At 37.5% G+C, this 58,531-nt stretch overlaps 3 protein-coding genes across 3 annotated transcripts; 2 read left to right on the plus strand and 1 right to left on the minus strand.

Annotated features, from left to right (window-relative positions):
- The first annotated feature begins 287 nt into the window (after positions 1–287).
- LOC140233787 (integrator complex subunit 7-like) lies at positions 288–20,751 on the plus strand. Its single transcript, XM_072313884.1, has 20 exons — positions 288–478; positions 2,729–2,858; positions 3,771–3,917; positions 5,371–5,555; positions 5,944–6,143; positions 6,753–6,984; positions 7,480–7,697; positions 8,103–8,199; positions 8,669–8,826; positions 9,370–9,501; positions 10,043–10,090; positions 10,915–11,073; positions 12,341–12,535; positions 12,945–13,048; positions 13,972–14,040; positions 14,591–14,747; positions 16,319–16,417; positions 18,204–18,312; positions 18,957–19,042; positions 19,417–20,751. The coding sequence occupies exons 1-20, from the start codon at positions 379–381 to the stop codon at positions 19,669–19,671; spliced, it is 2,880 nt and encodes a 959-aa protein (XP_072169985.1). The 5' UTR covers positions 288–378; the 3' UTR covers positions 19,672–20,751.
- A 794-nt stretch (positions 20,752–21,545) lies between these two features.
- Positions 21,546–27,973, minus strand: LOC140233797 (ragulator complex protein LAMTOR3-like). Its single transcript, XM_072313894.1, has 6 exons — positions 27,578–27,973; positions 26,491–26,525; positions 25,393–25,451; positions 24,622–24,755; positions 23,948–24,011; positions 21,546–23,532 (listed from the first exon to the last, which is right to left on the minus strand). Exons 1-6 carry the CDS (start codon positions 27,584–27,586, stop codon positions 23,462–23,464), a joined length of 372 nt encoding a protein of 123 aa, XP_072169995.1. The 5' UTR covers positions 27,587–27,973; the 3' UTR covers positions 21,546–23,461.
- A 240-nt stretch (positions 27,974–28,213) lies between these two features.
- On the plus strand, positions 28,214–47,866 carry LOC140226319 (metastasis-associated protein MTA3-like). The gene is made up of 19 exons (XM_072306816.1): positions 28,214–28,356; positions 30,582–30,649; positions 31,360–31,453; positions 34,215–34,402; positions 35,163–35,280; positions 35,720–35,822; positions 36,276–36,375; positions 37,493–37,681; positions 38,385–38,518; positions 39,796–39,932; positions 40,791–40,907; positions 41,318–41,421; positions 42,168–42,396; positions 42,735–42,875; positions 43,178–43,279; positions 43,906–43,959; positions 45,558–45,598; positions 46,569–46,654; positions 47,491–47,866. The coding sequence occupies exons 1-19, from the start codon at positions 28,329–28,331 to the stop codon at positions 47,654–47,656; spliced, it is 2,199 nt and encodes a 732-aa protein (XP_072162917.1). The 5' UTR covers positions 28,214–28,328; the 3' UTR covers positions 47,657–47,866.
- Positions 47,867–58,531: the final 10,665 nt, after the last annotated feature.

The following is a 58,531-nucleotide window of genomic DNA, read 5'->3' on the forward strand; positions in this document are numbered from 1 at the left end:
TGATGAAGTACTCAAGCACGCTTTTGCACGGCACGAACGCGAACGGGGTTTTAAAGAAGACGCGTCCCTTGTTTGGCGCGGGCTCAATGATTTAGTCGTTTTACCAGACGTTTTCTATAATCATTTCTTATGTGCATTGGCGCTGCCTGAAGAACGCCACACTTGATATTGTGGCTCCTCAATAGAACGTCTGCCAAAATTCTATTATTGACATACAGGAAGTACAACCTGTAATCGCAGCGTGTGTGTGTGTATGTCACAGAACTCTACGCACACGGACAACCAACCAACCCCTGACTGTGTAGAAACCTATGTAAAGTAAAAGTTGATTTGTAATTTCAAGCCGAATTTATTTGACTCTATCAACAGACAACGGACATGGCAAGCACAACATCACGAATTACAAGCTTTGGTTCTGATGTAGGCTACGGTGAACAGGAACATGATGCAAACTCTGCGCTTTTGGAACTTGACAAGGGTGAGCTTTTGGCATTTTGCTTTGTTGACTCCTGTGCCAGTGTGCCGTGGCCTCTAATAACTGCTGGTTAAAGGGATCTAGGCCTAACTATAGTTTTGGTTGAGACCTAATTTCAGGTTTCTAACAATTTTTTTTTTTGTGAAATAATGAGAAACCTCTTATGAAATATGAAAAAGCGTGTAATTCTATGAGGAATTCACCGTTTATTTGATGAAAATTGGTTCTGAAATAGCCGAGCGAGATATCCAAAAAGAGCGATTCTAATAAAGAAAAAGTGTGGGACCCACACTTTCTGTTTTACTTTGTTTTTGGATGTTTCAGTCATTCCAAACCCGATTTTCATCAAATAAACTTTGAATTCCTCTTAAAATGGTATGTTCTGTACTAGACCTATATCATAAGTGTTTTCTTGGTATCTCGCAAAAAGTTAAAAGCCCATTTCTCATCTCTACCAATACTGTCTGTACCGTCCCTTTAAGAGCATGAATGAAAGAACATTCAACAATTGAGTAGGCCTAACATAAAATTTACACTTATTGTTCAGTTTTCGCCAGAGACGTGAACTCTCGAGTCTGTTGAGCAGAATGAATTTACCCTTTTTTCCCAGTTCATTTCATTCACACAATGTCATGTTAACAGAGATCTAAAAACTTCCAGCAGCTAGCAATATAATTAACAGGGTACAGTTGCACTTGCAGATCTTGTGAAGCAGATTCCTGACCTGAGATTGCATTTGTGTTTGTTATGCCTCCGCAACGAAGTGTCGCCGGAGGCATTATGTTTTCGGGTTGTCCGTCCGTCTGTTCGTCCTTCCGTCCGTTATCTAGTTTTGTGGTCACAGTGCAGCTAGAAATCTAACTTAAGTAACTAAAAAAACGTTTGAGGTATCCTAACGAAACTTGGCATCATTATGTATGAGTTGTGCCTATCAACTTTGGGGAACACATGCTCAAGGTCAAATGTCAAAAGGTCAAGGTCAAATGCACAAAATTTTACCATTTCCCCCATATCTAGTATGCAAAATTGCAATGCTTGAAGGTATTTTCTTGAAACTTAATATGAGTGTATACATGAACCACAAAATAAAGATTCTCCAGAGAGAGTAATTTGGGTCATGAGGTCAAAGGTCAAGTGAAAATTAAAATTTCACTTTTTTCTCTATATCTCACAAATGGTTCAAGGTATCTTCATGGAACTTGGTACACAACATATGCTTGCGCTGACTGGCAGTGATTATAGGGAATGTTGGGGTCATCGGTCAAAGGTCAAGGTCAACTCATAATTTCACTATTTCCTTCTTATCTAGTTGTATGCAATTCCTGCAGGATTTTTCTTGAAACTTAGTGTATGCATTTGCCCTATAGAGATTCTCCTGGAATTTTCTTGCAATAAGGTCAAAGGTCAAGTGAAAGTGCTAAATTTCACTTCTTCCCTAGGGTCAAAAGACTAAAAATCCTCAAATCCCCAAATGCCTGCACTCTTAGACGATATAGCTATTCATCCAAGTAAAGGGTGTGTATAAGTTCGGGTCGAGGTGAGGATTTAGCTTTTAACGTTTTGTGAGATATTCAGAAACCACTCTATGAGATGTCAAAGAGCATGCAATTCTGAGGGGTATCAAAAGTTTATTTGATGAAAATCGCTTTGAAATGGCTGAGATATCCAAAAACAAGGTGAAACAAAGAGATCCTAATAAAGGCGTGGCCTGTCGCCTTTTATTGTTATCACTTTTTTGGATATCTCAGCCATTTGAAAACCAATTTTTATCAAATAAATGTTGAATACTTCTTAAAATTACATGCTCTTTCATATTTCATAAGATGTTTCTCATTATCTCACTAAGGAATGTTCAAAACATGAATCTACACCTCAACCAGTACTGCACAGTCCCTTTAAACCTAGTTCAAGGAAAGTGAACATTCAGTACATTTGTGATGAACCTGTTATTTTAATATTTTGCCAATTATGTGAAACTGTCATCATTTGCACACCTTGTCAAGACATTGTACTATAGACCTACGTACATGTATAAGGAGAACCATGGATTTATAGTGGAGGCATACCAGTCGTTTTAGGAACATTTCTAGTTATATGCTGTGATATAACATGGTGTGTCATAATTTTAGTGACAAATGTCTGCTTTGTTTCACATTTACAGTTTTTAAAGTGGTGTTGATGCCAATAACATGTCTTTTACTGGACTGCTATAGATTTATGAGTATATGACTTGCCTCTATCTAATACATTTAGGTCTCCACTCAAGCAAAGCAGGGGAACAGTGTGAAGCCATCGTACGGTTCCCACGACTGTTTGAAAAGTATCCATTTCCAATTCTCATCAACTCGGCATTTCTCAAACTGGCAGATGTTTTCAGAGATGGGTATGTTTGTAAAGTTTCAAGACCTTCTGTTGTTTTGTGAATGTTTTTCAATCCAGTGCATATTTTCAGGTGATTAATAGATCTAGAAATATGCACAATTTATTCAAACTATTCTTTCTTTTGGGGGACTTTTTTACTTTTCAAATCTCTAGATCAAGTTCTACTTCCGAATTCCCTGTTGTCCTTGTGTTGTCATAAACTAAAATCGACCAATATGACCAAGTCAATGGGTACTGTATTACTATTAGTGAATATGAGTTTAATGTAGAAAGCTAGTTCTGAAATATGAATTTCATATTTATAACAATTATCAAAATAAGTCATTTCCTCAGTCTTCGTAGGAGAACTTTTCGTACACTAGTAGAGCTAATTCATTATGGAGAGAATAATGCACAAACAAAAGCATTGTCAATGTGCAGTAAACAGAATTTTAAAACAAAGAAAGAGTAGAAAAAAACCAAAAAATTGTCTGATTTAGGAAGAAACTGATACGTTCTGTGTGTACTGCAAGGTTAAAAAAAAAAATCTTATTCATTGCAGTCCCACTGAAAGTAAACCAATGTTGAAGTGCTGTTATTGTAATTTGTATGATTAAATTGTAACATGAACACATAGAATATCTGGGTTACATGTAAGTGCTTTTGAGATTCAAAATAAAAATGTAATTTCATTATATCTACACAACATACATGTACCCAGTTTGATATGATGCAATCATTGCTTTAACATCTAAAGAATAACAAGATAAGACTTATGCCACTTTTTAAAAGTTGAGGTTCCTTAAGATCGATGCATGACAAAAAGCTGATGATATCTTTTGTAGATCTCTTGTTTCAGAAATTGTTTTGCTCGAACAACAAAGGTGAGACTGAATTCACATTGGTGTTTTATTATTTGTTCGCTTCTTTGTAGCAACAACTTTTTACGTCAGTGTGTGCTGAAGGTCTCCCAGCAGAGTGTCAAACATCTGGACAAGATTCTTAACGTGGATGAGTTCGTCAGGCGGATCTTCTTTGTCATCCACAGCAATGACCCAGTTGCTCGGGCCATCACCTTGAGGTGAGTGGGTCCAGCCACCTGAGGGTTGTTAAAATAATGTATAGCTTGACTATGTGGACACAGCAGTGTTTAGAGGGAGCATGTAGTTTTGGTCGAGACCTAACACCAGGTTTATAACATTTTTTGGTGAGATAATGAGAAACCTCTTATGAAATATGAAAGAGAATGTAATTTCAAGAAGGATTCAATGTTTATTTGATGAAAATTGGTCTTGAAATGGCTGAGATGTCCAATAAAGCGATCGTAATAGAATTGACAGGCCATGACTTTTATTAGGATCTTTTTGTTTTACTTTGTTTTTAGATATCTTAGTCATTTGAAAACCGATTTTCAGCAAATAAAGTTTTTATTCCCCTTAGGATTGTATGCTCTTTAGTATTTCATAGAGTGGTTTCTAAATATCTCGCAAAACATTACAAGCTGAATCCTCACCTCAACTAGTTCTGTACAGTTCCTTTAATAGGTGTGTGTGACATGTGCTTTTTTTGTAGAGGTATTTGCATTATGAAATGTGTTTTTACAGTCCACTGCAGACAAGGTGACAGATATTCTGTATAGAGCACAGACATGGTTGTTGCAGAATGCATATTTAAAGGACAAGTTCACCTTCATAGACATGTGGGTTGAGTGAATGCAGCAATATTAGTAGAACACATCATTGAGAGTTTGAGGAAAATCGGACAATCCGTTTCTGCTCAGTCACGGCTGGATGAAAAGATAACTATAGCTTGTGATGTCACATGTGTACAACGATATAAGGAAAGAATAAAGAAACTTCAACATATTTCTGTTTTTTTCGCATAACAAAAGAACACTCGACTTCTCTCTTTCAGAAGGCAGGGGGAATAATATTACCCTTAACATACATCAGTAACAAGTCAAAGAAATATGCCCTTTATTCAAAAAGTAATGTTTTGTGAAATTCTCTTTTTATTTTCCTTATATTGTTGTACGCATGTGACATCATACACTGTAGTAGTCTTCTCATCCAGCAGTGACTGCACAGATATTTAAAAGATTCATAACTTTTGAAGGGATTGTCGATTTTTCCTCAAACTTTCACTGATGTGTTCTACTAATATTGCTGCATTCTCTCAATCCTTATGTATGTGAAGGTGGACTTGTCCTTTAATTTGATAAAAGAATGCTTGTCTAAATTAGTGCTTATACTAGTGTAATGTTTTTCATGTTTATATGAATTTCTGTGTCATTATATTTGTCTATCCATATATGCGTATAATTTATGTGCCTTTCATCATTAGTAATTTGGTATCCAGATTCCGTCATATCCACTAACAGAATGACAGCTCTGTACTACCCCAGTGCATTCTTGTCCTTTCTCATGTACATATTCGTTTGCTACATTGAATTTTGTCAGTTTCTCTGTCAGAAATCATGAATGAATTGAGTATCATTAGATGATGTGGCGTCTTTTCTTTCTTTCTCTCAACAGAGTATTGGGGAGCATTGCTCCAATAATAGCAGAGCGAAAGCGAGTCCATCACAGTATCCATGCCGGCCTTGACTCTCATGACCAGGTGGAGTTAGAGGCAGCCATCTTTGCTGCTTCCTGCTTTGCTGCTGAGTCCAAGACATTTGCTACTGGCATTAGCAACAAGCTGGTTGAGCTCATAGAAGGTTGGTTTGAGCTGATTACACACTGCATGAACCCCTGACAAATCAAAAGAGCAAATCTTGTGGCAAAGGTGCATACGTGTACATTTAAAGTTTCCCTTTTGTTGATCTAGCACATTGAGAAGTTAGCATTATTTCTCTGATATTATGAAGTGCACTTTTTCTACCAAGTAGAATAATGTCCTCAAAACTGATTTTATTTTTAAATGACCTCAAGTTGATTTCCCAATGTAGCAGAAATCCCCAATACTGCCAAAATATTGTCCTTGATGTTGCAAAGCAAAGTAAATCTAGAGTAATTTTACCAGGCCTTGTTGGTATGTTATAACAATAGTTCACATCCAGCACTACCAGAATATTATATGTGATGCATGACTTTGTCTTTAACTAGGACTGGCCACGCCTATCGACATCAAGATGAAGCTGATCCCCATCTTTAGCCACATGCACTATGACAGTGCGCTGTCAGGGAGGGTGCGCCACATGTGCCTACGCCTCCTGGAGTCCTACCCATCAGAGAGCTTTCTCACCATCACCCTGGACACGCTCACTGACCTGGCTGCTGCCTCCCACATTCATATTCCCGATCAGGTAAACCTGTGCATCACCAAATCATGGAACTGTTCTTTCATTCTATTGTTATTTTGATTCAGTTGTGCAATCATATGTGTTTATAGAGAAATTACATTGTAAGATGTAATATCAGTTAGCAGATTACAAGCATTGTGTGTAGAGAAGAATTCCCCCCCCCCCCCAAGTAGCAGGCAGCTGGATCATTAGTAATGTCAGGAAACCTGTAATATAGAGTCCAAATTAACTAAAATTAAACTCTTAGTTGAGGGACATTGTAAAGTTCTGAGAAAGGGTGGCCTCAGCCTGCGTTAAGACTTTGGCACAGGCCCCTGTCTTCATATTTGCCTTGTCATTGTTATTGTGCTTTTTTTTTTTTTTTTTTGTACAGGAGAGCTAACTAAAGAAGCATCAGATGCTTTTCCCTGTGTTAGGGAAAAAAGGCCTCAAATTAATTATTTGTACATGTGAGTGTCGAAGGTTCTTTCATACCACTGAATTACATGAATTAGGCATGTCATACTTTCATTTTATCAACATCCATGTTTGCAAGCCTGATGGATTGCTTTCACAAAGAGACTTGCAACACAATACACCAATGATAACACTCTTTTTGCTCTCATATATAAGGTTGACCTGTTGCTAAGCTACATGGAGAATGACATCCGACACTCCATCAAGTCTACGTGCATCGTCAAACTACGAACCCTGGCCCAGCGAGCGCCCCACGCCTGGTCACAGGCAAATGTAGACACACTTTGCCTCTTTTGTGGTGGGGACAGGGAGAGGCGGCTGGTTGTTGGCTGCTTGGATGTACTCCGCATTCTGTCATCATCCCCTGCATTCCTCACGTCAGATGCAGGTGAGAAACAAACTTTTTTTGTGTTCTTGAATGTATATAATGTTAGGGTGCATTCCATTATGTCCCACTATCTATCTCTATATTTTTCCTCTTTTGCATTTTTGTGAATCTTATCCTCATTTGGTTTTTTGTCTTTGGGCTGCTTGGGTTTGTTTTTTTTTTTTTTTTGCGCAAGTGAAGAATTGCTCACAAGGGAGCTTACCAGTTTATATTTGAGATTGTTAGGTTTTTTTTTTTATGTCCTCCAAGATGGCTTGTAACATGACATATTGGCAAGTGAATGCTTAAAAGGTGCTGAAGTGTGCTTACAGATTTCATTCAATATTTTGTCTAGAGTTTTCCTCCTTTTTATTCAATTTATGTTTCTGAGGGAAATTCCCCTTATAAATGGAGGATATTTCCTTATTTCCTTTTCACATTTCTATGAATATTAGTATGCAGATGTCAGGTGTTCTCTGTGATCTTTCCAATAACTGACTTCTGCATCTTGTCTAGATGGTTCTGTGAAGACTTTGTGCAAGAATCTCCTTCATCACTGGGAGGTCTGCGTGTCGTCACGTGCTGTGCAGGTTCTCTCCCGCCTCCTGTGCCGCCAGGGAGGAGCGGAAGAGGAGAAAGTCATGGATGATGTTAATGATGCCAGCATTGCCATGGAAACCATCGCTTCACAGTGTCTGATGGAAAGCTCAAAGTCTGCACTCAAAAGTCTGAAAGTGAGTGTGTTCAGGGGAATGCCATGCAGTCATATATTGCAACAAATGTTGTTGTTTTTTTATAGTTAGGAGAGTGAAATTATGTACCAGCAAAATAATGATGATGATGATGATAATAATGAGAAAAACTATCCATAGGTATGTGTATTTGCTCATGACATTTTAACTCAGGATGTGCAAGGGTAAGTACTGTAGTAATAAGAGCATTTGGTATGCAAAGTGATCCTTTGATCAGTCGACTTGCTAGTCACAAAAGGAAGATTTTCATTATATGCTTTTAATCAACATCCTCTCTCTCTGTTGTCTCCCTTTGGAAGCTTGATAGAGGTAGAGAGATGTTACCAGTGTATTGCTACCCTTTGCAGATCTTGCCACCTTCATTTTTGGTTGTTTTGTTTGATGCAGATAACTTTGGAAAGTGTACACTGCCTCTGTAAGACTTACCCATCCCAGACAGCTGACTTTGTGGAGATGTTGGCAAGCAACCTATCCCTTGCACCAGGTGAGGTTGCCAAGTTGAAGATGTTGGAACAAGATGACGTTAGGCCCTTGATTAACCATCAAAACCTGATATCATGTCTGTATTTTAGTTGACTGGAGGCAGTTTGTCTCAGTTCTTTTTTATTTATCATTTTTATTATTTATTTTTTTTTAACATTCCATTTATGTAAGTGAAAGAGCTGCTTCAGCTGATGGCTGAACCTCAGTGCAAACATCTGAGTAAAAAGAAAACTTTCACAGTATCAAAAAGAAAATGCTCTGAAAAAATTACCCCAATTATACACTGCACAGGATACCTTTGCTAAACTTTCAGAAGCAGGCCACATCCAAGATGAAGGGGAAAGTATATTTTTGCTCAGAAGTGAAGACAGCGTATGTTGGGATTCTTGAGAGAATTTAGAGCATACCGTTGATAACACATGCCAAGATCATTGTACATGTTGTTGTTTTGGTCTTCCACTGCAAACCAGGCAAGGAGAGCGCGATCCTGATGTGTCACTGCCTGGCCAGCCTGGCTGAGCTCCAGCACAACGTCCTGGCAGCCCATAGGGCGATTCTTCAAGAGCAGTTCCAAGAAGTCCTAGGAAAGGAGCAGAGTGGGGTGAAAGAAGACCAAGGAGGCTACCTGGTGAGGAGGCCTTTGCTTTGTTTCCGCAATTGTCCTGATATTTAACCTGTTGAAGACAAGTCCAAGAATACTCGGGCAGGTGTCTATGGGAAATGTGTGTTATAGCAAAATCAGTTAGTCTTCAATGGGTTAAGCAAAAGTAAATGTTATGTAATATTACACTTGTTATGCCTACAAAGTGTAGTCTATGCTGAGGAAACATAGTTGGGTTTCACACATGAGGTTATGATGGGAAAAAAAAAAAGATATGAAACAGATGTAATCAAGCAAATTGAAGATGGGATCAGATCCATGATTTCTCCAATGATCAGTCAATTACTTTTTCACTGGACTAAACTTGGCTGTACTTCATTGCAGTGTTTGTCAGTAAATTGTATTAGCATGTAAAGGAATAAATGAGATTTAGTCATTGTTGTCAAAGATCACTTTTTTTTGGGGGGGGGGGGGGAGGAGGGGGAAGGTTGTCAAAATCCTTGCCAGTATGAGAGCATCAATGTTTCATGCATCTGATTTGGGGAGTTCCTTTTATTTCTTTTTTGTCAGGTTGCTTTGGCTGTTCTGCTTCTGATTGAGGAGAAGACTTCCAAACAGACCTTCACAGAGGACAGTGTGGTGAGGTTGACAGAGAGCCGCCCCTGGGTGGCATACCGCATCGCCAGGCAAGCCACCCGAGTGGTGAGTGACTGGTTGCCATGGATACAGGCAGTGGTGTGCAATTTCCTTTCTAGGTTCTAATTGATCTCATTACCATGAAAAATATGGGATATCCAATGCCAATACAAGATTCTGAGTGCTTTTAGTGGCAGTAGAACTTGCCCCAAGAGAGATTTTAAGGTAGTTCTTGTTTATGAATTATAACTCTACTGGAGTGATTCCCAAAAAAAAGGTAGATGATGGCAAAAAAAAAAAAAAAAAAAATTATAAAAAAATAGTGCATTGCCAAAGCACCTCATGTTAGACCAATTATCATTTTATACAACAGTAACATTTACACCGATTACGTGGGATCTGTAAAATGCATGGAGGTCCAGATTTCTAACTCACGAATGCCATTATACTCAAATTTTGCATGAACTTATGTCCAACGCCATCTGAGTGTGAAAGCAGATAGACATTGGACATCTGACAGTGCGGCTACTACAAAGGCTACTACCGCAAATTTTTGTATGAATCTTGGTTCGTTGTTTACAAGGATTTCTTTCTCTGTTTCGCACAGGGCTGTCACAGAACTGCAAGTCAGATATTCAAGAATCTCACTACTCAGGTAAGGGATTTTTTTTTTTTTTTTTTTTTTTTAGGGGGGGGGGTAACCATTCAAGTGTCTCTCTGCTCCCTTCAGTGTACTAGAATATCAAGTATGTATACTGAAACTAAAATTGATATGTAATCTGAAGACAAAAATTCAATTGTTCTGATTGAAATGGAGAAGTTTACATCTTTTCATGTTCTTGAGATTGTTATAGAGGAAGGACTAGTGACAGACAATGAATTGCTATCAGTAGAAGAGAGAGATAACGGATACAGGAATTCATTACCAGAGTAATTCCTTCCACATATTTGGCAGAATATGTCATTCAGACTGTGACCGTAAAAAGAGGAATAGAATTTACACAGATTCACTCACTGATAAATGTGTATAACGATAGGTGGATGATTTAAGGGTGAAATGATATGCATATGGTCACTGCCGAAAGATTGTGAAGTTTAAAGGGAAGATGTACCCCAAGAGCAGTGTGGATTGAGTGAAAGCAGCAACATCAGTAGAACACATCAGTGAAAGTTTGAAGAAAATCGGACAATCGATGCAAAAGTTATGAATTTTTATAGATTTGGTGATGGAACCGCTGGATGAGGAGACTACTAGAGGTTATGACGTATGAGTGGACAACAATACCAAGAAAACATAAAGAAAATTCTACAAAAATCCATTTTTCATGAAAATTACAAATTCCAGCAACTTGATATTGACATAACATAAGGGTAGCAATTATTCCCCCTCCTTTCTGAAAGAGGTTGGTCCATTGCTCTTTCATAATTCTAGAAAAGTGAATTTTGTTGAATTTCCTTTATATTCCCTTTATCATACAGGTAGCATCAGAGCATTTCTACTACTGGCTTGGAGCTCTGGAGGTCTTAAGCCAGGCAGAGGCATACCTGATGGAGCTGAAGGCGGAGATTGAACCCAGCAATGCAGCCAAGCTGTCGAGAGCACTACAGGAGTATGAAAGTGGACTGGCTGCCCTCAAGGTGATGCTCTTGGAAGTACTTCTTTGTCATGTGATCAAGCATCATTATCATGGTAGAATTATCATTGCTTAGATGATATGTGACCCGCTACAACAAAAAGATCCGAAAGTCGGGGAGGACATTTTTCTGAAAATGGCATGACATAATTCCCTTACTCTTCTACTTTAATTTCATATATAACACAACTCATGAAAATACTTGGTTGAGGAGATATCGATGATTTTATTAGCACATGTCAAGTGGTTGAGGAAATCAGAGTTTCGAGAAAAACACCTTCAAAGTTTTCTTTCCGACGCTATCATGATCAAGGGGAGGTGAGACAGTTTTCACTGCTTGACAATAGAAGGTATGCTCCTAGCGACCTCCGCGATGTTCATTCAAGCTTAGCGTCAACGGTCTATGCACGACCAATCAGTAACCAGGATGCTACGCACTGACCAATAAGATCACTCTCTCGTTGCTAGGGGCGGAGTCTAGCTGCGGCGCTAAATCCAAATCTTCAGACACTTTTCTGTTACGTGGAAAGTCGGAAAATCATGGCCAAGAAAAATGCTAATTTCTTGCCTTTCCTTTGATCATTTAGCTTTGAAATTTTGGCAGACGATAGACAAAACGATAGACTAAAAAATCATGCCAAAAAGAGAAATCCAATTGTTTTGACCAAGTTTGATGATGTGACTTCAAAATCTATTTCCTCGGCTCAGCCGTCAGCAACTTCAGGATCCTTTTGTTGTAGCGGGTCACATATGACAAAATCAGAAGTTGTCTAGAAATCAATTTCTTCCTCTTTTGTTAGCACCTGGGTTGTTTGTGCAGAGATATGTGTTAGGTAATTTCCAGTGCATAGATTAGAAAAGTTAGCAAGGAGATGAGATATGAATATGGATAATAGAAAACAGCTCCAAAAATATCCAATTATCTATATTATTTCCACAGTGATAGCTCTTTCCAAACATGTGCACATGTTCGAAACATGAAGACACTTTTATTATCTGTCCATCAAGATGCTGCAGATTGTACATCGTAATATGCAATCCCTGAAGACACAAATTAAAAAATAAAGCACACACGCTACTTCTAGCATGTCATTCAAAAGTCTGCTTGCATGGGATGAAACATGTTCATTTTTTATACTTACATGATTGAATGAAAGCTCTTAATTGCCAAACAAGAATTGTGTGAACATTTATCAACCGAGGACAAGACAAGATACTGGACTAGGATTGTGTGAGCATCTATTAAGCAAGTCCAATTTTTCCCCCATCAGGCCGGTGCCACTCCAAATCACCCACTGAAATTCCAGACAGAGTTTGCCCGTCTCAGGGCATACTGGTTGCATGCCTGCCTCGTCCTCATGACAAACCTCTCCAGTATAAGAACCTGCCCACCGCCTGCCATCGCCCCTGCTGTTGCCATGACAACTGGCCAAGATCTTCTCCGCTGCGGTCACATGGCCACCCAAGTAAGACCTTTGAATAGAATGAAGAGTAAATTCAATAGATAAGACTAGCTGTCTTTTCAAACAAGATTTGCTATTGGGACCCCCATAATCACAAAGGATTGCTACAGCATTGTGAAATGTCTTTTTATTTCCTGAAAGAACACGTAGTTACACCTACTCTGAAAGATATGAAGCATTTTTAATCATGAGTATATCATATATTTACAAAATGGATAACAACAATATAAGTTCCTTACTTGGCTTTTGTTTTTTATTTTTTATTTGAAAGAAGGAAAAAAACAGATATTTCGTGTATACTTGATGATCGTGATATTATGCTGTTCATATGTGCTCTAATTCTGCAGACTGTGGTGTTTCCATGTCGGTGAAGTGTATTTTATGAATGTTTTCTCATGCGGTTTGTGCATAGATGCAAAAGTCCTCTGACAGACTGCAATCCTTGGCAGACAGCTATGCCGATCTCTATCTCTCTTCCTTTGATGCCGACATGCTGACTCTGAGCTGCATCAAAATGTATCCTTTCCATCATCCAATCTCTGCCTTTCCTTATGAAGGTGTCCTTCATATTCTCTGAGTTTCTATCAAATCAGAGTGGAGGGCATCTTTTCATTCCAGAGCTGCATGTATCAAGTTTTTGATAAACTTCAAACTTAAATGGCTGAAGTGTAGTTTCTGTATAGTCAGTATAGCAGAAATGAAAAGTGATAGATTTCATGTGTAAATTGATTTCATGACTATTAATGGAATGTTGTGACATTGTTACTGCATTTTTTTTTTTGGTTTTTTGTTTTGTTTTGTTTGTTGTTTTTTTACTCTAGGGCAGTTTCTTTTTAAGCTCTTAGCAATATTTGTTGGGGAATGAGAGCAACAACCTTACACATTAACCATTAAATTACTTATCAATCAGAGGCCAGTTTCTTATAATGCTGTTTAGGTATTATCAAACATTTGTGGTCCATAAGTAATTTTTACTGCATGCTGAAGACATATCGCATTTTGTTTTTGAGAGTGCTGATTATGTGGTCCTCAAAACAAAACAAAACAAAAAAAACCTCCCTGTCTCAACCCTGCTTGCATGCATGACACTTGACATAGATTGAAAGATAATGGGGGAGCTTTTTTAATGCATGATAAATTTCTCCTTGTCGTTTCCCCAAATCATAGCAGACACAGACTGCTCCAGAGGTGTCCTCTCCGTGTCCAGCTGTGTCTGTGTGTCAACGTATCGTCTGTTGAGAATGAGAAGGGCGTTAAGTTATCTTGAACACTATGGGTTTTGTGACAACTTAACGCCCTTATCATTCTCAACAGACGATATGATGTGCAGAATAATGGTTGCATGTAATTGTCACAATTGAATTCCAGGATTTAGTCCTTTTGATGGGTAGGAAGTATTAAATTGCAAATGGAAATAAATTCCTTGACTCTGTTGCCAGACTTCAGAGACATTGTCTTCTGCTTGTCTATCTCATTGATGCCCTCATCCTGAACAGCTCAGCCTACAGGTAAGACCAATTCCACTTTCACTTTTCTGCTTCAGGCCTGACACCCATGATACAGTAGGCCTTCCTTAAGTCGAACCCCTCAGGATTGAACAAAAGTCTTAAACTTGAGCTATATACGACTTGAGCAAGAGTCAAAGTTTTTTGAATGGCGAGATTTTCAGGATTTTTAGTTTGACGTGTTCATGCAGTAATTTACATAGATATACAAGTGTATCTGTATTAACAGGTGTTTAGGCATGTTTCTGTTGTTTGTTGGTATCAAATAATCATGGATTTTTGGCTCATGTGACTTTGACTCATGCTGAGTGCACTGTAACATGGGATTTCCACTTCCATGTTTACTCATTTTTGAAAATAGGAACAAGATGATATAAGGTATGATATGGGTTATGGAAGTCTTTCTATATAAGATCAGTAAAAAGATAGATAGACAGACAGACAGATAGATAGATAGATAGATAGATAGATAGATAGATGGATAGATGGATGTAGATATATTTGTGTGGTGTTAAACAAAAGACTGCTTTCTCTCTCTCTCATGTTTGTGTAGTGGCAAGCACATGATCCAGCAGGACCTACTGGGTTCCAGTGACCAGTCCCAGCATGGAGGCAACCTGCAGGCAGAGAGCAGCCGAGTGACCAATCAGATCCTGGCTGACCTCCAGAGGGTTCTGGAAGAGACGGAAGGCAAGCCAGTCTCCCATCAGGTGAGCTGACCTTTTCCTGTATGTCACATCACTCACTTATTTTCCTATTAATTTCTTCATCTTTTTTAATTAGTTAAAAAGAAAAACAAACAAACAGTACATTCAACATGATTGTATGTGATGTATACAATAATTTAGTCATTTAGTAGATGGCTACTTTCCAGCAAATTATGAAATTTTTATCATAGAGTGAGAATAGTACATATGCAATGTAATGATTATCTGATAGCATGGGTACACTAAATGTGAATGCCTATGATCATTTTTGTCCCCGCCGAACGAGTTCGAGCAGGGGACTATGAAACGGGCTCCGTACGTGTGTGTGTCCGTGTGTCCGTCCGTCCGTCCGTCCATCCGTCCGTCCGTCCGTCCGTGTGTCCGTCCGTGTGTGCGTCCGTGTGTGATCAAAATCTTCAATTTGCTACTTCTCTGTCATTTATGAGCCAATTTTGATTCTGTTTGCTTTATATGATAGCACTACATGGGAGCTTTGAAATTTCTGTACAGAATTTCAGTCGTGACCTTTTACCTTGACCTTTGACCTATATTGTACATTTTGCTACAAAATGCTACTCCTTCGCCATTTCTAACCCGATTTCGATTCCGTTTGCTCTATGTGATGGCACTAGGTGAGGGCTTCAAAACTTCTACACAGAATTTTGACCTTTGACTTCTTTGACCTTTGACCTTGATTTTTGACCTGTATTGTACATTTTGCTACAAAATGCGACTCCTTCGCCATTTCTTACCCGATTTCGATTCTGTTTGCTTTATGTGATGGCACTAGGTGAGGGCTTCAAAACTTCTACGCAGAATTTTGACCTTTGACTTCTTTGACCTTTGACCTTGATTTTTGACCTGTTTTGTACATTTTGCTACAAAATGCTACTCCTTCGCCGTTTCTTACCCGATTTCGATTCTGTTTGCTTTATGTGATGGCACTAGGTGAGGGCTTCGAAACTTCTTCACAGAATTTTGACCTTTGACTTCTTTGACCTTTGACCTTAATTTTTGACCTACATTTTTTGTACATTTTGCTACAAAATGCTACTCCTTCGCCATTTCTTACCCGATTTTGATTCCGTTTGCTTTATGCGATGGCACTAGGTGAGCGCTTCAAAACTTCTACACAGAATTTTGACCTTTGACTTCTTTGACCTTTGACCTTGATTTTTGACCTATATTGTACATTTTGCTACAAAATGCTACTTCCGGCGGGGACATATATTACGCACCGCGTAATTTCTACTTTTCCTTGTTTGTACTTGAAAGGGCCATGTCTATGAAGCAGCAGTTATAGTTACAATATTTTTCACTTATAGTGATGCCACTAAGAAATCAAATTTGTTTGGCCATGCCATTTTCAGTGGTGATGTTTGGGCAAATGTGTGTTATTGCAACATTGCCTTGATACAGATTCTATGTTATATATCATAGGGTGCTTGCAAAAATGAAGTCAGCTACGCTGTAGCTATGCTGTGCTAGATGTCACATTTGTCTCTAGGCCTTTGTGGAAGACTATGGGAATCCTCTGATAATTTACAAATAACTTTTGGTTGTGACTATCTCAGCACACAGAGTGTATCCAGCATGCCTGCTTGTCACTTCTTAGGATGCCGTTTGGATTCCCTCGCTATTTCTACCAGGCACTCCAGTCCACAAGCATTAAGGTTCGTTGCCACTGCATTTTTTTTTTAATCTTTTTTTTTTTTTGTGACTACAAATAACACTCCTCTGCTCTTATGTAATTGGTTGCTAGGACTCCCACTTCAAGTAATTTATTTTGCCCTCTTATCTATGTGTTATTCCATGCCTACAAAATTTACTTTTACATGCCATAGTGATACCAGGGAGATGGGACTTTAACTCCCTGGTGATACTAAATCTGCATGTGAAATACGTGCCAAGGATGTTGTTAGCAAATGACTGATTTGCATAATTCATACTGTTCTGTCAGTGAGTCTGTATGTTATGCTGCATGACATTCTTTTTTCTTACTTAATTTTAGTTAAGTATGTCTAGGAGAATGGTGTTACTATTTTGCTTGCTTATTAGTTTGTTTGCTATTTTATTTCCCATTCTCTTATGTTTGTACATATATTCGTTAAGTGCCATGACTTTGATGAGCACCGATGTTACGACCAAAATCACTCTGAGAATGATCGCACAAAAGAAACAATCAACTGATGTTCAGGCGGTTTATTAACAGTGATATTGTGGGTACAGACTCGTAATCGGTTTTCACATCAGTACAATAATGATCAATAAAAACAATTATAGATCGGTAGTGAAATCACTTACAGCCAAATTTGAAAGCAAGTAATCCTTTGACAGTGTCCAGATACGATGTTCGATGCACAGATGAGTGATCCTTGACGCACCGATGAATGATTCCTCCAACGTAACTCCAGAGGCACTGGTTGCAATAATTCACGGTATAAATCCGGGGTAAAGTCCACGAAATATGTCCACGGCGAAACATGCAGAATCCAAATGTTATGACGACCACGTCCCGTTGATGCGTTGAATGATTATTCACTTTATAATGTCCAGCAAGGAATCCAGCCCGTCACAGCTTTGCCGTAATAATGTCCGTTGACACTAAAATATGGAGTCTATCTCCAACGTAGGCAAATTAATTCTCTACAGGCAAAATGTCTCCCAGGCCTTATCTCCACAAACACAGTTTGTATAGCAGGTCAGCAGGTAACACAGGACTGACTATAACAAGTCGCTTCAGAGCCAGAAGTGACGTAACTCTCAGAGCAGAGGTGTTGGGTACTCTGCCTACCTCAGAATTTCTCCTGCTTATATACTATCCATTCACCCCTTTCTAGTACATTCTGTAATTTTCTCCAACCTGGGGCCACATACCTGAACATACTAGCAAGTCCAAATTCCAGGAATCCTGGATGACTCACTGTCTAACTATGTGCATAACATCATTGCCAAAATTAACTACCAATCACATTGGGCTACAGGGATAGTGCCTCACTCAGCCAAATATGTAAGCACTCCCTAGAATTTTCTGGAATGGGTTAAATCATTCTAGATTGAGTGAGCTATAATGTATTTCCTGTCACATGCATACATGTACTGTAGCTACATTATATTACCACGTAGAAAATTCTCCACTGATCTGGTCAGCCTGTATGTACTATATCTATATCATATAGAATGTTCTCCATTAATCTGGTCCACCTGTGTACATACACATTAAAACAGCCATGCATACAGCCTTGATACATGTACATAACTACTTGTGTGTACATTTGTGACACCGAAAGGTGGACCTGTGCGCTATATGAGTAGCCACTATTGTTATCATTATTATGATGCCTGAAAATGTATGCTGATAGATCAGGTGATGTGGTATAGCTTTTAGTGTTGCAAAATCAGTGTCTGTTTCATGGTATGCTATGCTTTAGATTTATCAAAATGTTTTCTCCTGTGCAGCTAAATCTCTCGCCATCCCCGCGTGCATCTGGAGACCCTGTTCCCGTGGCAACCAACACCCATCTGGCTCTGAAGGTGGAAGGTGTCATACAGCATGGTTCTCAACCAGGTTAGGAAGTGAAATACTGTGTACAGCAATGTTTATTTGATCTCCTTGTAGTAACATTGATTAATAAAAATAAATTAATAAATAAATATGAGATTGTTACATCTGCACTTGACCAGCTTCTTTACTTTGTCAGATACTTTCCCGCAAAAAATAGATAAATAAATAAATAAATAAATAATAATAATAGTAGTAGTAGTAGTAATAATAATAATAATAATAATAATAATAATAATAATAATAATAATAATAATAATAATAATAATAATAATAATAATAATAATAATAATAATAATAATAATAATAATAATAATAATACAAAATCCCAAAACAAGGTAATGTCCCAATTTTTACAACTACTGGAAAATAAGGATAGTCACATGCTTCTTGATGATTTTTTTTTTTTTTTGATCACATGTATTTTCTATTTTTTATTACATCAAAGAAAGGAGCTTACATTTTGATGAGCATAATGCTCTGTGCATGTCATTCATTCATCACATTGTTTATTCACAAGATTTAATTTTGTGAACAGTCTTTATTGTATGCAGCTATAGTCTTTTGTTTTCTGCTTTTTGGAACTATACACATTTGTGTTCTTTCTGACCATAACCTGTCATGAAACAATTTTTGTCATTAATTGACAGGACTGTTCAGAAAGGTTGATCAGGTCGTCATCTCCGTTAACACCGTGTTGACATCAAGCAACAAGAGTGAAGAGAAATCGCCAGAGGTGAGAATCACACAGTCTTATAAAATCAAAGGTTTCACTCCTCAAAATGCTTGACCCACACATGATTCCGTCAGCCAAAAACAAGGAAATTCACAACACTCTCCCAATACTTAGTTGAAGAATTTTTGAAATACTTCTTGAAAATTTTTAAGGATGACTGTGATATATTCAAATGATGAAACAATGTTTACCACTTATTCTGGAAATCACAGCAGGATAAATGGCCTTTGCATCTGTCTTCTTTTTTTTTTTAGCACAAACAGAAGTAATGATACTAGAAATGAAAAGAAATGTAAGAGAAGGAAAAAGAGAGAAAAGAGCAAGAGACAGATAGCTCCCAAGTGAAATAAATTTGCAATTGGTCATCATTTCAGACTACCCCGAAGGACATTGAGTGCCGCATCACACCACACAACGATTACTTTAGCCGCCAAGTTCTTCTCTCGTTTCCCATCGCTGGTCAGCATTCCATCAATGTGGAGACCAGCATAGCGGACGAGGATGGACAGCTGTGGAGGACTGGACCCAAGACTAGTCTAGCAGTCAAGGCATATGTGGATGGACCACTTCAGCAGCAACAGCAGCAGCAGCAGCAGGCTGGGCACAGCAGAATGCTGTCTGGACGGTAGCTCAGTGGTCACTGGGACTCATTAGGGCTCGTGGTCTCCCCTATTTCTTTAAACATGCGAGTGTGAAATGGATAGTCAACAGTCACAACAGCTAATTGCTCGCTAACTGTGGACTCTGTTATACTTCAGAATATGGCAGAGTTTTGATGGCAGATACGCATGTGAACATTACGAGGGTCAAAATGGAATGTAGAGCTACATGTTGTGTCATATGAAATGGTGCATATTATCTTATGGTCCTTAACTGAACATGCGGTTAATTATGTATTGGCCCCAAATGTGTGATGTGTGTACAGTTTTAATCACTGTGTACCCCCATCAGTAAAGCTCCATTCAATCAGTTGTTCCCCTCCTTGGCATGCTTAGGTCTAACCCTACAGGGGTCCTATGGGCCATCCTGTAAAGCATTTTGTAGTTTTGTAAGTAGGTACAAATTGGCTTCACTACTTTATACAAATAGGTAAAGTATTTGCATATAATAGAAAATGAACTGTTTTGTTGAAACAAATATTGATCTAGCTGTTTATCATAAATTTTGCAGGAAAAGATTTTTTTTTTCCCCCGAGGAAAAAAGAAGAAATTGATCAAGTTTAAGGAAAGAGAGGCAGACATTTTAGAAGAGTTTACAGTGGACTCCCGTTATATGAAGTCCTCGGGACTGGCACTTTTCTTTCGCGTTATATCAAAATTTTGTTAAAACCAACAAATAAACAATAAAAATACATAGAGCCGATAAGACTGAAGCCTGAATTTTTATTTCGTTGTAACTGGAATTTTGCTGTAACTGTGTTCGTTATAACGGGAGTGCACTTTATTAGTATTTCAAAATCAAAGTATGTGACATGGAAATTAATATCAAACATAGTTAAATCTATTTGAATAAGCCAATGTAATGACAACTAGTAGAGAAGAGACAAAAGAATGTAGATATATTACAGTCATGTCATTTATTGCAATTTTTTACTCGTTTCTTTTTTATATAAAAAGAACATACATAAATATACATTCCTGCTTGAGGTGAGGAACAAAGTGCCATTGCAGAAGATACAGTCTTTGAAATAAAAATTCTGTCATTTTGTTGTAAAATCTTTTGTGTTTACTGTGCCTATTTTATAGTGATGATTCATGACTATTCCTGTATGTAATTCCTCAAGTCTGCATAATACTGGCTGGCCTTCCAGGAATCACAATCATCCTGAACATACACAATGTTGGTCAACTTGAAAATGTCTGAAAATTACCAAACACAAAACTAGAACTCTAATGAAGCAGTCTATCTTAGAAACAAAGTTTGCCTTTCAAGAAGTTCAAGATTTCTCAGCAATTCACAACTTAGCAACCCTGGGATCAAATGAATTTAGATTTAATTTTTAAAAAACATGTAACCTGGTTATTTTCACATATCAATTTCTTTCTTTTATCACTCCATCACATTTGGAAACACCAGTGATGTATCGTGTTCAGAAAGTCTGGTTACAGAAGTGCAGTTTTCCATGATTTGATTCTCCTACACAAGAACATTTCAAAGAATGCTTGAGTACAGCGCATCCATACATGTATCAGCGGAAGAAATGAATGTAGTGTTGCCAACTACAAGAGCTAACAGATATCTGAATTGACCAAGTGTTTTGGAACACCCAAACCATTCTGTTGTAAACATCTGAATGTACCTACACATTTCTTGCAATTTCATTTAGCAAACTGGTGTAACCATAACTTTTTGCACCTGTTTTGTATGTAGAAACACTTGACGTTTAAGTTCTGTAATGTCAACCTTATTCAACTCAATATTTTAGTACATTAATGACCTCAAAGTGTTTGTCAACAGCGTGCAATGAAAAGCAAACTCCTCACTCCCCCCCCCCCCCAAAAAAAAAAAAAAAATGTTACTGTGATTTTGATCATTAACTCTTGATACTTGGAGAAGAAGAAAAACAAATCAAGAAAATATGAATTTGATGTGCGTTTTTTGGCATTTGGTGTAAAAAGTGCATGTTTTGCCAGTTCAGTGTAAAGAAATCAGCCTCTGCAAATTTAGGCCAGTTACAACATGGATTAAGTGGACACTCCACTACTGTTCAAAGACCCTTTAAGAACTATTTTATGTGCATACTGCTGAAGCTGCTGCATATACCTCAGTCCTATTGAATCAGATTAAGTGGGAGGTCTGGCAAATCTAGTTTCCATACCTTATTTGGATGTTGACTTTACCAGTAATTCACACACATTTTTAGCTGTTTAGCAGTTTTTAGGCTAAAGGCTGCATAATGACTGGCGAGAGCAACCGAAACTATGTGTCTTATGTAAGGCATCATGTGGATGGTACATATGTGTCCTATGATCATGACAGAGGGAGCTTCACTGTCTACACTTCAAGAAATGGAATCGTACAAATATAATCTTCACTTACAAAACATATTCACAAAGTTTTAGTAACAAGTGCAAATTCACTATGCTCTTGGGTCATAGTGCACTGTCTTCTTAACTCGCACTAAAATGGCTGACATATTGAACACTCTTATTATGGTGTATCTTAGATACTCAAGATATTTCATGTTCAGGTTGTGAACAATCAAAATTCAGTGGTAATGTGGAATTGATCAAATCAATTAAACAGTACTGGCTGAGCTTGACCATTTCTACTTTTATTGATATCTGTATGACAATTGCTACTTCTAAAACTATTCCTTCACCATACTGAACTGGCCTGATGAGGTTTCTGAAGCTTGTATTGTGCAGATGAACTTGATATCTGATGTCACTACGTAGAAAAAGAAATATGCACACTGCTCATAACATGTATATCCTTTTCATCTGCATTTAACTTTAAACATCATCTTATTCACTCGAAGTATTGTGGAAAAGGTAGATACAGTATAACAAGTACCTCATTCTTAATGTACCCCAAAAGAGACAGGATCAAGACTACCAAACTATGTGCATGTACATGTACTACCCTTCTTTCAACTGTTTTTTGTCTGGACAAAACAATTGCAAAAAGTAATCTCTATACTGTCAACAAAATGGTGACAGTTGACTTGATGATGGCAGTCCTAGAAGAAGGATCATGTTACATAGCTTGCATTCTCTACATGAGAAAGAAACTACAAATTTTGATTCAACCAAGATCCCTTCATCCCATTATCCACAGTTCTCTCTTTGCACCGTGCATCACAAGCTTGGCAAACGTCTGCTGTATATGCCATATATTTTGCAAGTGGCTGAATTCACAATTGAGAATCATGCTGTTGGCATAAGAAATAAGACTACATGTAGTATCATCTCTTTTTAAGAGGAAAAATGGCAATTCCCCACCTGGGAGATGACATTCACTGCATTTGCATTATGGAAGGAAATATGTTCGCGAGTTGTTAAAATGATTATATCAAATATTGCTTGACTTCTCAAATTTGTGAAAATAAAAATGCAATGAAATATACAGCACATACAGTATTCAACACCACTCTAAGAGTGACACCGTTTTCTGGCTATATGATGCCTATGCCTGACTCTCAAAAGCACAGAAATGGACCAGTTTACACACATATTCAAAATTAACAGGTACCTTGCGAGGATAAGTTTCTGACGAGCAAAAAGCTTGCCCAAGACATGCTTGTTATTGCAATTACAAATGCAAGCAAGCATTTTCCAAGCACTGAGAAATATTCAATGGGAGCTGATGCACTGAACATCTTGTTTCAAAGTCCTCAGCGAAATTATGAGCAATGTATTTCAATATGTCAGTACGCTGGTTCTCCTGTTGCCTTCGAGGATGTAACAGCTTGGAATTCTACACATCTACAGCTGCCTTCAGCTCTGGAAGCAAACTTTCAAGCTCTGATTCAAGATCCATCAGGAGTCCTATGGCAATGAAAGGGAGAAACATGAGATTAGTGAAGGTGATAGAAAGGAAACCAAGCTTGAATATGAAAACATTGGACTGATGATCATGTGAAAATGACAGGGGAACAAGAGCAACACATGTGCAAACATGCAGACTCATGTCTGCATGCTATGGTATGTGGTGTCCTTAGGAAATTCAAGCATACAGAAAATTATCTGATTCACTGATGTCCTCCCTTTGTACAGGGGTGAGGAAGGGATGCAGTGTAAAGGAATTGTACCTCACATAGCACGTATCCATCATTTTTAGATATTTCTGCATAAAAGGCATGTGATAAACATAGAAAGAAAATATGCCATTCTTTAAAAAGAAGCTGCTATGCTTTATGATATACTGACAGGTATTACATACCTTACACATACACAGACTCACCTGTGTTGGCTTTTGCATTTGCAATCAAACTGACAAATAGAGGCTGCTTGTTGAAATGTACCACCTGTAGGAGGGAAACAAAGTGTTTTATGATAATATACAAAAACTTGATAACCTCATAACTTGCACTGTGCTAATACTTTATAACACACTGTTTAAAAACAACATGGGTAACAGTGATATAATGATTTAAAATACCATCTGTCACTGTAAGAAAGGTGGCAAAGACAATTCTCATTATTCTATTGTCATTCACGCCATAAGAGAGTTCTGCAGACTAAAAGCATTGGTTCACATTAAAAAACAAAAACAAACATGGCATATAATACAAAATTGTTGCGAACAAATCATGCTAAACAGAACTGCTGAAGAAATAACATTTTCTATTTAAAAGCATAAGCTCTTAATTTGGATGAGGACAAAACATACCAGTACTATATATGCTAAAAATATACACTGTATCTACTTTACAGCTCTGTGCATGCCCTTTCAGTTAATTCCACGCGAGGGTATTTCCATTTTTGGAAATCATTTCTAAGGAACCACTTTCCTAATCAAGCATGAAAGTAAAATATATTTTTTGTTACACCTTCAGACAGTAAAGACACTGAAAAAATGAAACATCCGGCTTTGGTGACGAGCCAGTCGATGACACAACGAAATTATTTGCTCACCTGATATGAAGAGTAGGAGCATATGATGCTCTTATTGGCTGAGAGACCAAGTTTACTGGCCTGGTCAGCAGCCATGGCAAATGTGGCCAGGAAGGCGGGCTTCATGGAGAGCTCAGGTGTGGTGTCTGATTTCACTGCACAGTGGGCAGCAATGGAAGAGGGAGAATGATTATCAAGAGCTGTTGTATAACACACAGTTATTACATGATCAACTGAGCCAACACTGCATGAATACATATTGTTAAAGATCTTACACGCCATGACTGAGAATGAATTCCTAATCAAAAACAAAACAAAACAAAACAAAACAAGCAAACATTGAAAATTTGCTTATGTTCAACTCGTATGTACCACAAATGTTAAGTCTAAAAGGAATATGTTTGAGTGATCAAATATATTTTTCCTTCAGTTTCCAGCATTATCATGGTCACAGACATTGTTTCATTACATCATAATCAGTGAAGAAAACGGTCAAACTTTATAAGCATATTCTCAACTCGTATGTATCACAAATGTTAAGTCTAAAAGGAATATGTTTGAGTGATCAAATATATTTTTCCTTCAGTTTCCAGCATTATCATGGTCACAGACATTGTTTCATTACATCATAATCAGTGAAGAAAACGGTCAAACTTTATAAGCATATTCTCGTTATGTATTAGAGGGTGTACATACATGTACGTGTGTGTGTGTGTATGTGTCACAGAAACTTAATATCAAATTATGATTTAAATTACAATGTTAATGTGTTATGATGACATAATCTGTTACCTTTGATGACAGGAACTCCATCTCTGTCAGTGATCACAATGGCTTCCAGCCCTTCCACCCTGGGATGATAGTAGAAACATTACACAGCAATTACACAAGAGATTTGGGGAGACATATCATATATGCCATGGATAGAGTGATAACTGTTTACAAGACACAGACGGGGTATTCCATTCTTTAACTAGTTTTGATTACAAGTGGAATGAGAAATGTTATCAAGCTTGAATTCATCATCCACGTCTACATCCACAAGGTTTCGATGGTAAAATTTAGACTCTGCACTGTCCTCTCAATTTTTGGTTTTGTGTGACTGATCAAGATTGAATATGCTCATCTGTGCACTCATTTATTTTGGAATTATCACAGTTATTTAATCATTACTTACAAATTTAAAGTCACCATTCCTTTGTGACGCATTTGGACATCCTCTTGAAAACAAATTTGTTTCATTTACAGTTCTGAATTTCAATAGGTATCCTATTATATCACAGCAAATAAATACAATCCTGCATGCAACAATAAATTTTCTGCCAGAACACCAGAGACACAATTTGACTTGGCCTTTACACTTTAATATGGCTCATAGCTACAGCAGTGTTTGACATGAATTGACAACACATTTTTCATTTGCATTCATTCCAACTTTCTCATCCACAGGAACAGATTAGTGAAGAGGAACTGTATTCTTTCATAACATTGCAGTGGCACGAAATATCTAGTTGTAAATACACATTACATGGCTCTCTGAATCATCACACCATTTAAGCAATATGGGGATGGGTATCGCCTTGGAACAATGAATATTAGCACAGAGTCAGTGACATTCATCTGTGCTGCAGTACCCTGAAGTACAGCTGTAATATCACCCCTTAATTCAGGGATGCCCATATTATGGTGGTCATTTACATTTATAACCTACATGCAATGATAAAGTGATCAATGCCTTTTGTTTTAGTATTGGAGTTTTGTTACCCCCCCCCCCCCCCCAAAAAAAAAAAAAAAACCAAAACAAAACAAAACAAAACAAAACAAAACAAAACAAAACAACTACAACAACAAAAAAAAACAAAACAAACAAACACATGATTGAATACTCACATTTGTAACAGATTCCATAGGTATCTCTTTAGTTGCTGAAAAATAAGAAAAAAGATGGTGTTATATCATAACATGTCTTGCCACTAATGTCACAATGCAACACTGTTTAGTCAGAGATCATCAGATACTTCCTAAAGGGTCTATCAAATCAATGATGAAAACAAACATATATTCATGGGGGAAATGCAATTTTGGCCTCAAATTTACATTTACCTATTCTACTCAGTATGTTACAAATTGTACATCGGTTTGTATTCACACAAACCTCAACATCTCCACAAAGTCATTAGACATTGCTATCCAACTCTGAAAATAAATACAGTCCACCCCACCTACAGTCCACCCCACCTACAATCCAAAGGGACCAGAGAAATCCTTTGACTTACAGTACAAGATATTATACACAATGAAATTCCATCTGGGCCAGTCAAGCCCCTCGCCTTCAGTCTCTAATTAGTCTTAGCTTTCATTCCTTTCTCTCCCTCTCTCTCTCTCTCTGTCTCTTTTCTCTTACCGCGTCCCTAGTCTCATCCCTCCATGACTTACCTAGACTATTTCCTTCCTGATTATTCCTCCATTCGCCGTTCTGATTTCGCATTTCATAGTCTACATTGCTCACTGAATTCGTTTCCCCCCCCCTGCCCTTTGATTTCATGAATCTTCACTTCTCTCTCCGATCTCCATGATTTTCCAACCTTAACTTCCTCTTCCCCCTTCCATTTCATCTTTCTCCTCCCGATATTTCCAAACCTTTTACCCAATTTTCACTCCATTCTTCCTTGCAACTCTCTCTGTTCCCTTTTTTCATGTCTCCACGAGTGCAACCTCAGTTCAACTTCCAGCTCTCTGCTGCATGCTGCCTCTCACTTGTCATTTTTTGCCTTCCTTACATTCTCCCTATACGTCACTTCCCTCCTCAACTCTCCTCTTTCTACTATACTAGACAGAGTCTACTCTTTTGTCAAGCCACGATCCCTACCAAGGACTACATCATCATCGGTACATACACATGGTGCTACCACAAACCTTCCTCCCTCATTTACTTTGGGATACCATGGCCATGCAAACCTCCAAGCAATACACATACCTCCACCATGTTGTGTCCAGTGTTGTGACTTGTGTTGCCTTACAACTGAATCAACACTTCTTTCCGAAGAGGCAGTTTCACTAGGTGTAGGCCTAGGGTACAGAAAAACGAATTCAGTAGATTCTATGTGCTTTACAAGCCAGCTGATACAGTGACAGTGGCAAGTTAGCTCTTGACGCTTCCGCTTTGCCTTTGCTTTGGTTACACTTGCGTTGCAGTTTTGCCTTCCTTGGCCCTTGATTACGTTGACCAATGTCGGTGCACTACCATGAACTAGCAATGAACGTTAATTGGGTACATGTAAAGTTTAGGGGGTGATGATCAGCTGGCTATGAGGACAGATGACCGTGGGAAGCAAGCCGGACCGCAGCACTTCAGCAGGGAGCAAAGCATCACATGATTTATACACGCGCCGGTCCGTCTCCACTCCGCTCGCTCGTCGCCTCAGCTCCCGGGTTCATTCACTGTTCGGGCTAGCTCACCCAAGCGTGCTCCAAGCGAAACATATCCATCCGTGTGTACTGTATTTGGTACGTGCTAGCTGCGCGCTGGTATGGATACTTTGTGTTTCCCATTTTTTTTAGTTGTATAGCGCCCTCTGGTGTTAAACCGTGTTAACCAACTAGTTAAGTTCGACGTCGTCGAGGACGGAAATCGGACGAGTGTGAGCGCCTCTGCGGTTTCCGCCGAAAAGAGACAGCTTTCTGCCGAAATTTAGCGTCGAAATATCTACGAGGGTTATCTTTTGGCCATGGCGGCCAACATGTACAGGGTTGGGGGTAAGTTTGTTCACGTAGAAAAGAGAGATATCGGTGAACTGTTTCACGTGCCAAACAAGCTAACCAGCCCGGTCACCATTTTGTTTCAACCAGGCAGTAGGAGCTGAACACAAAGAAGGGACGCGCTGTTTCCCAGCCACTTGAGGAAGATGTACTTGGTCAATACAGAGTAATTTATCACCAATTAGATACTGCTTTGACATATTAGTGAGATTTCTGATGAGTATGTGTCTTTAGACCCTGTTTGCAGCCAGTTCGGAAACCGATTGAGCACTGCGCTTGAGCGCTTAATCCGTTAAACCTTTAAACTTATTAACTTTGTAATGAAATGAGCTGCAGCTTTCTAGTTTTCACCGCTTCGTAGACAATCACAAGTAGATGTAGGAAACACTACAAGTGAATATGTACAGATTATTTTTCCACATGTACACACTTTACAAATTCTGCACATTTTGAATGTTTCGATAAGACATGGAATTCCACACCATGATTAGGGTGGGTGTGGTGCGACTGATCTTGAATGAACATTGCCATTTTGGTGAATGAGTCACTATTCTTGTTAGTGCATTGGATAATTATAGACATTCCTACCTCTGCCAAGGAGGTTTTGCTGCTTTTACCAGTGCAGCGTTAGCTTGTCTTTAATTTTTTTTTTTGTGTGTGCAAAATAACTCCCGAAAGTTGTGAACAGAATCAGATGAAACTTCCAGGAAAAGTTGATCACAACACAAGGAACAGATGATTCAATTTTGGTAGTGATCCAAGAATTTTTAATGAATTTTTTGAGGAATTTTTTATCTTTTGGCAAATAGGGACAATGAACTTGGAGTTCAAGCTGCGCGTATTTGAGGTTTGCATACGCGCACTAAAGAGCGTGCTCTGCTCAAGGCACCGCGCATCAGGCAGCTGTGAGGTAAACACAAGATTTCTTTCATTGGGAAATTGGGCGGTTTTCAGCATGCATTCAGCATGCATGTTTGGGTGCGAATCATCCATATAGACCCAATATTTATGAATAAATATTGATGTTGGAATGAAGCTGCTTGGCAGATGACTGCACTCTCCAAGTGCTTTTCTCTCTCTCTCTCTTTTTTTTTTTTTTTTTTTTTTTTTTTTTTTTAATTCATAGACCATCAACAAGAATTCTAGAATGTTGGTTTCGAATTTCTATGTATGTGCAAGGGACTGTACCATGGGAATCCCACACTCCCAGCAATATGGTTCCCCCTGTATAATTCTTTGACAGGCAAACAAGAGACGGTTATTAGGACAGATTTCACAGCGTCTCAAGACTCAAATTGCCATGCTGACAGTTAATGCATGACCGTGATAAAGAATTTTATTTTGATTATTATTATTTTTTTTTACATAAAAACATTCTGTTGAATTTAATTCAAAGATGTGTTTAGTGTTGAAGTAAGCTGTCAGCTCGTGAGAGTCTGTTGAATGGCATTTGTGTTCAGGTCAATGTAGTTTATCCTCAAATGGAGGTACCTGGTAACAGTATTCTGAGATTTATTATATCATTTAATTCCTTTTTACTGTAGTATTTGTGAATCCAGCAGGTACTTACAACAACTTAATTTTCATTTCTTCCACATTCAACTGCCTTTAATGCACAAGGGCAGTAGGTTCATTGTGAATATATTTAGATGGCATGACTTCATGCAGTCATTCACCAGTCCATGTCCTTGAGCTGTTGTTAATTTCACTCATCTTGGTGGTTGTAAAATTGGTTGAAAAAAAGTATGAATGCTTCTGCCTACCCTGTTTAAATAATGTATTCACTAACACCATTGTGTGCTTGTTTTGTTCTTATTATTCCTCATAGTGATGTTACATGCTGAATCTGAGTAATTACTGTCAATCTTTGTTTTGTCACTGAAGTAATATGCCACGTTAGTTTATATACATGTAGTTGATCAGTGAAATTTTCAAATTTCAGGATCTTCTCTCTAGAACGAGGCAAAAAGAAAAAAAATATTGAAGAGAAACAGTAAAAAGGCACACGCAGTCATCAGAAAGTACAAGTATCCATGGGTCATTTGATATGAAAGCAATGACATGTGCAAGATTTATTAGTAGACATCATATAAAAAAGTAACTCGTCCACTTGATTTTGTTCAGCACTTCCATACCTGTTTCCTTAATTTTTCGTTACATTGGACACATTTTATGGTAATTTCTTATGCACAAAAATGCCTATCTCTTCTTCCCTTGTGCAGATTATGTCTACTTTGAGACATCATCATCCCAGCCCTATCTCATTAGAAGGATTGAAGAGCTGAACAAGGTACTGTGTTTTAGACTCAGTTTATGTGTGTACAGTTGAATGCAGTATGGGATTGAGTAATTACTGGAGTATAAGCTCTTTGTGTGTTTCCCCTTTTTCATAAATTTGATTTTTTTTTTTCATAGAGAATTGCCTTTTCTTTTTCTTTTTTTTTTTGACACATCAAATATCTTTGTATTAATCTAAAAATAAATTACCCATTCTGATACCGCAAAGGTTTTTATCACATGATTTAAAGTGAACACTTTGGTCATGATAACTATTGCACTTTACAAAATCACATGACACAAGTCCATCATCTTCCAAGAATTGATGAGTCTCATAGCTTTATTGTGCAAAATTGTTATATATGTGGAAATGTATTATTTTGATTGCCCACTTTACACTAGGATATTACACTGGAAACAAGGGTAATAGATGAAAGTAATTTGATTGATCAATTCTGTGTGCAAGGATATTCTGAATTGTAACTATGTATGAGTGTGAGATACTCCACATTTCAATTTGAAATTTTGAAAAATTAAGTGAAATTGGATTATAAGTGATAATCCTTCTGTCATTTTATTATGTGTGGTTAAACCTTTCATGTCTTTCTTTGAGATGTATATGCAGAGTGTGATGGTGGTGGTGATGATGAGGGAATGTTGAGGCAGATTATCAAAGATCAGTGGTATTAATAAGATATTCATCTTCCCATACTGTGTCAACAGACTGCCAGTGGGAATGTGGAGGCCAAGGTTGTATGTTTCTATCGCCGTCGTGACATTCCAAACTCACTCATTCAGCTGGCTGACAAACATGCAAGTAAGATGCTCCCAAGTTTGAAAAGTTGATCACCCTTGATTTGAGGATTAGAAGGACCTTTTGGCTTTAAAAGTGCTATTTGATTGTTTTATTAGTATTTGCAACATGAAATACAATGTGCTGTGACTTAACCCTATTCTAACTGGGGGGGGGGGGGGGTCAAATTGACCCCCCCCCTCGATGTTTTGCACCACAATTCCGCAACGCGCAAAGATTTTGCTGCGTCGTTTCATGACTTTTTTCATTGAAGTCTCCCGCATATTTTGAGACCAAATTTGTGACATCCGGGTACACCGTTCTGAAGTTATGCAATGTTTTGCATATGCATGTCAACCCGAAAACTGCTTGAATTCATGATTTCGTGTGCAAATCCAATGCAAACTGTGTTTTTTTGTTTAATTGATATGAATTAGATTATTTCAACTTTTAACCATTGAAATAAATCAATTCTAATGTAGATAAGCTTGAAAAAGTGGCTCCAACAAATTTTGGCAAAAAAACAATAGAAAACAAAAGATCGAAAAAACAATAAAATACATAAGAAATTAACAAAACAATAAAAACAAAAAATGATTTTGATTTCGCTATTTTTTTTACAAGAAAATTGTTTGATGTGTCTTGAGGAACTGTGACACAAAAATTTAATAATCCTTCAGTCTTTTTGATGGAGTTATAGGTGAAAATATGATTTCATGCGTTAATTTGCATAATTAATTTATTAAAAAATATGAAATCAACATTTTTCTATTGTATGACCATGCAATCTTGTAGTTGACATCCGGCTCTATGTTCAGGCAAAATTTTGCGGCGATCGTGTGATCGGCGGCCGAGATCTGAAGGGGGGGTCAAATTGAACCCCCCCCCCCCCCCCCAGTAAAAACCTGGTCTCAAATAGCCCAGTTAGAATAGGGTTAATTGTGACCTGTTGAAAGTGATTTCCTCTGTTCTGTGTTCCAGCTTGAATTTAAAAAAAAGTTAATAAAATAAAATATATGTTGCTTCCAATTCTTCTTCCCTCCCAATGTATTGTTGCTTGGAACATCATGTTTTCTGTATTTCCTTGTTATCTTTCTGTCTATCTATCCATCTTTCAGTGTTTTCATGTTCCTCATTGCTGTGATAAGTGGGAAACAGCTGAGATAATCTAAATTGAGCATGTATGACATGCAAAAGATGTACTACGAGATGTTGACTCATGAGTTCAGAGGTCAAAATCACAACGCAGTCAGTCCGCAGCACCCGATAATTCGCTCGTATTTATTCAACTCGTATGCAAGCCCGCTCTAGGCTTGCATACGTAATGAGCTGCGTAAGGGGATTTTGTCCTTGGGCTTTCAGCAACAAAAATACACCTTATGTTCACAAATTTGGTATCAAATTCAAGGAAAATATGTAAACTATCGTCACACGTTACTCAAATTATTGTAAATGAAAAATATCATAGCGTAATTTGAGCTTGAAAAATGATGAAAAAAGTAATTCGTGCAGTACACTTTCAAGACGTCAAAAAAATACCAAATTCACCTTGCGTCTCAATGAAAATGCTTTATTTGGTAGTCCATCTCCTAATCTTTGTATCCATGTAAATATCTTGACAATTTGTTGCTTAATCCGGTCAGGAACCAGTAAAATATACATCGATGTCAGTGCTGATCAGCTTGAAACTGTGCAATCTCAAGAGTAAGCTCTCTCATTGGACAGCGCTTGCATTCAGCGCTTGCATTACGTCATTACGCTTCTACAACGGTTTCATGCCACTTGCGGTTTCTTGGCACGCGTGTAGTTCAAGCGCTGAATGCTAGCACTGTCCAATGAGAGAGGTCTTTCGCGCCACTGTACACTTTGTGTGGAGCATACTTCCGGCTTAGGAGTGAATTTTACAGACATTTCAAAACGGAAAAACTAGTATAAATCATGCTTGCGTCTCCTTGACTCCAATATATGATGAGCATCTAAGTTTCCTCTCTACAAAAAAGCCAAAATCAGAAACAACAGTTTCTTAATCCGGTCAGGAACCAAAAAAGAACTTTAGACGACAAAATCTTCTGTGAAAAGCAGGTAAAATTTACGCAAATTCAACTGATTATATAGTCATGATAAGATCCGACGTTATACGCAAATTTAGTATCAAAATAAAGATCAAAGTCTGGAGAACAATTTACCGTGACTTGTAGCCATGACGAATGTATGTACAAGTCGCTACACTGTGAAAACCATAGCCCTATCAAAGTCTCGCAAAATCTCGCACGACGAGACACCTTTCGAACGCAAAGATCGTCAATGAGAGTGCTGAATAAATCTTGCCGGATTGGCTCATCAGCATACGTGTTGCGGACTGACTGAACATGCCAATTCAAAAGCAAAGTTGCAAACTGCTAAAGTAAAGCAACTTTAAAGTCAGGTTGATTTGTGGAGGCATACAACTAACCAATTCATTCTGCAATGTCAAATGACACATGCCTGTAATTTTTCGAGAAACACTGGATGGAACTGGGTTCAAGTTAACCTGTCGGAAAATAGTGGTGAAAATGGTGAATAATGAACATGTACAGTGTGCATTTGCATGTAATTCTATATTGAGTCATGTTGAGAGGGCAGTGGTGACTTTTACAAGTTTTTTACTTGTTTGCTTTAAATATCAATGACTCTTCATGGAGATGATTTTTGTAGTTTTGGTCAAAGTTATTACCTTGATACCAGTGATGCCAAAGCATCACACTTTGTGAGATATCAGTGATACCAATGTCATCCCATGTTTCAGTGACCGTGGAGGAGGAGCAGGAGGAGGCTCTAGAGGAGTTGAACGAGAAGCAGCGCCATCAGCTGAAGCACCGAGAGCTCTTCCTCTCACGACAGCTGGAGACCCTTCCAGCCACTCACATCAGAGGGAAGTGCACTGTCACACTGCTCAACGAGACTGAGAGCCTCCTCTCATACCTCTCAAAAGAGGTAAGATTGTAACCACCGAAAGAAGTACAAACTTTAAGCAGTTATCACTACATGGGCATACACCACTTAGATTGCCCTTTCAACAAAAGCATTGGAATACAAATATCCCTTTGATTAACATGTACACAATCAAGTTATGGACATTTTGATAATAAAGGGTATGTAAATCATTTGTACCTGTTTTGTACCCTGTGTAGGTACAGTTTGAGCAGATAGTCATTTGAATGTCAAGTGTTAACAATTCCACATTTTGTTACAGAAACAGCATCTTGTAGGGCTTCTTAAAATATCTAATTTTTCCAGATACCTCTTCAAGGTCTGTTGTAAAGGAAATGGTGTTTAGCGATTGTACGAATTACCTGTATGAGCGACAAATGGTTTGATATCAGTAGAAACACATTGGTAAGTTAGGACTTAATCTGTACGCAGAAAAATTAATGTGAAGCCACTCAGAGTATTTCGGGTACAGCCGTACTGGTGTAATAATATTGTTCTGGGAAGTTGACCTAGAAATTATGCCCAAGCCACTATTTCTCCTCTGAGGATGAAGAAGGCATACACTAGTTTCCTGTATCTGTATCAATGTTGTTTCCAACTTTGTGTTTTTGTGTGTGTTGTTGTTGTGTATGTGAGGTACATGTGTACTGGTACTTTCTGCTGGCCTTTTCATGGTTCAGAATGGATAATATCTAGGGAGAAAGGGATATGGATCCCTACTGTTACTAATGTTGCATCTTCCAATCTCATGCTTCTATTTCAGGATGCATTCTTCTACTCACTGGTGTACGACCCCCAGCAGAAGACGCTGCTGGCTGACAAGGGAGAGATTAGAGTGGGTTCTCGCTACCAGGCTGATATTACCCCCATGCTAAAAGAGGGTGAGCTTGAAACAGAGCATCTTGTTTACCTGTTTGCATCACCCATATGCTGAGAGAGGATGAGCCCTTTATTAGAGCATCAACTCACATGTTACTGGCATGTTAATATGTACTGAGAGAAAGTTTGCTCACAACATTTGTTTATGTGCTCAAATAATAATAATAACCTAAAGTGAGCCCATATAATGTCAAATGTTCGCCATCAAATTGACTTTCAGTAGAAGCAAGATTGACCAGTTTGTATGGACACAGCAGAATTCTGTCTGCTGCTGGTTGGGTATGACTATTTTGGAAACATGATAGATTGTCAAATTTCACTCCTTAATGGGCATTATTCTACCATGCATCTGTTCAGCTTATTTATGGAATCCCTTTCTTCCGTGTGTATTATAAATGTAATGCTGATGTCTTGTCTACATGTTATGTGTCAATGCTTCAGAGGAAAGTGACGAGCGTGACTTATCAAAGCTTGAGGATATTATCTGGAACCCGGAACACAGCATGAATGACAGGCATATTGACCAATTCCTTGTACTGGCAAGGTAAGGGACAAGAATGTATGAGCCTTGTGCAGCCATGCAGGTGCACATGATTTTGTGTGTACACTGTTTGAAGAAAATGATACCCTTGTGTGAAAACCAAAAATTACAGGCACATGCAGTGATATATAAACAGTATCGTCTTCAGTGACAAAGTACAATGTTTGTATTGGATTTAGGTATTCATAATCCATATGTTGTATTAACCCGTTGAGGACGAGTCCCGAGTATACTTGGGCAACAGTCTATGGGAAATGTGTGTTGTAGCAAAATCAAACCATCCTCAACGGGTTAAAGCCCTGCCCTATATCACTTTATCTTTATTTGATTGTTTGTGACAAGTGAAAAATTACTGAGCATTCCTTCCCGATTTATATTCATGTTTTGTCTGAGTGTATGTGACTCCTCTTTGACCCACACTGAAAACATTGCATCCTTAATCTATGTATATGTTAGGTCTGTTGGAACATTTGGTCGGGCTCTGGATTGCAGTAGCTCCATTCGCCAACCAAGTCTGCACATGAGTGCTGCAGCAGCATCCAGGGATATCACACTGGTAAGTTACATCACCTTTGACTTTATTTCCCTCATTTAAGAAAATGTCATGTTTAGTTCTTCTTAGGAAGTGAAGTTCTTGTTCATCGTAAATCAATTATCACTTAAAACTTATACAAGCCTGTCTAAATAAAAGATGAATATCCTCAATGGAGGAACTTCAACCATATCTTTCGTGTTGTAAAGCCCATACTGTATAAGCTGTTATTTTCTTAATTTTTTGTGAATTTCGCGAATCATAGTTGGATCGCGAATTTAACAACAGGCGATAATGTCTCCATGTGCCCTGTTAATAGTGCATTATCGTAAGCGTTGGCGTCAATTCGCGAAAACAACATCTCACGAAAATGTCTATGGCCTCGTCATTCGTGAAAATATCTGTACGCAAAAATAACAGCGTATACAGTATACGATCAGTGACTAGTCTTCTAATGAACCTTGCCATGTGAGATTTGACTTTATAACCTTTTAACCTTATTTGAGTAATTTTGTTTTCATCCATTTCAGTAGTTGTTTTCATCTCGCCCTCATTGTAAAATTGTTACCATGTGCAAAGTTATGACTTAGCAGAAAATATCGTATCTTTTTAATAGAGAATGCAATCCAAATATATTTGAATTCATGGAATGCAGCAATATTAGTAGATCAGCATCAGCAAAGTTTGAGGAAGATCAGACAATCCATTCAAAAGTTATAATTTTTAAAGTTTTGGTACAACCATGGCTAGATAAGAAGATTACAACACTTTGTGACATTATGTATGGACTGCGATCTAAAGAAAATAAAAACAAAATTATTTTCATTGTTATAGCATAATGAAAGATCACGTGACTTACCTCTTTCAGAAAGCAGGAGGAATTATATTACCCTTATTACTGTAAACATAGGTCAGTAACAAGTCAAGGGAATGTGCACAATTCATTAAAAGATTCCAGTAGATATCAATGAAAAGCTAAATGCTCTGAAATCATTACAGGGAGAGTGCAAAAATGTTATTTCTTGTGACTGGTTTTAATAGCATCAACACTTTCAATAGGACACATGGTTTACCATTGCATCTCAGTGCAGGATGATTTGATTGGGTTTCTTTGTCCCTTTTCTTCCCTCGCCACATTCAGTTCCATGCCATGGATGTACTGCACCAGCAGGGCTATGACCTGTCCAAAGCTATGGCCATTTTGGTGCCAACTGGTGGGCCAGTTATCTGCCGTGATCAGCTAGAAGAGTGGTCAGCGTCAGAGGCAAACCTCTTTGAGGAAGCCCTGGAGAAATACGGCAAGGACTTCAATGACATCAGACAGGACTTTGTGAGTTTTCTATCAGTGGCTTTTGCCGAGAATAATTCTCTCCTTCATTTGTGCTTTGCATTTGTGTTTGTATATGTTTGTGTGAAATGTCTTGATGATGTTATATATTATTGGTGTGAAATACAATGGCATTTAGTCTCATCCTTCAAATTATGTGTTCATCACAGGAAAGTAATCCATGTTGTTTCAATGAGATGAGAAGAAATTAATATGAATTTCGTTTTATTGAACATGAGAGGGGAGAAAAATATTCATGCTTGTGGTTGTTGTGCTTGAGGCCTTAGAGTAGCAACAGTAGGCCAAAACTGTCTTGGCCTCATCCATTTTATTTCATGTATAGTTAAAAGAGCCATTACCTTGTTGGTATGGTGGGATTTTCAAAACATGCTTCCTGCAAAGGAGAAGTCTACACCACATAAACGACAAGAGGGGAATTTAGAACACCAGAATATTTGCAAAGCACCCTTTCTTTGCATTAAAATTGATGAATAATGGTTTCTATGCAGGATATATCATTATCATTAAATGTCTGCTGAAAAAAAGGAATAATACATTATTGCTGTCTTCACCTTTATCTGTTGAAGCATGTTATAACATAGTGGGGGAAAAATGTATGTGTTCTGTATAAACTAGAGAGAAAGAGAGAGAGCAAATATTGGAAGATGGTATTCACTAATTATTGATATATGTTTTTATCTTGTAGCTACCCTGGAAATCTCTCAAGAGCATTGTGGAGTATTACTACATGTGGAAGACTACAGACCGATATGTCCAGCAGAAACGCTTGAAGGCTGCTGAGGCAGAGAGCAAGCTGAAACAAGTTTATATACCAACATAGTAAGCCATTTTAATAGCATAACATTGCATTTTCTACCCCCAAACAAATCTACATACCAACATAGTAAGAACATTACATCATTGTTTCCTGCCAAAATGAGGATATATGTATACTAACATAGTGAGCAACTTCAAGGCCTGATTTGACATTTCCCAAAAACAAATCTAAATACCAACAGAATAAAGCCACTGTAAAGGATGATGCCACATTCCCTTCTAACACACTATCTATTAGCTTCAAATAAGCTGGCATCATAATGCATTCTAATCATTAGTTTTATTGCAGTATACTTCACTTTGCTTAATCCCATGACAAGCTGTGACTTGAGTGTATGCAGTATACTCACATGTTATAAATATTTGGCTGGATTAATGTCTTCTTGCTGAAGACATATTCCTACGTCAGTTATATCAAAATTACTAACAGGCAAAGAGTAGATAACAAAGAAGCCTGATTGTTTACATGCTGATAGTAAAAGTTGCCAGTAAATGTCTTGAAAGTCTCACATTTAAACAGCACAAGACATATTCAAGATGTTAGATGAGGAGCCCCTGTGTGAAACATTGCCCTGTTTAGGGTCGGTAGATATGGATATACTGCGCTGGTGTTACATTTTGATGGCAGTGCCAATAGCAAGAGTTCTTATGCAATATGCTAAACTTTTACTGAATGTGTACAAGATGTTGCTGGTTTGCTTTCATATGTTCATCTTTATCAAGGATAAATTAATGTTTTTTTATTAAGGTATTCATGTCTAAAAGTGGTTTGGATATTGTAAGAGCAATGTTGAGAAAACAAAGAAAATGAGAATGATGAGGCTAATAAGCTAAAAGTACATACTGCATTCAAGCATTGAAATGTGGCCATATATTTTATGAGACTGACAGTAAAAGCATGTGCAGCATACAGTTAACTGATGTGTTTATTGGTCATTAAAATTTTCATCAGTTTTCCAAAGATTTTGTCTCACAGTGCAGTGTGTTAGTGTGTAGCATGGCCGATGTCACATGCCAGCTTTCTGCCAGATCACAATGATCTGTACAGCCAGTGGATTAGAGAAACTTTGTTGTTTTGTTTGTATTGTTGTATTTAATTATTTACCAATATTTATAAGAGTAACACCTTCATTTGCTCTCTGGGACATCAATATTAGACTATGGCAGAGAAGTTGATCTGTATTTATTTCACTCTCATTACTTTATTATTCTTTTTTTTCAAAGCAAAACTGTTGGTTTAAAATATAAAGCAATGTCAAATGTTGTGATGCTCCCTGTAGTAACAAGCCAAACCCAAACCAAATCAACATGGCCTCCAACCTTGGGAACAGACCTGCTGGCCTGACAGCAGGGGGTAATCCCCTAGGGCAGGGACCACCCCTACAGCCAGGGGCCAGAGCTTGTGAAAGCTGTCACGGTGAGTTCCTTGCCAGTGCTATCTTCTGTGCAGAATCGGGGTTCCTGGATGTATGAAAAAAACATCTACAAAGCTTCAGGATTAGTCAAGTCTCTCTGTTGAAATGTGAATGCATTTTTGTCGTCATTTTTTTACCTTTGTTTGAAATGATACTGAATATGTTAGTATTGCCATTATATAAATGTTTGCAAACTGTTGCAAAGTGTCTTAACTATAGATTTGAATGACATCCCCTGTTAGTAAAGGATACTATCATGTGTACAAATATGTACATTTGTTTGAGATTGTTCCATTTGTGTTAAGATAATGAATTATGAACCTTACTGACATCAATGGCTTGGTGCAGATATACTGGTAAGCAAATTCACCTTGAGCAGAAATTAGAGAGAAAGCCAGCTTTGTCTTTTCTAGTCATGCATTGAAATTTGAGCATGTTGCGAGATGTAGATGTGAGAATATTGCGGAATTGTATGTATGTGCACATCACAAGCACGTAGCCTGCAATATTTCACGTTTTATTTCCCTAAGGGGGGGGGGGTAGTATATGCTGCTTAAGTTTGATGTTCTGTATCGTATTTGGCACACAAATTTTATAGGTATCGATGGTAGTCTAATATTTCTCAAGTTTTGCACATGTTTGATTACATTTTATTTCAAGCGTGTCACCAATTCTTGCAGATGTTGCATAGCACGTTGCTGGCTTTTGAGGATATTGCACAGGAATTCGAGTATGTTGCAGCAACATGCTCAAACCCCTCGAAGACCACCTTCAATGCCATCAGAGTGTAATGATTCATGAATCCATTATCATATAAAGCTGTATTAGTTAACAAAATCTTTTTGATGTTATACACACAGCAAGCACATCTTACCAGTGGTACTCCTGGGGACCAGCTAACATGCAGTGCCGACTTTGCGCCACATGCTGGGTGTACTGGAAAAAATGTGGTGGCCTGAAAATGCCTACAAGACTTGGTGAGAATTTCATTGTCATTCTTTAACAGTGATGATCAAATGGCTGTATATAACATTTACATGTGGAAAGGCTACTGACATGACCACTCTTCGATGTGCATTTGAGTAGCAGTTTGATTTGAATATCAGTTTTTAATTATCATACTTGGGCTTTTCATTCGTGTATTGTCAGTGATTACTTTAGTGTCAAATAGAAGTTGATTCAAAAGTTGTACTGAATTGAACCTGTTTTCTGGAACAATGGGACATCTTAAAGGTCTGCTTCGTTTTGTATATTTTACTACATTACACTTGCATGAAGTACATACTAGTAGTTCTTTTATATTTTTGATGCATATACTGTGGAGATGTTGATGTAAACGCTAGAATAGTCATCAGAATGTAATCTTGTCATGCCTACCACTGTGCAGACGGAGAACGTCCTGGCAACTTGAGGAACCGTACAGAGCGCCCTCCCATGCCCCTGTCAGGCATGCATCGTCCGTTCTGCTGCACCATCAGTGGATGTGGCAAGGTGAGTGATGATGCAAAGTTCCAGTCTCTATTACAGATTTGGAACGCATTGCCTATATGCATAGTCAGACAATATTTATCATACTTATTAAATGAATTAATATTTTTCCCATTTGATGGTTGAAAGTTGGTTAATTTCCACATTGTCAATGATTGCACAGTGATGTTGCATTGTTTGGTTCATCAAACTCGGCATATTCTCAAATTATAGGAGGACAGTTAAGTGGTCAGGTATGGGACAAAATCTGGTAAAAGTCAGGGTCAAAGGTTTTGGTCAGCTTCTGAAATGCTGAATTCAAATATAACTTTTATTTAGTTTTCGGAAGTTGATGTATCCATGTGTAAATACAGGGAAAATCATATTTTGACATTTAGTGAATGTTGACTGTGGTTGTAGCCTAAGGATACTGTATGGTAATTGAAGGCATATTAAGCATATGATTGTCAAAATGCACTGTTTGCTTCTTCTTTTTTTGCAGAACCAAATTTCAGCAGTTTCATAAAATCAGCATGTACATTTTGTAACTTTAGACTTCTTTAAATCATTTCATATTTCATTTACTCTAGTAATATTCCAAAAATGGCTATAGCACGATAGGAACTTCAGCTGAAGGACTAGATACCAATAATGTTTCAGTGATCATTCTTTGCTTACAATCTATGCTCCATAGTGATTCCAAGGTGAATGTAAAGAAGTTTTGTTCATGTTTTGTTATCGCATGCCACAAAATGTTGACCCTCTGGCAGGAATTCAAGCTGAAGGCACACCTGGCTCGCCACTGCCAGACAGTGCATGGGCTGACCATCCGAACCAGCAACCCCAGGGCCCTGAGCCTAAAGACAAGGCAGGCCTTCATGCTGGTCACTACACCCCTCACACGTCTCTCTCGGTTCCTCTGCACCAGCATGCTCAACCTACCTCATGTTGCCAGGTCACCATTTGACCCCATCAATGTCGCTGCTGTCAAACAGGAATGTAAGTCTTCGCCAAGTCTTCCAGTTTAAAGGGCAAAGTCCTAACCAAGCTTAAATTGACTGATAAAAAAATAGTAAAGACAAACAAATTATAAAACAAAGAAATTTTGATGAGAGATTTGAAAAAAAAATATGAGTGCTGTGACATTTTCAGGTTTCATGATTTCATAAAACAGTTCATTGTGACATATGAACACTATATGAGGTCTGTATGTCATTGCCTTATTGGTCAGTTCAAGAAAGTATATCATGTGTCAATTCCTGGTAATGATTGTTTATTTTCCAGACATTGGTGTACACTTTAAACTCCATTCTGCTTTTGGGTTTCTTCCATCTCAGGCCAAAACCAGCTTGCGGCCGGAGTGCCCCCTAAGCTGCCAAAGCTCAAGAAGAAGGTCTGGCCAAGAGTGGACGTTGTCATGTCCAAGCTGGACACCTCATCATCATCAGATGCATCACAGCCCAAAAAATCAGCCCCTGGTAGGTAGAAACTCTAACCAAAATGGCCTATTCTAGCATTTGATGCACAAAACAGTGCGCATAATTTTACATATCATGCTATGTGTGATAAAGTAAAGAAAAACAGATATCTTGTAGAAAATTTGTTGCCCTTATCCATCTTTTTTTCTTTCAAAAAACTTCTCGAGAAAGAGAAAGTGAGTACATTGAAAAGGTAGAATATTGCTAGTCATCAGTTATTCCTACGTTAATTGCTTGTTTCATTTCTAAGCTCTGTCACACTCTCGTTCTTCTGCTGATATTTGTTTGCCCTCTGTATGCAGAGAGACCTACACCCAATGGAAATGTGCGCCCCACACCCAGTAACCCAGTGGGAACAATTGCCCCGACACTCATCAAAAAGAGACCTGCTGAAGACAATGGAGGTGAGTGCTGTACAGATCTTGATTGCTGTGAGAGTCATTGTGCAGGTCTTCGATCCAAGATTGTACTTACACATCTTGTGCCCGAGGGTGGAGTAGAGTGTGATATCATGTTAGGTAGAATCAGTTTGATCAAAGAATTTGCACTCTCTCCCAAGTGATAACACAGTCCATGTTTGTTTGAATTACGGAACAAAGTACAGATACTGTGATGTAAAAACATTTAGAAAAACAAAGAAGCTAAGACACTGATAGTGTATCTGATTTGATTTCTGGAAAGATAGCTGAGCAAAGCACAAGACCTCACTAATCCCAGATCACTCATAGACCTGTGCAGTGGACATGTTCTTCCTGTGATTTTCTTGTTGTATTAATCTTGTATGGGCATCTCATTGATCTTACTGTTTATCATCTATCATAACTATACTGATTATTTCCACAGTGATTAATAACTGTCATTAAAAACATTGTATGCATTTAAATAGCTTCATTATTGCTATGGTATGTTCTGACATGTTTGAATTCATGATGCATTTTTTTTTCTTTGTTTATGTAGCAGTATATTCCAGTTAAATTTTCTCATATATGTCATCCATGTACATATTTCTACCTCTTAACTTGGAACATAGCTGGACCCCAGACAAAGCGCACAACTGTCACAGCCCCTCGTCAATACAGGAGAAGTGAGTCTCTGTCTGCAAGACAGTCTCCCGTCAATCAAGTTCTTTCTTTTCTTTTCTTTTTATTTCTTTGCCCCATTTGTTTTCTATAGTGTTGTATTCTGATAATGCTAGGATGACCATACAATTTATGAATATATCAAATCTTCTTATGCAGTGAGACTGCATACTTGCTGTCTCTAGCAAAGAGAGCAGCAAGCATGCACATCGTCAGTGTTGGGAAGATTGAGAGCATTCATTTTTTTAATGAAATTTTGTGTTTAAATGTTTTCATTTGTAGGATATCAATCTGTATCAAGCAAGTACTTGTAGCTATAGCCTGAAAGGCATGCAAAATGCTGCAAAATATATTCTAAGTATGTGAGAGAGTTAACATGTTATGTTGTGGCTCAGGATGGAACTGAAAAAAAGATAGTGGAAGATAATAGAGAGACAACTTGCCATACATCTTGTTGAAGAGGGATATAGTAGTGTAAAAAACAAACAAACAAAAACAAAACTAGACTAGTACAGGTATGCATCCCTGCTGTAACAATAATATCAGTGTCGTAATTGGATATAATGATGATGTAATGACAAAAATGAAAGTTATGATGATGAGTATAATGATAATGGTGATAAAGAGTATTGCTTTGTCGGGGTTCAGTACTATTTTTATTTTTCATTTTGGGTCATGAGTCATATGATGGTTATTCAATTGAGAAGTTCCGTTGGGGTGTCCGTGTGGACTGATGCGTAACTCTGCTTACAATTAAGAACATGTAGGAAAGAAGAGTTTACCTGTGGGAACAGTGATTTCAAAAATGTTCAAGATATCACATTTGATGCATATGTGTAGGTCTGTTGTATCATAAAACATCCTACCATATGAAATATTTGCAATAAAACCTAAAATATAAGGAGATATGAGAGTTTTTCTCAATAAACCGTAACTGTATACGGTTTAGTCTAGAAACATTTTTATTATAACTATTGTTCACATTTTGTGTATTTAACAACACTTAACATCAATTATACGGATTCAAATTTTGACAGTGGTTGTTTCTATCCCTAACTCACATTTTAGAACTATTTGAAAGCACTAATGCTGGGTTTTTGTTTCATCTGCAAATTGTAAATTATGCCTTTAAAGGGGAAGGCTAGTAACTGATCAGTGGAAATCAATGGAAATGCTGGGAGATGATTGTTCCAATCCTTATGGGATTCATTCAAGAGTACATTATCATATCTATTGTTGTGTGAAAACTATTTGCTTCAGAATGGTCTCATATTCAAGTAATGTGCAGTTTAATGTTTCCAGGTAAGCGTCCCTGGTCAGTGACGGGGCATTAATCTGCACATTACTTGAATATGAGACCGTTCTGAAGCAAATGATTCTCACACAACAGTAGATATATAATGTACTCTTAAATGAATCCCACAAGGATTGGAACAATCATCCCCCAGCATTCGCACTGATTCCCACTGATCAGGTACTAGCCTTCCCCTTTAACTCTACTTGGTCTGATTTCATCAGGACCACTGAGAGTAGTTAGCACCCCCAGTAGATTTCCCAAGAGTGCATACCAGGTCTTATGCTGTGCTTGTTTGATCTTTGACAGGTGAATACGGCGAAGATGGGAAGCTGCGAGAGGTGGGTCAGGTTGGTGCGACTCTTTCTTTGTTGTTCTACCAACAAATGAAGGATAAGCATATAGAGCACACTCAATTCCTTCATCAGCACTTCATCCACAAGTCCTTTTGAATAATCTAGTCCGACTCATCATCCTCTCCGTCAGTTTAAAGTTTAAAGTTCTGAATTCATACAAACCTTCATATTTTCAGAGGGCACTTGCAAAGCAGTACACAGAAATTGATGGTATGAGGACTTCCAAGTGCCTGGCTTTCAGTTCGCACTGTATTGCAGTATTTAGATCAAGGACAGTAGTGTACCTTATGATTTCTGTCTTTCTGATGTTGTGGAATACATTTCAGTATAAATTGTGATTAACTGAGGAACTTAGAGAAGCCTAATTGGATTTGTCCTCAGCTGTGTATGCACTATGAAGAACTTCAGTTAAAGGAAACATGATGTCCTTCTGAGGGGATGTCATTCCATTTTTTCTTTCGTGTAGACTGTTTTGCTCAGATTGACTGTGAGATTTCTTTCTAAATCCTCTGCTGGAATATCAGCTGTACCAGTCCAAGGCTTCACATGAAGAGCTATTCTCTTGATGTTTTACGTATTTGAGCACCAAAGTGTTTTGAGAAATCTACTCCCATCCAAAGATCAAAGATGATGGACTGTGCTAGCTCATGTTTCATAACTTTGTACCCTAAGAGAGTACATAGAGTGACTTTGCAGTTGCTCTCGTTAAGAGTTACATGAAATGCAGAGATTCCAGAACCAAAATTCCCGAGTTAAGAGAAGTGCAATCCCTCTGTGACTTGAAATTGCCCTCATTCATTAGAAGTGTGTTTTATTTTTATGAATTATTTCTCACAACATTGACTTTGTCGAAGGAGCTACTGTGATAGAGAAATATGTATATACCATTGATGAAAGTTATGCCTTGCAGTTTTGTAAGCGCTTTTTGGAAATTTGGTGTATTTTTTTTTTTTCCTGCTTGCAGGGTGACCCTCTGTCCAGGAAGAAGCGTCCCATCAGCTGGATGGATGCTCCTGATGACGTTTTCTTCCATGCCGATTCTAACACCAGGTAAGATGGCTCTAACCAACAGCTGTGACAGATACTGACATTTTACTTTTGTTTGGTCTTCATACTGCAGTTTTGTCACTACTTGTTCAGTTTGTTCAAATAGTAAAAAAAAAAAAATAGAATTTCAAATCCTCTGTCGAAGGAAATGAAACTTGGAAGAAAAAGAGTATAATTTCACTATAGTTCATAATTGTGACAAACTACAGTGGACTCCCGTTTTAACGAAGTCCTCAGGACCGGCAGTTTTCTTTTGTTATATCGAAATTTCGTTATAACCGAACTAATTAACAATAAAAAACAAAGAGCTGGTAATGTTATGGTTTTAATTTTTATTTCATTGTAACTGGAATTTCGTTAGAACTGTGTTCGTTATAACAGGAGTGTACTGTATCATTAAGATAGAGATAATTTGTATAATTTTAGTTTAATCTGTATTGTGATAGATCAAATGAAAAAGAAGGAATCGACTGGGATACAAACCTGTCATGTACTGCTTGTCATGCAGTGAAATTATCATGATTAACACACACACATACACAAAAAATTGTAGTCTTTGTGTAGTTTTCAGTCAAGATTGGGGAAATTATGCTGCACCTCAACATATTGCGAATTCACCACAAAACATGGTTAATTCTCTTAAGGTATGAGAAGCAACTGCAATTCAAAAGATGACTGTAGCAAAGAATTGTACCAATGTGTCAATTATAAGTTCATACATGTTCAAAATAATGCTGAACTATCGTATACAGCTGTCAAATATGCAGTAAATACTGGTGAGTTGTGTAGCTTCTAATGGATGCGTAATCCAGGGATTTTGTTCCTGTCTCTTCAAGCAGGAAGTTGAGGAAACAGCTGAGTGTGCAGGCCCAGCGCCGCCTGGCTCGCCGTCCATGGACCATGGCCGTGCGACCTTTGAACCCTGGCGTCCTGTCCCAGCAAGTCCAGATGGCCAAGTCACCCTCGGTCCGGCCTCCAGTAGACCCCATCGTCATTGATGACTGAACCACGGCTCACTTTTTCTTGTCCCCGCCCACCTCTGTGAGGTTTGAATGGTTTAGGGCAATCTGACAAAACACTTGAAACAAGAGTATGACAAAGCTTCATCTGGATGAAGGTAGAAATTTTCTATAGTGTTGATAAATTCTGGACACTATATATGAACAATTCCAACATTAGAAAGAAAAAGAAAAAGAAAAATGAGCATTAATTACATGTACTGGCACTGGCATAATCAAGGAAACTGATTGCTAATCAGAGTCATAGTTTTTATATGATAGTACTTTTTCTTTATTTTTTATTTTATTTTTTTTTTTTTTTTGGTACTACCCAGTCAAACCTACTATCTCCACATAACACAGAAATTCCAGTTGTGCTGAGTGTATTGAAATAACCAGAGGCTCCTGTAGAGGGATGTTTAGAATATGATGTATACTATGTCAGTGAGAGAAAGGTTGCACAGGTCTTTGACACGCCACTGTAGACAATTGTAAACAGCCATAGCAGCCCCAGCTGAAACATACATCTTTTTGCCTGTGAGGCCTATATTCTGGCATTGTAAAACAGGGGCATCTAAGGCAGCAAACAATTGTTACACATTAGCATTTTCATATGAACTCATCTTTGTTATTTTTATCAATAGTTTATTTATCATTTCAGATCACATGGCAGAGTGGTTTAAAAAAAAAAGGGGGGGGGGGAAGATCCATCGATATCCCATGAGGCGAGTGAGTTGGAAAAAAAAAAGAAGAAGAAGATAATTGCCCTTACTGGAAAATGACTAGCCCTCCAACATTGCACATGTTTCATAAAACTCTTAATGCCCCCATCGCTTCCATGAGAATGATGTTTACTGGTTAATGATCTCCTAGCAAACTGGAATTGATAATAGATATAATTTGTATATTCATGGTACTTCTCTGCCCCCCCCCCCCAATTTAATTGCCCAACTGCTAATCTTAGTTTCCATCAGGCAAATTCACTCACAATTTTAGCACACGTCGGTACATTGACAGCGAATGCTTGTATGTGCCACCATGTAGAAGGACAATTGAACTCAAGTCCAGAAGCCTTTCTCCCAATATCCCAGCCTTGTAAATCTTATATCATGTGACCATTGATGAGATCAAGTACTGGTGCTTCACACACCTTGGGACTGTGTTTGTGGCAGGTGACTTGAGTCTTCCGAGTTACCTCATGAGGGAATAGAAAAATACCATCCATTTCCATCGTATTCCAAACATTGCCAGATAAATGTAAGGACAGTGATGGCCTCTGCCCTATTGGCGCCAGCCCACACATTACCTATTTGTGAATCCTTCAGAGGAATGCATTGTTATGAATACATTACTTTGCTAAGCCAAGATCTATCAACCCAGAATACTGTACTATCTTGTACATGTTACTGACTTACTGTCTGTAGTGTCAGGAAAACAAGGATTTTTAAAAATTCATTCATTTATTTTGTACCCATATGGTTGAATAATGTCCAGTGGCAACAGAAATATATATCTCTCTCTTTCATTCATGTGCTATGTTCAGCAAGACATGAAAGTCGGCAACCTTCAGAAGAGTCCAGCATCTCTACATGTGCAAGTGACAAGATGGGATTTATGTCACTTTGATATTTTTGTACATCAGTTTATGTATATTTGTATATTCAGGTTTCATGATATCTGTTCTATGTGATGATTCATTCATTCTAGAAATTTATGTTAACTCCATCTAATGATTGCTTTATAATTTTGCATCAAACAATTTTTGTTTTCTACTCTTTGTTTAGAATAGTTTGGATGCAGAGTGTAGAAATCAGGGAAGTGACTCATTTGCTGGTCAGCTGCTTCATACTTGAAATATATGTGATAGCTTCTGGTGGTGTTTTCCTTGGAATGATTATGTCTCTTTTGCCGTTCAGATACACAGACACTCGATGAGTGATGGTGGAACGGTGCAACCAGTGTATCACAATTCAACACTCTCTACAACGTAACACATTTGCCAAACGCATGTGGATTGAGAGATGAACCTGTTTTGGTTCTGTTTTCTTTTGCCTTTGTTTTCATGTTTTCCTCTTTTTTTTTTCCCCCTGGCAGTAGGACTTGTCAGTGATGATCTGAGGTCTGAGTAGTGTTATGATCCACTGTGTAACCAAGTGCTGATCCTATAGTGAGCCAGTGGGCACAACTGTTTGCCCATGCATGATTGTCGCCCTTGCCTGTCACCAGGCTGCTATGCTCCCAACAGGAGACAAAATTAGTGAATAGACCTTCATGAGCTAATGAGAATGCTAGTGAGAAGGTAATCATGGCTGATATGGGAGAGACCGAAAAAGCCAAAAATATATATGTATATTTTTTTTTTTAAAGAGAGAAGGAAATTTGAGATTTGTTTGTTCACATAGAGCAGACAGTGGTACAATGGCATGTGTGTAGTTGTTATTTTTTTAGGGTGACTGTATAACCAGAAACATTCACAGCATGAAGCTTTCGTGAATTGCCACTGGTATTCATTGCATTGTGTAGACAAACATTTTTGTGTGCATTTTAATTTCACGAATCTTGGCTCCTCGCGAAATTTGCGATAGTTTCATGCACAGGAAATTTCTGGTTTTACAGTATATGTATATGTAAGATATGATTGGCAGTTGATGAATTTTTTTTTTTTTTTTTTTTTAACAAGATTCCTGACAAGAGCCTGGTTTCAGATTTAAGACACCATTTAGTAGGAGAACAAAACCAGCACAACTTGCGTAATTCTGCTCAATATAACAATATGCGATGTGCTACAGAAAGAATTACAAGAAGAACCCCATAGTTCAAACCATAACGCCCACACTGGAAACACAGGGATTATAAAGATAATTGTGCTAGTCCCACAGAGCTACATCAATGCTGGTACATATTAGCATTCCTGATCTTCTACCGGTAAATTTATTATTATTATTATTATTATTATTTTTATTATCATCATCATTATCATTTCATTCCATCTTTCTAGTGCATGCAATGAAATTCATAGTAATTTTGCAAATTTTACATAGTAAGAAAAGAGTGAATTAACCAGTATTTCCTCATATCTGTTTGATCGAAAATTTATACTTGAGAAATGTGCAGAATGTGTAAGTAAAATGAAACATTGCCATCCCAAATGGTATGTTGTAAGAGTGTATTTTACAGCTTAAGTGTGTAAGCTGGTTCAATGATTTTTTTTTTTTTCTCTTGTTAATTGTAGACTACATAATTGTAAATTTGCCGGGAATCAGAGAATCTCATTCATTTCATGAGACTGTCGAGTCAGTTTCAACGTTTAGATTAACCGTAACTTGTAGTTAGTTGTACATATATCTTTTCTACCTGTAGAGTAGTACCATGCATGTATTTAAGCCACCAACCTAAATGTGCTCTGTATATATTCACATGTAAATGAGGATGTGGACTTTTTGATTCAAATGATTGTTTGCATGTTGTGTATCAGAAAGGTAATGTTAAGTGGATTTTATAGGCATTGACATGTTAGTACCAGGGATTTAATATGTGAAGAAGCAGCAAAATATAGGTTATTGATATGACCTTTGTCTCATACGTAGAAGAAAGGGCACACATCTAAGCAAGTGGCAGGTGGTATTCATAAGGATTTCTCGAAAGGTTCTGTATGATCCTACAAAAATGGTGCCACACCAAGCATGCTGAACACATAACTGTAAGAACTTTGTTTTATTTTGTTTTGTTTTGTGTGGGGGTTGTCCGTCTGTTTGCTTTTGTTTGTGTTTCTTCAAAATGAAATTTTCTCAAAATTTATGATGGATTTCAAGAGTACAGTGTAGAAGACTCCAGTAATGGTCAGCCTATACGCAGAGCTAGGACTATGTTCTGTAATCAATGACACAAGTTCAGAGGTGGGAAAGTATGACATGAGATACATGTTGGTATGGCACAGCTCCATTACACAATGTATCTACAATACCACGATCTTTTCTGAGGAGCTAACGGTGGACACCTCTTGATATGTTCACTGCTTAGCTCCCATGGCTGTAAAATATACTGTATCAGTCTGTATAGTATACTTCCTGTGATGTGGGGAAAAGGGTATATACATTGAAAGTGAAACTCCCATGTTCAGGTTGACTCAAGTTGCAGGGAAACCATAAATGTGTAGAATTATGAAATATATGTATCTTCTTCTTTTTTTTCCCCAACAGTGATATCAGTCAGTGTTACATTTGCAAATAAAATATGATGTCATAAATAGGGTTATGTGAAACTCAGATTTCACAAGATTTTTTGTTTTTTTTTTTTATGTACAGTTCTGAGACTTTCACAGTTCTGTTTGATTGATTTGCTTTGCAACTAAAGTCAGCCTGAATGTAGATTTGGGTTTCCCTCTATAAAGAATAGAACACTGGTCATTACTGGAAAGGATGGAAGTGGACTTGTGTTGGGGAAGGGCTCCATATTCAATTCTATGTAAACCATTACTCAGCATTTCAGAATTGAGATTTAATGGGACCACCCACTGGGATGTGTAGTCGTGAATTTATATTACTACTCAGCCAGAAAACTAGAATGTTGGTGATTGATTATGTGTGTAGAGCAGATATCAAACACATAATTTGTGCTCTTGCGCTGATATGGTGTTTTTCACAACACTCTGTTCATATACTTTCATTGTAATGCAGAAGCTCAGAAATAAAAAAAACAAAACAAAAAAAACTCACAATTGTGAGTGCTGAAAAGGTCGACTGAGATATGTGAAATTCATCAAATAAAAATTGTGGTAAGTAGAATGGCTGTTTGATGTATTATTACATGGTCGTAAATGCACACAGTATTTCTTCTCCATTCTGTAATAGGGAGTGAATTCCACTGGGATTCCCCTGTACCCTTTGATTTCATATACAGTTGACTCCCGTTACAACAAAGTCCTCAGGACCAGCACTTTTCTTTCATTATATCGAAAGTTTGTTACAACCAAATAAATGAACCAAAAAAAAACAAAAAAAAAAACAGAGCAGATGTTGCATCCTGAATATTTACTTCATAGTAATCGGAATTTCGTTATGACCGCGTTTCTTATAACGGGAGTGCACTGTACACCAAACACTGAATGGGGAAGGGGGTGGGGGGTGATTCTGATGAAATGGAAATTATTGGTTCCATGGCAAATCCTGAATAAAAAGGATGCTAATAAACTTCTGTACATAAATCCAGTTCTCCTCTGCTACTCCCTAGCATGTTGTCAAGCGTTTTTGCCAATGTGGCATCAATGATTTAGGCATGCGATGTGTTCAGAGGTTGTGCAAAGATGACACGCTAAAGAAGTAAGAGAGATAAAGCAGTTTGTGGAGAGGTTTGTTTATTTTTCCTCATGATGGTGTGCCTACAAGTTAACACCACAATTGCAAAAGTGAATAGAAAATGGCTGTGGCATGCCGAATGCTACACTGATCTTTTCAGACATTACAACAACCAAAAATATATATAATATTTAATATTTATGTCTGAAATCATGAGACAACTGAGATTAACAAAAGGGTGAGAAAAAAAATTATGGATGACTTGCAAAAGAAAAAAAAAAATCAGAAATGCATGTGATGCATATGAAAATTTCACTTGTACAAATGTGACAAAACACTGTTTTCCACATGCTACAAAAGCAAACTTTACATTTCAGAAAAATGTGTACATAAGATATATGTAAAGAGGAGACTTGAATTGCAAACATGGACATTTTCTTATGGTTTTATAACATTAAAGCGAATGTAAATGAACTTCAAAATCTTACGAGAATTTAACAATGTGCTCACAATGTATTTGCAATGGCTGATATTACACAAAATTCATTGCAAGCACATGATCACTGGAACATATTCTAACTATCTGTAGTGTATAAAGTAAAACAGCTTGTAGAAGGTCCTTTAAGATTTAGAAACCAAATCTTTTCTACATACACTCTTGATGTTTGTTTGATAGTACAAATATGATGAACAGTTTGTGTATGCATATTACATCTCACCTATTACCGTACACAGCCTTGCACACAACTGCATATTTACATCATAGTATATGTACCTATGAGGGTGTGAGTATACATATGCTTTCAGGACTAATTTTGTTTCACTCTGGAGGAAGTGGGGCAGGGAAATCTGTAAAATATTTAAATTCATATAAAATATACCATCAGATACCATATGAATTCTAAAAAATATCTTACAACTTTTAAAGCCCCAAAATTGCCAGAAAGGGTCTATTCTGTGTTTAAGTATACTTTGTGACCAATAACTTTGTCATTTTGTACCATTCTAAAAACTAGAAATGTCGCTATGCCGACAGGTATGTATGCGCTATATGGCATTATTGCAAGGCCTCGGGACCATTAATTTTCTTTTGTTTACCAAAATTTCATTAGAGCGGAACAGTATACTGTAAAAGTGGATATTTTCACGCAATTAATTTTTTGCGCTCAGCGGGGTAAGAAGAGTTTCGCATGTTTTTAATTCCGCGGAATCAAATACTACTGGAACATATGGCAAGCAAAAATATTTGCATGCTTTTATTTTCGCGCTAGTTTCGGGTTGCACGAAATGCGCGAAACTTTCAACACCGCGAAAATTTCCACTTTTACTGTATAATGTATAAAGATAATTTTAGGACCTGAATTTCAGTTTTGTTGTAATGAGAACGTTGTTATAACCATGTTTGTTATAAAAGGAGTGCACTGTAATTCATTTGCTCATCACTGATGTCTAGAGTCAGATTGAAATATCATTTCACATCAGTACAAATTACAAAGAATGTAGCCAAAAAAAAAGGGGGGGTTGCAGTTTCTGTAGAAACTTTAAAACTTTTTGTAGAAGATCAAAGAGGGAAAAGTTGTATTAATGCTAACATACTGCTATAAATTATTATAAATGGAGCTTACTTGTACCAAATTACAAATTACAATACTCTGTATGTGCAAATGCTGATGTTACAATGCCACTTGCACAAAACAGATTCCAAGCATACATATATATATCTATGAGAATATATCATCAAATCTAAATGTAAAAGCCAGAGGTGGTATTCCTAGGTTGTAATTAAGTCTGTACTGTAATTAACTTCATAATTAAGTCGAGAAGTTAATAGGCCCTTAATCATGGGCAAAATTGGTATTCTGAGAACATAATTAAGGTATGATTAAGTCCCCTATAATAATCTTGGGTTCCACCCATCTAATTATTATTCCATCCAATCAGACACGTTGTTAAAAGCCAAAATGATGATTACGCGCGCAAAAATGCCTTCAATGCACGCTTCTCCACACCCCCTGTAATTACAACCCAAGAGCTCCGTGTGCACAATCCGGTCTTTGATTACAACCCTTCACCTACGCACGCGAAGATCTCAACCGCTTTGCTCACATAAAATGACAAAATTCCTGTAAGATCGCCTATATTTCTTTTTTCTCTGAATTCTACGGATTCCATGACAACAAGATTCAACCGCTTCTCGGTTACCAAAGACAGTAAGCATCGTTGTGGCCGAGAAAAAAAACGCTGTAATGCGTGATACCGGAATAGTTAATGACACTCTTTGGTATCATTAAGTTTTCCATTAACTTTCATACTTAATTACACGCTCAGAATACCGATTTGTAATTAACTCTGTGATTAAGTCCTCTCAGAGGTGCACACGCGTTGATACGAGAAAGCATGTAAGACTTTCCCGCCAAAACGCTTGTTTTCATGGTAGTTAATAAACCCCCCCCCCCCCCCACACACACACACATTTAATTAAGCTCTCAGAATACCAATTCGGTAATTAAGTACTAATTACACCTTAAGCCCTCAGAATACAGCCCCTATTGTTTAGCTTTCTCATTGTAAGTATTGCTACAATGACACTTACAGCTGTATAATGAACTAAGCTCTTAACTCTACCAGCTTTGGAATTCTGTGAATACACTTGCAACTTTAATGACATGCATCTCTACACAGGAAATAAGCATGATGCACAAAAAATATGTGTGCACACTGTGATTCTGTAGTACTCGGTCATAATGAATAACATGCAAGAAACTACAACATCATGATGCATGCAAAACTCTGCATGAGATAAAAAGCTAAACATTCCATGATCATTGGTGCCCAAGTCATTTCATGGCAAGGGAGTAACAATTAGAAAAAAAACAAAAAAAACAAAACAAAAAAAAACATCCTTTTTAGGAATAGTACCATGTTAAGATACCTGAAAATGCAAGCTCAGAACTGAGAACTAAACATGTGGAACAAGATTTACACCTCCCTAATTCTTAATTACATGTATTTTTTTTTTTTTATGTAAACAATATCATTTGTGAAATATGCACAAGTTGCTACAGAATTGTCTTGTCTGAATTTACTTTGTGAAAGCTACAACAGTGTCTATTCTGTGTAACGTCAGCATCAGAAATGTCTTGGAATAATATTTTTTGAATATTCATAAACATGTCGTAGTGTACAGATCATTACACATTGTGATGTTTGTACATGTACATGAATGCTTTATACACAATAAGTTTGATTACACAAGAAACATGGTATATTTGAAAGATACTAACAAAATTGGCATAACGGGGAATGAGCATACATGCATCTCAAACTAGCGACAATTACAGTTACCTCTTGTATCAAAGAACGTAGTTATAATATAAAAAGGCAAAAATATATGTGAAGACTTTGTAATTGTTATATAAGAAATTAAGCTTAAAAAAAATAAGCAAGAAGCAAAATCAGATTGTACAACGAAAACATTTCACATTTTCACCTTATGATCATTTCCTTAGATTCTAACATCAAGAATACTTAGCGGCATTTCTGAGTTGCTTTTGCATTACGCATTTTTCACTAGACAGGCATATTATAGGCACTTTACGAAAGTAAGATCCTCACTTAGTACATATGATTATAATGACACACTGCTTCTGTAATAAAGCACACAATAAAAGACAGTCACAATACTTCTTGTCAATTTTGTTACGCAAATTTAAGTGATGCGCATCACTGAAACCAAGAAGAGTGTTTTTGGCTCTACAGGCAACCTATAATCCAGCAAAGGAATGAGAATCAAGGTACGATTAAGAATATAAACCCAGACTTTTTGATTTCCTCACCACAAACTTCACAGTTTGCGTCCATAGGGGAGAAAACTGCAATACAAGGATTTAGGATTCGCACATCAATCACCACCTGAAAAAAACCCTAACAACCAAGACATCAGCTCATCAAAACTGACGAGAAATCAGCATTTCAGTTGTGTGGCATCTGCATTTATGGTGCTGTGCAAGTTAGTTAGTTTAGTTAGGTTTCAACAAAAACCACAGGCTCACAAATCCTGTCATAATCACATTTAATCAGTCATCTCATGAACGATGACTTTTTCTGCTTTTTACTCGTTTTCAACAACCAACCTTCCCAGCAAAATGGAATGGAATGGCTTGAGAAAAAAATCACAGTCTAATTGTCAAATTTGTTGCACTATAAGCAGACATGAATTTTAGAAAAGAAAGAATGGCAAGTTGCGAAAAATCTAATCTATTTCACACACACTTAAGAAAGGATCAGCCCCATGCAATATGAAATATCAAGTGCATGATTAAAAAGAGAGTAGACATCGAGAAAAATTTCAAACCATTCATTAAATTAAAAAAAAAGGATTCCTTCGCTGCTTGTTCCTTTTTGACAGTTACCACTTGTGGGATGCACATATAACATTATGTACAGAAAATGGAGATCTTGACTTTGTTATTGTTAGGTTGCTGGGTTTTTTGGGAGGGAGGGGTGGGGGGAGAGGGGGAGGGGCAGTTTGCATACTCCCAGTGGTTTCATACTTGACACATGATATGAATACACAGACATAAAGAGAAAGAGAAAGCAAAGAAGATGTGTCAAATGGATGGATTGCCAGCTTCCAATATCAGCACAAAAAAAAATATATATAAAGCATCTGTTGAATTGCATCAGATACTTCCTACTATTTTTCAAATAGAAAAAATAATAATACATACATCAATGGTTTATATACATGGCAATTGGCACACTGTAAATAAGTGTCATATTCTCAATTTTATACTCTGTTCCAATAATTTTTTGAGTCTGCACTCGAAAGCAAATTTGGTAGTGAAAATTTTGATTACTGGACAAAAAATCCACATGGTAACTTTCTTTTTTCATAAGACTGAAATATCATATTTCTCAAATGTTGACATTGCCAATGAAAACTGCTGAAAGAGATGAATAGAGGCAGACCTAGCATGTAGCTCTCTACTTATATTAAATTTCATTTGCACATGCCATCTTCATTCTGCATATATGCGGAATAATTTGCCGTGTTATTGTTTTGGCAAATTTTGAGAAGCAACTGATATTTGTCAAATTAACAATGAAAATATTGCCACCCGCTAAAATAAAAAATAAAATATACAATGTTTATCATGTCCAAGGTAAGAAATTGCTAAAATTTCTCTTGAAGAGGGACATACCTGGTACTTATTTCTCATTCCGTGACGGTGATTCTCAATCACGAATTCAAACACTTGTCACATGTCTCAATTTGAAAATTATTTTCATACTAATGTAGTATGTACACGTATGACATCTATAGGATTTGCTTTAGTAGGGAATTCTCATGCCCTTACTACTCTCGTAAGCTGAAGAATTTTGTTGTTCTTAAACTTCTAAAAGTTTTAAAACATCTAATCAGTATGCTATTCTTGTAAAAGTAATGCTGATTCTTTACACGGGATATTTACAGCACATCTTTTGGCAACAAAAAAAAGTCGCCACGTACCACACATTTCTGGCTGTAGGACACAAGGCACTGATCCACATGAATGCTTGATTTTTTAATGCTACCATGTGACAGC

This window comes from Diadema setosum, chromosome 1, assembly GCF_964275005.1.
Source record: "Diadema setosum chromosome 1, eeDiaSeto1, whole genome shotgun sequence".
Taxonomy (NCBI): Eukaryota; Metazoa; Echinodermata; class Echinoidea; order Diadematoida; family Diadematidae; genus Diadema; species Diadema setosum.

What these genes read in the sequence shown, in the direction of transcription:
- LOC140233787 (XM_072313884.1), top strand. Translation starts at nt 379, where the DNA reads ATGGCAAGCACAACATCACGAATTACAAGCTTTGGTTCTGATGTAGGC. An exon ending in CCAGGCAAGCCACCCGAGTG is followed by an intron (nt 9,502 to 10,042) that starts GTGAGTGACTGG and finishes TGTTTCGCACAG; the next exon opens with GGCTGTCACAGAACTGCAAG. An exon ending in CTGAACAGCTCAGCCTACAG is followed by an intron (nt 14,041 to 14,590) that starts GTAAGACCAATT and finishes ATGTTTGTGTAG; the next exon opens with TGGCAAGCACATGATCCAGC.
- LOC140233797 (XM_072313894.1), bottom strand. An exon ending in CTATGGAATCTGTTACAAAT is followed by an intron (nt 25,452 to 26,490) that starts GTGAGTATTCAA and finishes CTATCATCCCAG; the next exon opens with GGTGGAAGGGCTGGAAGCCA. An exon ending in TGGAGTTCCTGTCATCAAAG is followed by an intron (nt 24,756 to 25,392) that starts GTAACAGATTAT and finishes CCCACTGTGCAG; the next exon opens with TGAAATCAGACACCACACCT.
- LOC140226319 (XM_072306816.1), top strand. Translation starts at nt 28,329, where the DNA reads ATGGCGGCCAACATGTACAGGGTTGGGG. An exon ending in GGATTGAAGAGCTGAACAAG is followed by an intron (nt 30,650 to 31,359) that starts GTACTGTGTTTT and finishes CTGTGTCAACAG; the next exon opens with ACTGCCAGTGGGAATGTGGA. An exon ending in CATGCCGATTCTAACACCAG is followed by an intron (nt 46,655 to 47,490) that starts GTAAGATGGCTC and finishes CTCTTCAAGCAG; the next exon opens with GAAGTTGAGGAAACAGCTGA.